General features: G+C 46.8%; 3 protein-coding genes across 4 annotated transcripts; 1 reads left to right on the forward strand and 2 right to left on the reverse strand.

Annotated features, from left to right (window-relative positions):
- Window positions 1-15,588: 15,588 nt before the first annotated feature.
- Slimp (Seryl-tRNA synthetase-like insect mitochondrial protein) lies at window positions 15,589-17,275 on the forward strand. The gene has a single exon (XM_089588020.1). It carries the CDS (start codon window positions 15,767-15,769, stop codon window positions 17,186-17,188), a length of 1,422 nt encoding a protein of 473 aa, XP_089444146.1. The 5' UTR covers window positions 15,589-15,766; the 3' UTR covers window positions 17,189-17,275.
- On the reverse strand, window positions 17,267-59,991 carry Rcd1 (Reduction in Cnn dots 1). 2 transcript variants are annotated; one of them, XM_089588019.1, is made up of 14 exons: window positions 59,635-59,991; window positions 55,148-55,390; window positions 52,506-52,664; window positions 50,923-51,097; window positions 48,727-48,828; window positions 46,892-47,023; window positions 41,685-41,915; window positions 40,417-40,488; window positions 39,823-39,894; window positions 34,851-35,072; window positions 30,474-30,553; window positions 30,350-30,428; window positions 22,604-22,721; window positions 17,267-18,429 (listed from the first exon to the last, which is right to left on the reverse strand). In XM_089588019.1, the coding sequence occupies exons 2-14, from the start codon at window positions 55,369-55,371 to the stop codon at window positions 17,324-17,326; spliced, it is 2,772 nt and encodes a 923-aa protein (XP_089444145.1). In that variant the 5' UTR covers window positions 55,372-55,390; window positions 59,635-59,991; the 3' UTR covers window positions 17,267-17,323. The 2 variants fall into 2 exon arrangements, with proteins under 2 accessions (XP_089444145.1, XP_089444143.1); XM_089588017.1 differs by having other exon boundaries at window positions 30,350-30,553.
- On the reverse strand, window positions 41,962-43,603 carry LOC149348229 (uncharacterized). The gene has a single exon (XM_089588016.1). The coding sequence runs from the start codon at window positions 43,586-43,588 to the stop codon at window positions 42,698-42,700; it is 891 nt and encodes a 296-aa protein (XP_089444142.1). The 5' UTR covers window positions 43,589-43,603; the 3' UTR covers window positions 41,962-42,697.
- Window positions 59,992-60,948: the final 957 nt, after the last annotated feature.

Raw genomic sequence — 60,948 nt, forward strand, 5'->3', positions numbered from 1 at the left:
ATGCCCTCGCTTGTGGCAAAAATTACACGTGGCTGACTGGAATCGACATCCCTGGGGGTTGTGTTGGTCGTCACACCGCCAGCAGCGTTGTGCCTTTTTGACCGATTTTACAACAACAGAAGGCTTGCGCACCTGGTTGCTTGTCTGGTGTACCGGCTCGGTGTTCCGGCGAATCCCTCTCTGCTGGTGACCGGCGCTCTCCGCTCGAACGGCGATGTCGTAAGCTTTGCTGAATGTGAGGTCCTTCTCAGCGAACAGGCGCTGCTGCAGTGACTCGTCACTCAGTCCGCACACAAATCTGTCGCGTAACATCACGTCCAAGGGAAGCATGGTGGTGTTAGCAGAAGAAGCTGCGTCTCCCTCCTGCCCGGTAGCTGTTGTCGACAGCGTTCCAAAATTGCAGTCGGCAGCGAGCTTCTTGAGCGCGGCTACGTAGGCGCTCACAGTTTCTCCTCCCAGTTGATCTCGTCGTTGGAAGCGAGCCCGGCTGTAGACCTCGGATGGCCTTGGGTCGTAGTGCTTTTGCAGCGCTTTTACGATGTCGTCGTAAGACACTGCCGCTGGTGTGCTTGGCTGAATAAGGGCGCAGACAGTATCGTAGGTCTGCTCCCCGCACAGCGTCAGCAGGTTGGCCCTCTTCAAGGCTGGGTCTGTGATGTTGTTAGCTTCAAAGTAGAACTGAAGGCGTCCAACCCACGATGACCACGATGAGCCGTTGAACTCTGGTATCTGATTGGGAAACCCTCGCGTAGCCATGGCTTGTCAATAGCGTTGCGTAGCGCGGGTCGAATCCACTTTCTCGTCGCCACTGTCGTGTCCGGTCGCTGTGTTGAATGCAGCGAAAGACGCACACGGTACTTTTAGACTTCGTTTATTTAAAGCCGATGAGGGTGCGACCAGCGTCGACCGAGGCAGGAGCCGAACTGGCCGCCCGAAGAAAGGAGGGAGCGGAGAAGCGTCCACGGGAGGGAGTGGCTTCCCAAAACAGGAGGAGGATGCGGGGGCGCACCATGGGGGGGGGCATCTGGCGACAGCGTGCGACGAGGGGCAAGTGGTCGTTAGGAGGAGGATGCGAGTGGTCGTTAGGAGGAAGATGCGGGGGCGCACACACACAAAAGCAATAAGGGGACACAACAGAAATATAAATATCATATTTGTGGAACGAACTTCTTGTTCTATTGCACCGAGAAAGAGAACATGGAAACTGATATATAAGTCACTCCACATCGGACTCAGAGTCACTGTCGCTGGATGCGGCACTACGCGCAGCAGCATGGATTGAAGCTGTGTCCACAGCTAGGTTCGACTGCACATACACAAGCTTTCGAACGCGTTCCCCTGAAAGCCTGTTGCGAATCCTTGTATGGACGTTTACGAAACGGGACTAGTTTAGTTCGCAGCTGGCGGATGATGGAGGTATCTGCAGCAGCCGGCAAGCCAGACGAGTTAGCGGCTGGTTGGTGCAAAGGTCTTGCCACAAGGTAGATGGGGCCACGTGCTTCGCTGAAGACCCCTGTCCTGGACCAAATTCCTGCGGATGTCCTGTACTCTGCTACGTTGGAAATCAAGAAGCTAGGCTTGTATTTGGCTAAAACCACTTACGTGCACAGCAGCCTATGTTATTTATGCCGTGTGTGTAGCGCTGTAGAATTTGCAGCCATTTTATTCAAACTATTAGTGTGTTTTAAGTCAAGCCTGGAGCTTATATGTGACCTGGCCTTCAACCCGCGTACTCGCAGCACGAACGTTTTAAAAGCACTACCTGGCACCGGCGATGACGACTGCTCTCCAATCTTTTAACGATGCATGCTGTAATGGTTTTCAAAGCAAAAACAAAAACCTAAACTGAAAGCAAGCAGCCATAATACCTTCAAATTGCATTTTGAAATTGAAAATTGAAATTTTCGATGTTTCTTTCCATTTTCCCTCGTCTGAAAAAAACGAAAAAAACCGGTTTTTTTCCAAAATTGCAGTGTTTTTTTCAGGCCTTCACATCTCTAAGCCTGGGCATCTTTTTTTTCAAGTTCACACATCCTGATCGCAAACGCCTTCAAGACGTATATAAACTTCAATATCGCAGAATATTCATGGTAATAGTATCCATCGTAATAGTAGTCACAATGACGTGATCCAAAAAGTCGTCCCCAGATTAACACCCTCTGTACCTTATCCCCAGATACGACTCTCTATTAAGAGGCTTTGCCACGAGGCTTTTATTACGGTCGAAGCCAGGCTGCAAATTTATGCGCCAGCTGGTCGCTTATTAATCCGCTTAACTGCGATACGTAATTGTTCCTGGCTGTAATGTATTTGTTTTGCGGGTGTGGGAAGATGGCGACAACCTGATGAATTTCTCTTAATTCTTGCTTTGTAACTGTGCCATTTATTTCACTCTTGAATTGAATGACCTGTTTTGAGCATGACAGTACTGCTATTCTGCATTTATTGTCTTGTAACCACCCTGTAACGGTCTCAGGCCAACAGTATCAATAAGCAAATAAATAAAGTACTGAGGCTGTTAAGCGTACGTACAGAAAGCATATAGTATTTCGCAGATGCCCATGTACTAAACGGTCTGTTAAATTTTCAGTCTCCGCTAATAGCAGCTGCATAATTCGAGATCTGTGTGCTCAGGTATCTCGTCATTCCACACGGTCGAATCTGATCTGATCGGAACGAGTGGCAGCATATAGGGCTGCATGTGCCATGCAACATTTTCACGTCTATGGCCTATGGTGCACAGTGTGGGCAGTTAGAGCAAAGAACATTAATCATTTAACTGATAGTGCGCGAAATATTTTATCGGCTGAAAAAAAATCACAATCCTTTGAGCTGGATCCCGTTCAACCTGGATCAGAATTTGCTCTGTGCCTTCGCAGGTGCTATGCATCAAGTCGCTCCGCACGTTGGCTTTCAGGCGAGCAACACAGTCAAACCACTGCGTCCCACTTTGTCTCTTTTTTTTTCTCCTCTTTATCTGCTTCTTTCTGCGTCATCGGTACCTGTCTTGTGGCGGTGAGCTTTTTAAAGCCCGCGGCTGCTGATAGCGACTCAGCGACGGCTCATTTGTCGAAGCAACACCTGTACATATGACCTCACGCTTTGTGGTCGGATGTCTGCCAAGGAGTACCGCTCCCTCTTTGTCTTGCTTTCCTGCTTCCTCTGTTTTTAACGCGAGAGCCTTAAAAACCTCCTCGGAGAAATAGCCCGGCGGCGTTCGGCTTCGTCTGTCATATGCACTGATTGGCTGGCGGAAGTGAAGTCGCCAGTTACGTCACCAGACGCGAGATATCCCATTGGCTCGAGGGGCGTGACGTCACTATAACGGAAGTGACGTCACCATATCAGGTTCGTCTGCGCATAGAGTTTCTTACTATTACCTAGAGGGAAAGCTGGCGGCGCTGCACTTCAGCCACCATGGACGCTCAAAGCATCATGGGGCGGTGAGCTACTTGTTGCGGCACAGTCGTAATTTTTTGGGAACACGGAGTGGTATTACTAAGATGTTTCATTCCGAAAACGCTGTTCGTGTGTGCGCAGACGACTTTCGCGCGAATGCAGTGTGCAAAACCCATAGTAGTGAAAACGCGACGACACACGACGCCAATAAAAGGTTTTACTTTTCTGAAATGCCATTAAAAACCTCTTATAGTGTTTAAGCAACAACATTTTTTCTGAAAACATATTTCCTTTTAAAAGCGAGCCTGTTGAGCACGAAATATTAGTTTTTATAGTGTTCATTACTAGGCCAATAGGAGAGCGAGTCGTCTCTTATTTTGGGCAAACTTTGCACTTAAATGCTTTTCTGCTCGTTTGTTGCAATCATTAGACCAGATATTGAATGTTAGGACGTTTGTAGTTATCAAACAGCTTTATTTTTCTATTATTTTTTGGCCAAAAGTTGCAGTTCCGCAACAAGTAGCTCACCGCCCCATGATGCTTTGAGCGCCCATGGTGGCTGAAGTGGTCTCGAGGGGTCGCCATGCAAACTCCCATAGACGGGCTGCCAGCTTTCCCTCTAGGTAATAGTAAGAAACTATATGCGTCTGCGCGATGCAACAAACCTGCCAACCGCGTGGCAGGTGGTGAGTTGGCGCCGGCTAATAACTGAAGGCCTCGCCTTCCAGGGAGCGGGGTTCGCGAGCCATGGATTCGCCCAGGATGACACCGGTGGAACGAAGTTCGCGGAAGAGGAAGAAGTTTACCTTGTATGTTTTCAAATCTTATTACTTCACCTTTCTGGTAACGGCCCTACTTAACTTGTGAAGGTCGAGTCCTTGAAAAAAAGGTCGTGTTATGCCCGCGGGGCTAAGGCAAAACCACTCCTTGCCCAGCACGTCGGGTCTGTATTCTGATGTACTGCGCAACTAAAGAAGCCTATTTTTGAAAAATGTGTAAAGTCTTAGGTGAAACACCCTGTATACTTACATGTCTTAATGACGCTTGAATCATGTTGCAGCCTTCTAATGACTAGTTTTCTAATATTTTCATCACTTTTCTCACCTCAGCTCCACGTGTGACGTCAGCACCCTCTCGACCAATCCGGCTTTCCCGCACGCACCGGCGACGACGCCAGTTCTGTCGGGCTCTCTTAATGCTGTCGCTTAAAAATGACACTTGTCTGGAGGATAATGGAACCAGTGCAAAATTACAATCTCGAATACTGCAAAGGCACCGTCTAAACGAAAGTGTAATCTTTATTGGCGAAGTTAAGAAAACGTTAGCATTTGTACTTAAGACAGTTGCACAGGTTTGATTAGCGGCAGGAAATTTTCGCACTGAAAGTTTAAAATGACTCTCACATTCAATGCGGGGCACCATCACACTTGAAACTTGTCCCGCTTACGGCCTGTTTCGAAATTTTTCGTCGTAGTGCAGTGCCTGTGAGCATTTTCTTCCGTCCCTCGAAGTTACTCTTTGTTTGCTCCTTTCAAACTCTTGAACTCCGTCGTGCACTCTCGGAGGGCCTTCTTCACCTCCATGGCCACTTTTGCCTTTTCCTCGCTTCCGAGGACTTCCGTCAGCTTTTTCTCCATGTCCTCCTCCGAAACGGGGCCTCCGCTCTCCTTATGAGCCTTCATCATAGTCATCATCATTTTCGCCAGTTCTTCTCCCGTGAGGCGGTCGTTGTTCACTTCCTTGGCCTTCTCGCACTTGTTGAAACGCCTCATGGTAAACTTACTCATCATGCACTGCCTGAAAGCCTTGAGGAAACTCTTGGCCGCCGCCTTGTCCTTGATGTCCTCCGCAGCGTCCACCTTGTCGGCCTCCATGTCCTTGCCTTCGAGCTCCTTCATCGCTTCTTTTCTCCCCTTCTCTCTGAAAATCTGGTGCACCTCTTTGTGAACCTGCTGTTGTATTTCTAGGGCTTTCGTCCTGTCCTCTTCGCTCACCGAAGAGCTGGCCGTGGCCTCCTTGAGGCAGGCGTCCGTGTCCTCGGGGCTCATCTTCCTGCAGAAGGCGCAGGACGTCGAAAGCAGCAACGCCAACGTCGCCGTCAGGGCTAGTAGTGTCTGGGAAGCCATTGCAGCAGTCCGGCGCGACACGAACTTGGCGCAGACGCACAGAGCACCGCAGACGCACTGGTCACAACTGGAAGAGGGCGTCGTGGATCCGGCCTTTTGTATGGGCGCCGGTCAAGGTCGCTTGCGGGGGCACTCTCACACCTCCCATGCGATGGCCTGTGCACACACAGCACGCTGTTGCCGCTTTGTACCTATTCAATTGACGCCTTTGCGTGAGCGCAGACTGCCAGCTAGACAAGCACGCCAGTCCCATTGACGGCTTTCTGGGCAACACCAGCTGGAACAAAACAAAATCGATGTCCGTCGCTCGTGACTACTTCATTCGTCCATTTGCATATGTCAAAGACGGTGAGGACCTACGTTTTACCGCAGCTGGAGTGCTTAGAACTCCTAGAAGGGTTGTTTTGTAGGCCAGTTGGTCATACATATTTCAAGAAATGCTTCGGCGCGGCAGACAAGGACAAAACGTAGTCGCTGTGTGGTGTTTTTTTCTACGTTTTGTCCTTGTCTGCCGCGCCGAAGCATTTCTTGAAATTATAACTCCTAGTTGTGTAATTTAATTATCTCGCCTCAGATTTTCTTGATTCAGTTTTAAACATTTATTAAGCCAACATAACACTGCATGCCCTTTCGGTATGCCAAGATAATCACCATCAACAGAGTTGTATCCATGCCAGGACCAAGACGATGCACCGGCCAGCAACATCCAGTTATCCTACTTAGACCCAGCGATCGTCCACGTGATTCCAACATGCAAACTTCCAATGCTCGTCACTCCGAATCCCATGCAACCATCCTCGATTTCATGTTTCTTCTCTAGCTATCCACTGCCCATGATCTCTGCCCATGATCATCTGCCCATGTTCGTGTTTATTCTGATGCGTTAGCATAAAAATGCCAACTCAACAAGCTTTCAAATGCGTTCGCTACTTCGAAACACATTCCCGAATGATAAAATTTAATAATACAGTTCACCTGCGATGCTGACGCCATCAATTTCGCAATGCAACCTTGCCCCCTAAAATCATAAGTAAGAAGTTCATTAGTTAAGTTAACTTGATGCCGTCCTGGTTTTGAAAACACGTTGCTAGGTCTAAAGACAGATTAGAGCGTGAAATAATAAAAGCATATTACATCAAGCAGAGGGGCCATATCTGCATAAGCAAGCCATCTTTCATTTCATTTCATTTATTTACCCTAAGGGCCCTTTCGGGCATTACATAGGGGGCGGGGGCACAACTGTTAAACATTGGTTATAAATGCACATTAGCAAAAACGCACTTATAAGGTAACCATGGAATATATAAAAGGAAAAATGTAGGAAGAAATAAACTAATTTGGAACCTGTGTATTTATACAATAGATATATAGATTGGAATGATTACACAGGGCTATAACAGAATTAGCCCTGTACATGAAGGGGGAAAAACGAGATAAGTAGTCTAAAACAATCAATAACAACAAAGCAATCAAAACAGCCTAACATTAGATATCTTCTAAAGCCTTGAGGAAAAATGCATGATTAAATATGGAGGCGACGTCTGCAGGCAAACTGTTCAATTGTGAGATGCCAAGTAAAAGAGGTGAATATTTAAACAAATTTGTGCGCGCGAATATGGGCCTGATTTTAAATGGGTGGTCTAAACGAGAAGATATGTGGACAGCAGGCCGCAGAAACAATTCTCGAAATTCTGATGAACCATGATATAGATTGTGCATGAACCATAGGCGGGCGTTTCTTCCTCTAATTTAGAGGGGCAATAAGTTAAATTGTTGCTTAAGGCTATTTACGCTGGTTTGAAATGAATAACCGTGGGCAATAACCCTGGCTGCTTTATTCTGAAGTGATTCAATGGAGTTTACTAGATAAGTTTGATGAGGGTGCCAGATGATGGAAGCGTATTCGAGTTGGGACCTGACAAGTTTTGTTTGTTGGTTAGCTTGATACAAGTTACGCTTCAGGAAACCTAATGTTTTAGCGGCCTTGCTAATAATTAGGGCCCGGAAATTTAGGCACTAAAGAACCCCGAAATAGGCAGGCATCTAGGCAATAAAAAATAGTAAAATAGGCACTATAAAGCAAAAAATAGGTGCTTTGAATAATACTCTTTATTTATTAGTACAAGATTTGTCAGTCAAGCACGCAGCGTACGCAGTCCTCAAACGAAGCACGCCAGAATAAAGCACATTCTCAGGTTTTCGAGCTTGAAGCTGCTTCGCTTTTCTCTAAGCATAGCTTTGTACTTTTAAAAGCTTCTTTCGAAGTCACATGAAGTTAGTGGTGCGAACCTAAAACATGAGAGTTCATAGGGGCACAGCCCTCCAGGTATGTAGCCGTATCTTCTCCGCGTAGACGGTCTCTGATTTCGGAAATTGTTTCTAAGCCTCTATTTTTTTTCTACTAACTGTTGCACCTTCATAGAAGCAGTAGCGCTCTTTTCTTCCAGTCTCCGAAGCGCTGCTTGTGCTTCTTCGACTGCCTTCAATGATTCCTCTGTTGAGATGATGATGATGATGATGATGTCCTCGGGCTGAACGGCACATACCCACGGCGGGGGAGACCCGCCTTTCCCAACTTTGTCGTCCTTTCCGTCAATGTTGAGGAGTTTGCACTCATGCATGTCAGGTCTCATTAAAAACTCGCCTCTTCGAACACAGCTCTTGCTTTGGTAACACACACAGCGTCGTCCTTAGTTTCCTCAAAGACAGATTTGACCACTTCAGAGTGGCGTGCTTAATATACTGCTTCGTTTAACCATGTCCTCTGTCGAGTCAAAACAAGCTTTGTCGGCAGAGGGATGTCAGGTGCTGTGGCGCGGCAAACAGCAATTCCTGACGAAGATTTAAGAAACACCTGTTTTATGGTAATCACAAAATGAACAAGGGAGGGGAAAACCTCAGGTTGCTTGAGCCAACTTTTCGACAAGGGGACTTGTCTTCGTCTGGGCAAAGCGTTCATCATTGGCAGGGATTAAATAGGGCCTTCGCTCCGAGGAGGAAGGCCCCGAGGGTGGGGAAGGAAAGTGGTGTGAGAGGGGATGCGTGTCAGGAAGGGGAGGGAGGTGAATCTTGATTCGTTAAGCTGCAATAGTGGAAAAACTTATATCCCGAGGGTGTGTAATGAACAAAGGCTTTGAAGGGGCTGCGACGGGGGGCTGGCGCTGGATGGACCTGAAAAACTCAGATAAGAGGATTAGTCAGCGTGGTACAGGGAAATGAGAACAAGGCAAACAAAATAGGCTGGCACTGGAAGGAGAAGGAAAGGGGGGACATTTCCAAGGAAGGACAAGGCAGGGGGGGGGGGGGGGGGAATGGCTCGAGTTCAGAGAAAGCATAAAGGTGGGGGAAGAGGGGGTAACAGGAATGTCATGGTTTCCGAGAACTGATAGTAGGGGTTTAGGAGAAAAAAAAGAAAGGTGAACAAAGGGAGAGGGTGAGAAGGCCGGAAATGTGCTGGAAGATATGACGTGGGAAGGGTGCAAAGAGCGATAGTATACTGAGAAGTACTTGTATTTGGGCGTGTTGGTTCATAACTTTTCAGGAGGACACAGGGGCGCAACAAAAGACACGGACATAGAAGCAGACAGGGACAGGGGCTTGTCCCTGTCTGCCTCCACGCCCGCGCCCCCCATCGCGCCCCTGTGTCCTCCTGAAAAGATAATATACTTATGCGAGGTTCTAGGAAATGGTCTGACCACGTGCAAGACATTTATTTATTTAAAATGATGCTAACCCTGAAATGTACCTGAGAGATTCCAGGTTTCCTCTGGACATGTTAATCCCTGTTGGTTGCAGTGTTTTAAATTTGTGGATTAGGAATGCTTCTCTGTATTTTCTGTCCCTAGTCGATTTGAAGCCTGACTGAAGAATGAACAATTTGAGTTCGTCGAATTTGTGATGGCGTTGATTAAAATGGGTCGACACTGCCTTCTGTTCATTCCGTGTTGTGTCAGCCCGGTGCCCGTTTAATCTGGCACTCATTGTTTGCCCGGTTTCTCCGATATATTGTTTCTGGCAGAAGGAGCACTGGAGCATGTAGATAATATTGGACGATGTGCAGTCAAAACTGGTCTTTATATCGAAACTGAAATCGCTTGCCGTACTTTTAACCGTAGTGTCCCTTTGTAAATGTTTGCATGTCTTGCATCTAGGTCGAGAGCATGAAGTTACTGTCGGTGGTGGTTTCTTACCGAGCATAGCATGCACCAGGATGTCCTTCAGGTTTGTGTTGCGTCTGTATGTTACCCTTGGTGCGTCGGGAAATATTTTCTTGAGACGGTCGTTACCAGTTAAAATGGGGTGGTATTTCCGCAGGATATTGTTTATGTTTGGAAGCGCGTTTGAGTATTTCGTTATAAGTGCAGGAGGTCGTTGACTGTTAGCTTTTGTTCGTTTTTTAAGAACTACATCTCGTTTCAAAGTGGTTGCTCGTTGGAACGCATTATTAAGGGTTGTCTGTGGATGATTTCTGGTGATTAGTGTGTTTTTTAGCGAGTGTAGGTGTTTCAGGTAGTCGTCGTCGTCGCTACATATTCTTCTTAGTCTCGTTGCCTGTCCTACGAATATACCTTGTTTGCAGTGTCTTGGATGATGGCTAGTGAAATCTAAGTATTGTTGTCGGTCAGTAGGCTTCCTGTAAAGTGTGGTTTTGAGCTTGCTATTTTCTAAATGGACAGTGGTGTCAAGGAAATTGACGCGTTTTCGAGGAGTTGAAGGTGAATTTAATGCTGGAGTGGCATGAATTGAAATGTGTGACGAATGCCTTCAGGGTCTCAGCCCCATGCTCCCATATCATGAAAATGTCGTCTATGTAACGCAGGTATATAAGTGTTTTTTTTAGAAATTAATTTAGAAGTTTAGATTCTAGTAGCCCCATAAAAATGTTCGCGTAGGTGGGTGCGAAGGGAGTGCCCATGCTTGTTCCAAATACTTGAAGGTAGTAAGAAGAATCGAATTCAAAGTAGTTGAGTGTTAGTACCAATTCAAGTAGCGTGAGGTACACTTCAGTTTCGTGCGGGTGAGGACTTTGAGTTAGAATTTTGGAGAGTGCGTCGATACCTAGTAGGTATACCTAGTAGGTATACTAACGCGTCCACTTGAGGAAAAGAGAGCCGAACATATTTGGCACATTGAGGTGATGGTGCCCGGCTGGACAGCGACGCTTCGGGTGTCGTTTTACACTGAAGGGGCTTATATAACCTATTTTGTTGCGCCAGTTAAACTAACAGAAAAACTTTTGGCGAGATCCGTGCCGTTTGTACGTGCATCTGCGCGCGCCTTTCACCATACTTAGAAATATGTCTCAAACTGAAAAACGGCACCGAGGACAGAAAAGCTGAATTTAGGCATTTATAGGCAACAAGTATACCATTGAATAGGTAGTATTTCCTAAAAAATGACAAAAAAGGCAGGCAAGTGAAAAAATCCTCCCTTTAGGCATTTATAGGCATTTAGGCAAATTCCTAAAATTCCGGGCCCTACTAATAATGTACTCAATGTGAATAATGTACTCTTCATCTGTGTCGCTGTCAGATGAAGAGATTAGTTTTCTTAGTGGGTCTTTGTCAGCGTTATAATCATTGCTTTGGTCCTTTTGGAACTTGTGCCTTTGTTAATTCACTCCTTGTATCTGTCTTGTTTTTATCTGTTTTGTTTTTATCTTTTTGCCTGCTGGCGCAGTGAATAAGTGTTTTTTTTTTTCGTGAATAAACTTAGTTTGAAGTTCGCGCCATTCCTGTCCTGTGCGTGTTGTCTCCGTCTTTTAGCGCTAGTACGCTTTTTGCGCAAACCATCTCATGTGGGCCTATATTTCGCTGCTCTCCTCACTCATCGGAGCGCCCTTCAATGCCTGCTTGGCGTCACCGAGTGGTACACAGCTGCCAACTAAGTTTACAGCTGGCGTTCACGGAACATCGTGACTGCTGGTTAGGGGTGCGTGACCAACGCTAAGCACGCGAACAAGTATCGACGTCCTTCGAAGCGTATACTTATGACAGCAATGCTTTGGACCGCGGCCCTCACCAGATAATAGTTGTGGAAAGTTTACTTGCACCGGCAAACGATTGAATGGGTGGAAGACAACCCGCGTGTTTAGTATGGGTGACTTTTCGCAAGAGAAGGTAATCACCGCCGGCTGGACAATCCCGCCTTTACTGTAGAGCAGTTCTTTGAGGACAGAGGTTAGATTGGGCTAGAGGAAAACAAATGCCCTGCCCGCGCCGTCTAGCGACCCAACGGGCTTAAGTCAATGAGAAAAGAAAAATGAAAAAAAAAAGTAAATAAGAATATAATTTTGCATTGCAGGAAATAAAAAAAAAGAATAAAAAGAAAAAATTCTACCATCATCAGCGAAACCACAGCCAGGGGGCGCCATCAAGCTCAGGGGCTTTTATTGTCTTCTGTTAGTAATCTTGACGATCTTTATCTTGATTTTTCTTGACGTACAATTATAATTTAGTTAGTTCGGTTAATAGCTACTTGGTCTTCTTGTTTCTGAACTGACGATCTTGTGTTTGTTCGCTTTGCTTTTCCTTTGATGATGCCTCTCGTTCCCCACCATGTGCACGGGAAGAAGGCAAGGAAAATCATTCCTCATGTTATCGTCCTTGGGGTTTGAATGTCGCCAATGCTTTGTAAATTTTCTGGTCTTCGCCGTCATTGTGAAAGCTCCGGGCACCTATAGCTAAGTGTCCTGGAACTTCCAAATAGCCCACCTTTGTTCTCTCGAGCACAAAAGGCGTCACAAAATGCAGGCCCTTACGGCTGCTATGTCCTTTGCGTCGTTCTACGTGACCGATAACACTTATTTGTTGCTGATGTTTAAAGACACATTCATAAGTGTTTATTTACCGCATTTCTGTTTTCTAGTAGAATGGACGCCATGGCCGTCACGGCGCTCAGTGGTTATGGCGCTTGGCTGCTGACTCGAAAGACGCGGGTTCGATCCCGGCCGCGGCGGTCGCAGTTAGATGGAGACGAAATGCTAGAGGCCCTTTTACTACGCGATCTCAGAGCACGTTAAAAAAACCCCAGGTGGTCGAAATTTCCGGAGCCCTTCACTACGGCGTCCCTTATAGCCTGAGTCGCTTTTGGACGTTAGAATCCCATAAACCAAACCAAACCAATGGACGGCATGCATCCTTCCTTAAAGAGGCGCTGAAAAGTGTTTGGGTTTATGTGGGTTTAACGTCCCAAAGCGGCTCAGGCTGTGAAGTACGTCGTAGTGGAGGGCTTCAGAAATTTCGACCACTTGGTGTTATTTAACGTGCAGTGACATATCACAGTAAAAAGGCCTCTAGTATTTCGCCTCCATCGAAATGCGACCACCGCGGCCGGTATCGAACCCACGTCTTTCGGGTTTGAAAGGGCCCACTGAGCCATCACGGCGAGGCAGCTCCTTGAGAAGGGTGTTTGAGGTTGGCTATGAAATACTTGCGCTATGCAGAGTACAGGCCAGCGAGCGTTCACGCTGCGCAGGAGACCTCGAAAGAAAGCCAGTAATTTGCAATAGAGTATGCCAGTATCAAATATTACGAGACCGATTAGAAGGCTGTGCCACAATTGTGTTCGGTTGTCCGACTTGTTGGATTTTCTTAGCAGTGCTACTATCACTCTGCGAGAACACTAATCACGGTGGTGGAAGCTTCCGTGTCGTCAGATCCGCCCACCAGCCACCTTACCCACCTCAACCCCCTATCTATAGGACCTCCCAGCTCACCCACAGCCACTCTCGATCCACCTCCCCACTCCAGCCTCACGGTGCATAGAGGCCTTTAACGACGCAATTCTACCGTTCATAAGCGCAACCCACCTACCTCCACCCTACACAAGGCCTCCACCCAGTAGAAGCCCATGCAGCAGCAGAACAATGAAGCGACGGCGAAATATAAAGACACAATAGGAAAGCTAGCTATCCTCCAGCGTAGCTAACCATCAACCTTTAATTTTTCTTATGACGAGTACATCAGTTCCTGCACGTCTGAATTAAGCGAGGTCATTTTCAGTAGAAGGACGTCTGCCGCTATTTTAGGCAAATAACACACGAAGTACTGGCCCACGCTACCGCTGCGAACTTCAGGCGACCACAGAGGAGCTAAAAGCACATGTATGTGAACTGAGCGCAGTGCCTTGCAAGCAGGACGGCTTGTACCTCAGTTGTAGTAGGTAAAGCCCCTTAGTAGTAGGTAAACACGCAGTTTTTCGGGGCACCAACAAGCAAACATACACAAGTGCCCAGCGGCACCAACTTGTGTGATTGTCAGCGTAAATCATATTACGGCGGCACACACATTGGGCACGTTGTATGTTGCGGTTGAATTTCTTTGAAGGAGAAATTCTAGAGGCCCGTGTACTGTGCGACGTCAGTGCACGTTGAAGAACCCCAGGTGGTCGAAATTTCCGGAGCCCTCCACTACGGCGTCTCTCATAGCCTGAGTCGCTTTGGGACGTTAAACCCCATAAACCAAACCAAACCTATGTTGCATTAGTCTAGTGCGTGTACGTGGCAACGTCACCATACGTTTATGTTTAGACTGAAAGAAACGGGTGCTTCACTCTTACATAAGGAAAGGCGGAGTTTACTACCGTAGCGTTTGCTTTCGATCGCCACTGTGCTTTAGATCAACGTTCCATTGATTGTAAAACATTTTATTCGCCGGAAAGAGCTTGGCAAGATATCGCGTTAAGTGGTCGAGAGTACGCAGCCCTCGACGACCTTGTCAGCCCACTCCACCGCCAAAACTTGCGTTCTGGGGTTAGAGCTAGCCAGCACGGTCTCCCACCGCTCGAGAGAAGGAGCAGTAACTAGATCACCCGGAGGTGGCTCTATTTTGCAGTCCCACAGGATGTGATCGTAGGTGGCTCATTGGCCACAGTGTTTACAATTTGGGTTGTAAAGATCTGGATAAATGTGCGCGAGGAGTAATGGGTGCGTATCGATCTCGTCTGTAGACGACGCCACGTAACCTCTTGTTCTTTAGTCAGGCTTTTGTCCGGAGGGGGGAAAATTCTCCTCTCTATCAGTCAACGTTCCATGAACGTTGCTTTAGATACTTTCAAATTCCGCGCTGACCATGACGCTAACAAACTTGCTGACTTGGATTGGATTACGATGGATTGAATTGGCCTAAAACAGTTTTGTTGCTGGTTGTGTCGATGCGCGCCCAGCCACAGTCTGTCTTCATTCCGACTACATGAAATAATTTATATAAAAAAATACCCGACGAACGTCAAAGATCCAACGAATTTTATCTTTCAGTAACTATAACTCTATGGCCTTTAAAAAGCTTAACCCGCCTCACTGTGGTGTTATTGATGACAGCTACCACTGAAATTCGCGTCATCTTCGAGAATCACTCACTGCTTGAACACGCCAGGCCGAATGAATTGGTGTTGAACTAGGAATGAAAAATGCTTTGGAGTGACGCTCAAACGAAAACCGTACTTAAACACCCGAGTGGCACCGTCGTGCTTGGCTCCTCTATCTTGCGTCCAGCGACTTCGGTTTCGCGGACGCGCACTTCCTAATTTCTGCTGTTCTGAAGCATTAATGATTGCAGTACATCTCGTAACAAATTCTGCGACCTTCCTTTCTCTCCTTCGTTCAAATAACTTTTTTTTTTTCCTTGTCTTCTACTCCTCGTAGTTCCTACCTATTCCTGGTCCGACATGGTGCACGAATTTATTCACCATTTGCTGTGCATATTTCCGCCCTGTTAGCGCTAAGGTGCATTTAAGTAAATGTGTTGTGCAGTAACCAGTTTAAAGATTGCTCTTTGTACCGTGGAGACCGTGGACCAATAACATAAATAGCTCTCTGCACCGCTCGACACCGCGAGCCTTCCAGCTTTCGAAACCGAAAGTCAGAAACTAGCACTGCGTCAACATGTGAAGGACAGCAACGAAAATTATTGAAATAACTGCGTGAAACTTGATGGGGAAAAGAGAGACAGAGAATACAGGTAACATATCAGCCACACCGCAAAGAAGGGTTCGACCATTTTTTTTTTTGAACTAGATAGGGAGGGGGTGGTCAGTCTGTCCTCACGCATGCGCAGAAAGCAGTACAACTATCGGAACAGCGTGGTTGATGGTTGCGTCGGTAGCGTGCTTATGGTGTGGAGTGCGTTTGGTCACTCAAGTGTTTTGTGCTTGTGGCGGTGCCTTAATTGAGCCAAGTGTTTGTGCAGTGCCTCCTTAGTTTGTGTCAATCGTGGAGATGTCTGTGTTTTGAAAGGGAGAACATGCCGACGGTGCTCGTCACGATTTACCGGTGCCGCGTCCGGCAGCTGACGCGGCTGGTTGCAAGGTGCAGCTCCCTACAACAGTGGTATTCCTGCCCGCATGTTCAACCTAATAGAACGTTAACGGACATGCGGACATCGTCACTGTACATTCGCGGTAAGGAAGCGAGAAACAGGCGAGCGCTTCTGCTACCGTACATAGAAATAGACAAAATTGTTAACGACTTGCCAGCCCTGCAAAAGACGTTGCAGTTAAGAAAAATCGATTTGGACATTTCGTCATTGAGCGAGAAGCTCCCTTCGTTAAGAATAGTCAAGAACGAATTGAATAGAGTTCAATTGGAGATCATGCAGATAACACGAACGTTGACCAACTATTGGAAAGCGAGCAACGAGAATCCGGGACTGCAGAGCGAATCGGAACTCAAGACGGATCTCCAAACCCACTACATGACCGAGCGAGAGGTAAAGCAGTCTATGTACGCCAGGGAAGAGGAGGTCATTCCGATAGTCCTGCGACTGCCAAATTTAGTCCGACAGCCAAGTGATGCGGTCATGTCGATGTGCACAGAGTACGGCGACCGTACCAAGCTTTCATTCCCTGCTGCGTCGCACGTTGATGTGGGCGGCGCGGACATTATACTACGGCATGAGCCACGACTATGCTACTTAAAGGGCGCACCTGCACTCCTACACCTGCAGCTGTGCCGATTTTTCAGCGAACGGCTCCCGGCTGTGGGGAGCACGCCACTGAACGGACCCGACTGGGTGGTGGACACCGTCGTGGAGGGCTGCGGAACCCACCCTAACGATCTGGACAGTACCATGGCCATCGAAAGCAAGGAACACAACGGAGGGCACCACATGCACTTGGTGGGTTCCTCGGCGCTGGAGTCGTTTGCGGCCTACCTAACCCGACGGCAGCCCAAAGACATCCCTGCCAAGTTCCACACGGTCGGCCGCCGTTACATCGCAACCTGCGACGCACTTCTCCCCGGTCTTTACTCACTCGCACAATCTACCAAGGCGGCAGCATTCATGGCCTGCCGCCGCGAGGAACTAATGCCTGCTTTTGAGAAGCTGTTGACCGCCGTGAAGTGCTGGTACCAGGAACTGGAACTGCCCTTTCGCCTCGTTCTGGAGGAACCGCCAGATCTTGGCTTCATCGAGAGCCTGCGCGTGTCCATCGAGGTTTGGTCGCCCGCGCAGAAGAGGTACATACCGTGTGGCTTCCTTAGCTTACATGACGACTTCGTGAGCAGGCGGCTCATTATGGTGTCTGGAGCCAAGGCGACCGATGCAGAGTTTCTGCATACTGGTTATGCATGCGTCGCAAACATCCACGCCCTGGTGGCATGCATCATGGAAAACACTCAGCAAGAGAAGAAAGGGTTTACCTTCCCAGCAGCCGTTGCTAGATAAAGCAAATTCATTTGCTTCTTGAGCATGACCTGCAGGATAAAGCAAGTACAACATAAAGGAACCAAAATAAAGTTTACAGTCTTTTCATACTCTGTTTAATGTCTTAATCTATACATGTCGGGTTTTATGCATTAATCAGATATCGTAAAAGCGTGGCATTCGAACTTTCCTCGTTCTTGTTCCTGCTGCCATAGAGGGCAATGAGGTTCTGTGCCAACTTGTTGCACCCCTTCCAGCCTGGCACAAGCCTGAGTGCTCTCCAGTTGTGGCCTGTAACATGCTGATGCCCAACATCTGTCCATCATAGGCATCCGCAGTTCCTTGATGTGTGGACGACGCTTCGGCAAGCATCTCCAATGCAGTAGAGGACTCCCCGCCTGGAGACTCTGGCATTTCCTCGTCCTCGCAAAGGTCCATGGCGGTTCCAGTGTGATGACTGGAGTGACCACCAGGTGGCTCTGTTCGTGCTGGGGCCACAACCATCGAGAGGGCGCTGCTGGCTGGCAACACCATCTGGTAGACTGGGTTACTGGCCTCCGACGACCCTGCTGCCGACCACGCTGCTTGCGGCTCGCTCGACTGCAATGCTGCTGGTCGAAGGCTCTTCTGCAGTAGGCTCATCCTGATGCCACTTTCGGCCAAGCTGACGAACCTGCCCTCTTCCTGAGCTGGCAGCTGTGCCATGCTGCCTGTTGCCAGCCCAGGGCCTAGTGCAGCAGGATGTGATTCCGGTAGCATGAGTTCTTCGCTCTCGCCAACGGGTTCGCCTCGCGGCACAGGCGAGGACAGGGCCAAATGATCTCCACTGCCGCAGGACGCCTTCTGCTGGAACCCATGCAAGGGTGACGACATGGGCGAAGAACTGAAGGAGGAGGTCGGGTCGGCTATGAGAGACTGCGACCATAGAGAAGACGTTGGCATCAGGTCGGCGCCGTCAGTCCCGCTCAGCTGGCTGGTCGGCTCGGTGGCCAATGCGGTGTCTTCGCTGAGTGCCGGTACACCGGGCAGCGGGGATGGGAGCCCAAGCTCGCTCTGCAAGGGCGATGTCACCGACTGGCTAGGGCTGGCGGGCGGCCACGTGGCGGTGGGGGGAAGTATGGGAGGGCGCTTGCGCTGCTGCTGTTGCCCTGCCAGCGAGCGGGGCATCTTGCGGGCGGTGAAGGCGCTGAAGGCACGCTTTTCGGCAACTTGCTTCGGTGGACGCCCGACACGCCGCCCAGAGCCCCGTTTGGCGGTGTGCACTGCAATGACAATGCAAGGAACACAGTTGTACTGCCAGTGCTCATGACAGCGCCTTGTAGGGCTATCGTCGGACAGTCGAGAAGATTATAAGCTAAGTGCTTGAAAACGCAGCATTCTTAACTTAGCATATTGCCAGTTCTAAGGCAGCTTGATTGTGAGGATGGCATAAGTCTCTTCTACCTTGCTGTGAACTTCATTTTAATGGGTTTAAGCACTGGAAACAGCTAAACCATTAGCGTTCTGTGGTACGAACTAGTGTGTTAAGTATCCAGCCACAGTGTCTGTATTACAATGGGGCCAGAGAAAAAAGTCTGTGTGCCAAGAGTTTCGGTACAGTAAAGAGTAACAAGCATTTGAAATTATTCCACAGCCCTGTGGTGTAACTTCCTGCACAGCTCACAATGTCTCTTATAAATAAATATGTCATCAGTTAAATTGAAGGTGGGCGCAAAATGAGGTTAGGTCTGCTCGATACCCCACATATCTGTTCATTTGGGAACTTTCATGAGCAGGACACGTTAGAAGCACCAGAGGAAAATGACAAGTCACAAAGGTTTAACGTCCCAAAGCGACTCGGGCTATGAGGGATGCCGTAGTGGAGTGCCTTATTCTACTCACTTCCACTGTGCATATCTACAAGACCTGTCAGCTCGGCAAGCGCCCCAAGAACATGCAGCCATCACGAACACCAACTATCTGCTTCTAGCAAAAGTAAATGGTACAGGGCTTTTCATGGGACACTATTTGAGGCTGCTACAACACCAGTCACAACAGACAATAGGCAAGAAGTGGCAGGGCAATGGCAACGGCTACCAGCCCATGCATGCACGGTTTGGGAACATGGGCACATTTTCTCTTACTGCTTCCTCGAAGCAATCGCTTGCAAAACTGCTAGGATCGTCTGTTTCTACTTACACATAAGATACAAGCGGCTCACAACTCGCTGTACAGTGAACACAACCTTGCCATTAATGCAAAGGAATATCACAAGATGGCGCTGCAGGTACCATCAGGCAGGTGCTCCCCCCTCCCCCTTCCCCCGAGACCCACTAACGCCTTCAAGGTCTGCACTATGAAGATGCAAAAGAACAGTGGCTGCCATTGTCCCCCCCCCCACCAATCCAGCCAAGGGCCATGCAAAACCTTCCACCAAATAAAAAAATTGCTGAGGCTCAGCTTGGCTAAGCCTGGGGAATGCGAAGCATATTAGTGGCTAGGCTTGGTAATACATGGCTTTCCTTGGTTGAATACTTGGTCATTTTAATACAACCACTAGAAGCCTTCGTCGTGGGGGAAGACAACGGCATGGCTACAGCGGAACGCCGACTAACCCCGAGACGCGCGTTGGGTGAGCGCCTGGATTGCCACGAAAGCCGCGTCTGCCTGCCCGGTGGAGCGAGCGTTTCACTTACACCGAGTGTGAACGCGCGTTCGAAATGCGCAGGAATGCGCGGGTGTGACGGCTAGGGGTCCCACGGCGACGGCGCGAGGTGGAGACCGGCTCTCTCATCTGATGTCACGTGGTGTGACGTCACGTGACGTGACGGCTAGGGGTCCCACGGCGACGGCGCGAGGTGGAGGCCGGCTCTCTCATCCGATGTCACGTGGTGTGACGTCACGGTGTCACGTGGGGGTCCCACGGCGACGGCGTGAGTGGTAGCTCTAGCAATATGCTTCGCATAAAAAGCCATCTTGGCTCCGGGCTCTCAAGAGAGCCTTTGCTCTTCATGTAAAAGAAAGACCGCGTTGTCTCCACATTCATCACCATTATAATCCATCTATATCTCCCCTTCCTTTACACCTGCGCTTAGCAGCAAGTCTCGGAGCTCCACAACCTCTCCTCCCCAATCAATCCTCTGTCCTCCTCTTATGGCAATGGAAATCCCCAGATGCAGATGCACATGCTTCGTCCCCTACGCTACATTGTGTTGCTAAACCGCAACAAACAAAACCGACGTCTTGCACGGTATTTGATGAATTTTCCCCGCCCACTATCGAAACTGCTTGCACCTCCTTCAGTGCATTCTAGGGTAAATGAACTGCAAGCCGGGCTCCCATAGTGTGCAGCTGTTTACACTGGAGTGGCATCAAAAGGTAGGCATCATGCTCCAGCCAGGCCAAAGAGTGGTACACTGCTATGAATGTCTGGCCTCAGCAATGTGTCAACAATGGCGGACAATGCACGACAGACTCTGCCTCCTTTGATCAAAAAACATGCAGCAAATACAGAAGGCTTTGCGTTAAGAAATTAACGCCCAGACTGAGCCACGGAAAGCAGGCATCCACACCGAAGGCTTCCACCGATGAATTAACAGTTCAGGTGACAAAAGCTAGAGCTTTCAACATTCTGCACACCAGAATGTCGGGAAAGCTCAGCCTCGGCCAACCATGAGCTTTTAAAAAAGCTGTTTTCGTCATCGCAGAACTACTGCTCGCACTGTTTTTGCATATACACAGAAGTGCTTAGGAAGTAAAGGAGTGACACAAGGTCTGTTGGTAGCTTCACTGAACAAACGAACAGCTCTCACCACAAACGACAGAGAAAGAGAACACACAAAGGACTGACACCAACTACGCAACAACTGAGACTTACTGTCAAGCACATGCTTTTTGTACAGCCTTTGTCAAAGGCATGTATGTGACCAGTCTGCTTTATAGCCATGCACTGAGGCTAGTACTGCATTGTCAGCACTGTGAAACCTCTCAAAGGTGACAGGAGCTCTCATCCTTGCATGCTTCAAACCTCCCCCCTTCTTTAGCCACTTTATTTTGGGACTCACGACACTGCAGCTGCTTAGCACAGAGTTCTTCAAAAAACAGCCAGTCATTATTTATTGTTTTTTTTTCTTAGGGGCCGTGCGTCCGCGTACATGTTGGACAGGAAGAGACAGAAGCCAAGACATGCAAGGTTCTCGAGTCCCTTTCGAAAACCGCTGGGGTTTTTTTACCCACGGCTAGAAAGATCTGTGGATCCCCGCTTTCCATATACAGTTGAACCCCTCAATAACGAAAGCCCTCAAGAACGAAATTCTCGCGGCAACGAAAAATTCTGGCACCCCCGGCGAACTCCCATAGGGTTCAATGCATTTGTCCCCTCTCAACAGCAAAGGGTTTTTAAAAAGCAGTCCCGCATTAACGAAAGTTTGAGGTAATGATCTGCAACATTTTTTCGGCACACCAGCCAGTCGGGAACATAGAATGGGCAAAACTGCAGCAGCAAACTCATCCGACAAGTCGGGCCCGTTCATTTCACCTGCCAACAAGCACCGGCGCCGCCATTTTTGTTTACTTTCGGTTGGTTCGGTAATGATGATGATAGCAAAGCTTTTTTTTTTGCCCGCTGAAAGCGGATTTTTGCTAGCCCGTCTGTTGGCGACTACGCACGCACGGTACGTTTCACGTGACGACACCGCCGGCCAACCGGGGAAGAGCAAGGACCCCCTTTTTTTTCTTTTAGTGCGCCGACCACGCTATCTCGCCGATCTCGCCGTCCGCCTTTTGCACGCCAAATTCGCCCGCGACTTGCTTGTGTACAGTTTTTTTTTAATGTTTTTTTGACTGTCGGAAACATGCCGCCTCCTGTAAAGAAGCGCAAGTTTTTGACGCTGCAGGAAAAGGCTGCAATCATCGCCGAAGCTGAAAAAGGCAGAAAGAAGACGGACATTGCGGAAGAGTTCAGTATCCCGTGCAGCTCACTTTCTACGATTCTGAAATCAAAGAATGGCATCATGAGGAATTCAGTGACGACGCTATTATCGACAGTGTGCGCAAAGGAAATGAGGCGAGTGACGACGAAGATTGCGAAAACCAAGCACAAGGTCAGCAAGTAAGCTCGCGTGATGTGCTTGATGCTTTTGACGTTATCCGGACTTTTCTCGGCGACCACGGCGACGACGAAGCTATGCATAGCTTATCAAGCTGCGAAGCCAGAGTCGTCAAGCTCCTGCACAGCAATGTCAAGCAGAGCAAAATAAGCGACTTTTTTCATTAAATTTTCGTTCTGCAAGGTAATGTGTGTGCTAATTTGTCTATTTTCGCGACAGCGAAATTCTCACGACAACGAAAAGGTTTTCCTGCCCCGGCGGTTTCGTAATTGCGGGGTTCGACTGTATATACTACACATGCACAAACACACACACACACACACAGAGGAGCGTAAAAAACCTTCATTACCGCCGGCGGCGGCCGCTGCAAAGTTGGCTGCCACTGGGCTTGAGCCAGGGGTGGTGGTGTCCACGCCGGAGCTCCCACCAGAACCGGCCGGTGGTTGTTGGTAGAAATAAGGCCGACACTGGCGGAGCACACAGAAAGCAGAGACAGTGTCAGGGCCCCAGACAGAACACAGAGAGGGGTCTCGAGATGGACGACGTCATCACGAACTACAGAACGGCAGCCTCCTATTGCATCACCCTGTGCCAGGGACAACCCGGATTCCCGACAGTTCGTCCTTAAACCAGTAGAACCGGTATTTACTCGCATAACAGATGCAGCTTCACTGCAACAGCTGTTAAAGGGATACTGAACCAAACTTTTGGAGCTGCTCTTTTACATGTAGACAAGAACTTGACTGCTAAAATTGATAAATGCGACAAGCATTTTAGCGAAAAAAAGGCGGATAGCAAGTTTTTTTGGCAATTTATTGCCATATCTTTGCACCTGGCGCCGCCTCTGGAAGCTGCGACTAGACATCATAACACCCACGCACCCACTGTTCCCGCAGGAGCACGACTGTCATCGCTACTCGTGGGTTTTCCAGTTTTGCGTCACTTGCTCGTCGTCTGCTCACGGCGTACGTAGATATGGCAAGATGTTATTCGATGCCGTCTACAAACCATAAACGTATGCACGCTTACGTACGCTAAATGCAGCCATTTTTTCCAGACCTTACGCCATTTCTAACATTCTCACTTTTAAAACAGAGGTGCGATGATGTTTAGACTAGTGGCGCCATCTGGTGGTTAGGAGGGGAACCACTGCTGTCAACAAACCGTTGCCCCTCTTAAGCCTAAAGTGGGCAGAATCATCATTAAATAAAAAAAATAAAGCAAATTTATTACTTGTAAGTTTCCTTATGGGCGACAGGAGACGAAGCAAAAGACTGGTGGCCCATTTATGGCCATTGAACGTGCTGAAGAAGGCAGTAACAATGATGAATCCAGTCCGAAGCGAGGTGTCATGCATCGAAGGGCGCCGCCATATTTGTTGCCGCGGGAATGCAACTTCATACTCACCGTCCTATTGGCCAATGAGAATCGCTGGAATTTTTTTTGGCGGCAGAAATCGGTCCCGATCGGGCTTTCCGCTGAATATTTTGGCGGAATCTCTGCCGTGGTGGTGGATTCCATTCGCTCTCGCCGCCACATGTCCAAGTGTGAACGCGCCTTTATCGCTTGGTCTACCCAAACTCCAGTGCGACATTGCGCTTCAAGTAATGCGACTGGTTGCCAGTCAGACGAGGGTTCCATGACGTCACGCTCTTCACCTCGCGCATAAAACATCGAAAATAAAGCTATCCGCTGAAAAATATGAGCACTGACGACTAGATTTTGGTGTAATCACATTCTGAGAATCTATTTTCAGTGTTTTTGTTCAATTTTAAGATTCTGCCTCAGTATCCCTTTAATAGCACGAAACTCTGGATCGACGGCGTTGGCGTAGATGTCCACACAGCGAGGAGGTACGAGAGGGGCGTAGAAGAGGAGGATGGGGAAGGGTAGCTGGTACACTTCACTACTTGTGAGAGGGAACACAGACCCACAAATGACTGAGGGTTTCCAGCTACTACAACGCAGCACGGTGGGAGAGGCTGAGGCACTGCACTGAGAATGTGTGGAAAGGGGGAGGGACATGTTATATCACAAAGTGTAACAGTAGGTTCTTGCATTGCCTGGCATAGTATACAAGTCTGGCATGTGTGTGTGTGTTTCAATAACTGGTGCTATAATTTTGGAGGCACATTATAACACATTGAAATTTGCACAGTAGAAAAGTGAAATTTCTTGTTTTTATTTATATAGTGGGTGCATTTATTACTTCAGTACATTTGTTATGCGAGTAAATACAGCAGTAGTAAAAATAGTAGTTGTAGCAGTAGTAGTAGCTGGCAGTTAGTAACACAGTGCCCGGTGGGGCCGTAATGCACGAGGCACAAGCCGGTACGAGTTAGCTACGGTTAATTAAATGTTACGGTCAAAGAGTAAGAGTTTCGAAATGGGCTAAAATCAACCACTCCTCAAAATCCAAAGCAACTGAAGAACACCAATGCCTCTAAGACAGCCAGAGGTTTGTTTAAGTGGAACAAGTGGCTCATCACAAGCTAAAAATGCCAGATGAAACAGGACGTGCTCCAAATGAACCTTACTGAAATATCGAAAACACTTTCAGTTCATAAGACAACAGGAAATTAAGATGGGTAAAACTAAAAGTGTGCCTTTGGCCTGTTCGAAGGTAGGTGGGTCCATGTTTTCCAGAAGGAAGCCCTGCACCAGGCATGTATGACCAATTCAAGGCCACGCAAGAATAACTTGTTGGAAACACGTGACCATAGCCCTGTTTATCATGACTGCACAGCTATCCTTCCTGCGAGATTACTCAGCAGAGGAAGTCATGGCAGAGTTGGCGCCCCAGCACGAAACAGAGGAAGCACCAAGTAGAAAAGGCATCAGTGGAAGCCAACAAAGAGCAGGGCAAGGTGTCATGTCCGCACTGATCGTTTCTTCAATTCTAAAAGGCCATAGAGGCCAAACCTAAGCTGACCTACATCGATTACCGCACTTTAATGACAAAGAGGCTACTCTGAACAATGAACAGAGCTTTCGTAAGCTGGAAAAGCACTTTGAACTACAAACAGAGCTTTCGCAAGCTGGAAAAGGCCAAGAAATGAATTGCAGATATTGCCGCCACCGGCGATTTCCACTTTGCAAACTGCGATGTCATCAAGCGGTGTTTTTGTTCACAGATCTCCAAGCCTACACCACGTCCTCAGTCACTTCCAGCCAGCAATTACAGAGACTGCAATGCTCTTGACATCATCACCATCACAAGTTTGAACTGAGAGGCGGGGAAAAAAACGCTCAAATTTCTCAGCAATTTGTCTTTCACTGCTGAACGAGCGGCAACAGAGAGTAGCCAAACTATCAAACGATTCCGAGAACGATACGAGGGCAGAGTTGTTCTCAGTGTTCGTTAACAGGAAATTCAAGCATGCAATTTAACGCATAGTTCTGTTTTTGGCGGCTGGAAAAAACACTGTGCATACTCCATATGCATCTGCACCCCATTTTTAGCTCCACACCAAAACACAGTCCGCAAACCTTGCACCACTAGACATCCAATGCGCAGGCAGTTAGAACTGCCATTCAGCTTTCCGCCGCAGATGTGGGCTCAGCAGAGACCAGGGGTCTCCCAACAAGTCCACACACAAGCCAGCCGTTGATAGTCCCGTCACGTTAATTTAAGCATGCCGTGAAATTACTTCTGCAGTTTGTTCACTCGTAATAACCTTCATTTAGAAACCGTGAGTGTGCGCACAAATAGGTAAAGTATCATCCGAAAGACTGCAAGCAAAATACTGAAGTCAGAAACACCTCCATCAGAGTGTCTTGATTCGACATGCCATTCAGCTGCAGCTTACGCAAAGTGGGAACACTCATGCACCAAGAGCGATAGCTACAGTTTGATACAACTCAAGAACGAAGTGGCGAAGGCCCCGTGACTGACGACGTCAACCTATTGCCATGACATTGGCCCTTTTCCAGCCGCATTCACTGGTTCTTCCTTCGGAAGAATCCAACAACAGGTACCCAAGAATAAAAAACAGGACATAGACATAATCTTTGCTATTTTACGGCCGCACACACTGCGATTACGTTTCAAAAGTTCAACTGTACTTCGTGGAGAGCATTGCGCAAATGTAGCCGAACTTTATTCAGTCTGATGACAGATTGAATAAACTTCCTATTTTTTATTTTTTTTTCCCCAAAGAGGATGAATCTGGAATGCGTGTTTCAAACACACAGGTTCAATGATTTGATCCTCGCAATGGCAGCCTCGCTTTGACGGTGGCAAAACACAAAAAATGCCCGCGTGCTGAGCGATGTTCGTTCACAATAAATAAACTCACGTGGTCAAGCTTAACGCGGGCAACACTACATGGTGTGCCTCACAGCCCACAGCATTACTGTGGACTCTGAAGTCCACTATTTTCCACCAATTTGGTATTGGTGTTGGTCACCATCATCATCAATGGATGTTTCACTAGGACAAGAAGAAAACTTTATTCAACTGTTGATGCTAGAATTAATGAGACATTTTTGACATATTTGATCGGCCACGTTATCTTGTTAAGTGGAACTCTTATGTACAGACACTGGATGTAAAAGACATGCGCTAATAGACAATATGTACATTCGAATTCTGATCCAACACACTCGCTTATACTTAGGATTCCTCGTTTCCGAGTTTTTTTTTTTTTTTTTCTGGAATTTGGGAGCAAGAACTGGGGTCTGTTTATCAAATTCAGGTAGAAATTATCTCATAAAAAAAAAAAATTCCACAAGTCAAGTTTTACAATTTTTTTTTTTTTAGTGAAAATTATAAACTAGTATTTGCCCTCAGGCTTTTACATGATATCACGTGTCCTATTTCTAGCTCATTATTTTCATGAACAGTCCAGAAATAGCAAGCTGCAAAAAGAAAGCGTTCACCAAACCAGACACTTCTCTTCATTCTCATTCATTGCAATTACTTTGCCGTGTACTTTGCCATACTTATCTGCAGCGCTTGTGCATCTGCACTAGACCCCCCACCTTTTGCTTGTACCACACGATAGTCTTGCAGCAAGACGTTGGTGTGACTAGTGGGACAGAAAACTATGCCAATAAAATGTCTGGTCAGTACTTATGTTCTGGCATCTTGATTCTAAAAGGCACTTTTCAACTTGCGCTCTGGTTAAGCCAGACAATAGCAAGAGTTTAAAGAGACTGGAAATCATCCACATTCAACTGAAAATGAGAGTCGAGAAGTGGAAGACATCCACCAGTTTCTGTGCTAGGTCTTCAGCAATTTTTTTTATTATACTGGTTTGTTCCGATTTACATCGCGTAAACCAAGGAAAAGCCAGCGAAAGGTGGTTTCCTACAAGGGCACACAGTACACAAGTTTTAGAATACGAATATTGCAACTAATTCTCAACTTTCACAACAAATATAAAAAGCAAAACGAACTTCAAACAGGTTTATGTGCACTGACAAAATATATTTTAGTGATGGCACATTTTTGAACAGAAATTGGATTCAACATTTTCTTAAGAAGTCTCCTCGAGGTGCAATAATTTGGGAATGAAGCGCCCTGCTTATACTAGTCATTTTAATTTTAATCTGTGGCAGTTTTCCCCCACTCAGTATCATCATCAGCAATCTCGCTCGCCAGCCACGACTGTGTCCGTGCTCGAGGAAACAAGGGCGATGACAAGACGCGATCCCTCATGCGAAGTATATCACAACTACAAAAGAATCTCAACGATACAAATCTCAAGGGGTTGGAAAAAATATTTGCATCATCCAAAATTTGCATACTGTACAATCCGAAACAACCAAAATCCATGTGCAGGAATATGGAAAATGCATTCATGCAAATCTGTTTTCGGCTGACGAGGTTTATTTATGACTGCACGGTCACTGTTCACTGGTCGTGATGCGTACCACACGACTGGAGGTAGTGAGTGGCATCAGCAATGTGCGGGCAGCGCTTAGTGCTCGAAGGTATGTCGTGGCTCGCACATTAACAGCATCTGTAGCGGCGTGAGAGACTGTTCAAAAATCCAAAATTCTGTGCATCGTAGACAGTGCACTGACTCCAGCCAGGGAATGTCACGAGTTCATATCGTCCCAGAATCTGCATCAATCATGACTGCATCATCGAGATCCTGCTGTACTAGCTATGAAACATTGACAAGGACCTCCTGAAATGCAGATGCTGCATGAAGAAGGACTTCCCAGCTTGTCAGTTGGGGTACAGGCAGCACAAGCATGAACGTGTTTGGCCACATCGAGAACAGTTGCAATGTGTGGCAGGAAGGCATGGCTAGCTCTCCTGCCCACACCACTCCAATAATCATGAAGCTCAAAACAAAAAATAAATAAATAAAGGGGCATCAGCCAGTGTTTCGTGCAGCCCGCAGGTCATGGCAAGAAAACTGAACCCCGCAAGAACCAGCAAGCAAATCCCCCTGTTAGTGTGCCGTAATGCACGACCCTTAAAGGTGCACTGAAAAGTAATCTGAACTCGTCTTTTTGCCACGGGAACTCGATCTACACGTTCCGAGCATTCTTAGAAACCTCGATTTATTGCCCTGTGTGGCCGATTTCCCCAATTAAATCGATTTAACGTCCGGCTCCCGCCTTTTTTTTTTTAATTCTCCCCCGTACGGTGGGCGGAGTCGACCAACGCGTGGAGTGCCTTTCACCCATTCCCGTGGCGGCTTGCCGCTCTGCCATCGGCGGAGTAATAGTACGCAGTAATCCGTAGAAGCAAATAGTCGGCGCGTATTTTTATTTCTGTGGGCTTATTTTGCGACTACATGTATTATCTGCGAATGAAACTATCTATTCATGGAAACCTAAAAAAAGCAAAATAAAGCGAAAGCAAAGCCTCAAAGCCTCAGGCTTTCAGGCTAATTGGGTAATTAAGCAATGAACTAAACTCATTCCCACTTACTTGGAGCATCACTATGCGATCCCTTTAATTGGTTGCATGGTTACTAGCCAAACTACAATTGGCCCCGTTTGAAATTAGCGCACTGTGATGTCACGACCGTTTCGACCAATTGAAAAGCGTGACTTTTCTGTCACTCTTGCTTACAACGATGAGGCAATAAAGGCTTCCGCCTTAATAGCAGCTAACCTAAGCGGCATGCCGAGGCGTAGCGATTTAAAAATGTCATCTGTTCACGGTAAATGTAGCGTCAAAATGCTCCGAGAGGAGAATGAAACCATGAATGAAGTGGACTCCAGTGCGTTATCGAAACGGGGATGTTGCCAAAAAAGTACGCTCATTGGTTTGGCAGCTTACAACTCGGGGGTCGGAAGGATGGAAAATTGGGCAACGTATGAGCGGCCGTCTTGGCAACTTTCACATTTCGACCTAAGTGGTTGTGCAACGTCCACGACATGCAAGTGTGAATTTCTGAGTGGCAGAGGTTGCATTATAGTTTTGGTCAAAAAGCCACAGTCGTCACGCTGCTCACTTTTCCAGACTTGTGACCATGCACAAGTTGGGGACACGCTGAATGCTACCCACTTATTCAGTTTTGAAGGCGGCGAAGAGCTTTTCCAGTAAGTTGCTAAGGTGATGACTGAAAAGTTGGCAGGCACTTTGACGACCTAAAGCACACAAGGCGAATGCCTAAGTTGATGACTAGCTAGTCATGATTGGTTAATGACTACCTAGTCATGACAAACCAGTCATGAATGGTTAATTACTAACTAGTAATGGCTAATTAGTTTACAATTGATCAATGACCAATTAGTCGGTGGCTAACTAGTCATGGCTAATTGGTTGATTACTGGTTATTCATGACTAATTTGTTGGTGTCTGGTTAATGACTAGTTAGTAATGACTTGTGACTATTAATGACTAGTTATGACTCACTTCAGATTGAACGGACTGACAGACAGAGTCATGGCCGCGAGTATGAGCCATTAAAGGCTTTTGCCTTAATATTTTAGAACAATGAAATAGGGTAATCTCACTACCCGGCAACTTCCTGATTGCAGTGTACCGCCCATTCTGTTCACTTTCGTTAGTTCGAACTTCAGTTAATTCGAACTGCATCAGCGTCCCCATGAAATTCGAAGTAACGAGCTTTTACTGTACAAACAAATACACACAGTACCATAGGAAATAAAGGGTAAGCACTACCTGTCGGCCCCTCCGACGACCGAGGGCGACCTGGTGCGAGCTTTCGGGCAGAGGCGGCTGTGCACGTCGTCGTGCAGCTGCAGCAGCAGCCGCAGCTGCTGCGGCCGCCGCTGCAGCTGCTCCAGCAGCCTTGGATGCAGCGCCCCCACCTGGGCCCATGTGAGGGGCACTCAGCACCCACTGCAGGAACGACCCCACCTCGTCCTGCACAAGGGGTGCACATTCACAGTTGCAGCTCCAGAACACGGAACTTCGAGCAGCGACAGTTTTCGAAAGCTCTGAACAAGGTGCTGCATATGAGGATTCCTTAAAGGGACACTGAGGAGAAATTTAAGTTGGCTTGTATCGACAGAATATCAGCTCCTGATTACAGAAACGCCACTCATACTGACAACAAAGCTCTTGTAACGTAGAAAAGAGCAAGAACCAAAATACAGGTATCGCCGCCACAGTCCAAACTCGCAAATACAAGCGTGATGACGTCATAGGAGAAAACATTGTTGCTATGGGACCAATGGTTTTAGCAACACTGGGACACAAGCCAATAATCACTGAGGCGCAGCCAATGCATACGCAAATGTCCTTGACGTCGCCAGATGGCGCCACGTGCCCGGCAGCTACGCGCGCGCCTGCAGCATTGGGGCCAATCAGCGCCTGCTCACCGGCAGTAGGCGGGCTCCCGGTATTCCGCTAGCGGTAACAAGGTACACGGTATGCTAAATATGTCTATTTGGAAGAACTTCGTTGATGACTTCGAGAGCAGATCCATCGTAACGCTGGCAAAACGCCAGTGCAAACGTAAACATAGTGACGGTAGCGACGGCCGCAATAGCCGATAGATGCCTTCAACGTACGGCCGGCGGTAGCGTTCTTTTCAGCTGCTGCTAGGCCGCACTGCTGGCCGCCAGAAATCACGGAGTCTGCGTTACGTCATGTGCACGTCATGTTTCACGTCACTTAGTCCTGTGTCGTCATAAGAGAATCCCAAGTTTGAATGAGAGCGGCGGGAAAAACTTTGTCAACTTCGAATCCAAATTTCTTAGAAATAAATGCATCTTTCGCTGCCGGCCAAGTGGCAACAAAGCCATGAAATGCCGAACTATCGGATTTTGCTTTTAAAAAAATATTAATGGTGCTCTCCTCACTGTCCCTTTAACAAGAGCCGTTGTCAGGGTAGTTGGTGATCGTCTACATCATCATCATCAGCCTGACTACTCCCACTGCAGGGCAAAGTCTATAAGCCACGTTATAATGCGCTAAAACAACAACACATAAGAGAAGACCACAAGCACAGGACGAGCGCTCGTCCTGTGCTAGTGTTCTTATGTGTTGTTGTTTTAGAGCAACATAACATGGCTTAAGTAGGAGGAAACTTCCCCTCCTCGTCCTGAAAAGGGCTTTGCTGTAGGGGCCTTGAAGCCAACCCTCTCAATGAGGTGTGATACAATCTGCCCAACTGCCCAACACTACCAGGTGATAAGGCAGCAGAGCTAAGCAAGCGTATCTGTCAATTGAAAAAGTAGGAGGAAACTTTAACAAGAGCTGTTGTCAGGGTAGTTGGTGATCGTCTACATCATCATCACCATCAGCCTGACTACTCCCACCGCAGGGCAAAGTCTACATAAGCCACGTTATAATGCGCTAAAACAACAACACATAAGAGAAGAACACAAGCACAGGACGAGCGCTCGTCCTGTGCTAGTGTCCTTCTCTTATGTGTTGTTGTTTTAGAGCAACATAACATGGCTTAAAGGGACACTGAGGAGAGCACTATTAATATTTTTTTTATAGTAAAATCCGATAGTTCGGCATGTCATGGCTTTGTTGCCACTTGGCCGGCAGCGAAAGATGCATTTATTTCTAAGAAATTTGGATTCGAAGTTGAAAAAGTTTTTCCCGCCGCTCTGATTCAAACTTGGGATTCGTCTATGACGACAGAGGACTAAGAGACGTGAAACATGACGTGCACATGACGTAACGCAGACTCTGTGATTTCTGACTGCCAGCAGTGCGGCCTAGCAGCAGCCGAAAAGAAAGCTACCGCCGGCCGCACGTTGAAGGCATCTATCGGCTATTGCGGCCGTCGCTACAGTCGCTTCGATTACGTTTGCACTGGCGTTTTGCCAGCGTTACGATGGATCTCGTTCTCGAAGTCGTCAACGAAGTTCTCGCAAATAGACACCTTTAGCATACCGTGTACCTTGTTACCGCTAGCGGAATACCGGGAGCCCGCCTACAGCCGGAAAACAGGCGCTGATTTGTCCCGATGCTTCAGGAGCGCGCGTAGCAGCCGGGCACGTGGCGCCATCTGGCGACGTCAAGGAGATTTGCGCATGCATTGGCTGCGCCTCAGTGATGCATGGTTTCTCGGTTCCTGGTGTTGCTAGAACCATTCGTTCTAGCAACACTGTTTTGTTCTATGATCTCATCACGCTTGTACTTGCGAGTTTGGCCTGTGGCGGCGATACCTGTATTTTGGTTCTTGCTCTTTTCTAAGTTACAAGAGCTTTGTTGTCAGTATGAGTGGCGTTTCTGTAATCAGGAGCTGGTATTCTGTCGATACAAGCCAACTTCAATTTCTCCTCAGTGTCCCTTTAAGTAGGAGGAAACTTCCCCTCCTCGTCCTGAAAAGGGCTTTGCTGTAGGGCCTTGAAGCCAACCCTTTCAATGAGGTGTGATACAATCTGCCCAACTGCCCAACACTACCAGGTGATAAGGCAGCAGAGCTAAGCAAGCGTATCTGTCAATTGAAAAAGTAGGAGGAAACTTCAACAAGAGCTGTTGTCAGGGTAGTTGGTGATCGTCTACATCATCATCACCATCAGCCTGACTACTCCCACCGCAGGGCAAAGTCTACATAAGCCACGTTATAATGCGCTAAAACAACAACACATAAGAGAAGACCACAAGCACAGGACGAGCGCTCGTCCTGTGCTAGTGTTCTTCTCTTATGTGTTGTTGTTTTAGAGCAACATAACATGGCTTAAGTAGGAGGAAACTTCCCCTCCTCGTCCTGAAAAGGGCTTTGCTGTAGGGCCTTGAAGCCAACCCTTTCAATGAGGTGTGATACAATCTGCCCAACTGCCCAACACTACCAGGTGATAAGGCAGCAGAGCTAAGCAAGCGTATCTGTCAATTGAAAAAGTAGGAGGAAACTTTAACAAGAGCTGTTGTCAGGGTAGTTGGTGATCGTCTACATCATCATCACCATCAGCCTGACTACTCCCACCGCAGGGCAAAGTCTACATAAGCCACGTTATAATGCGCTAAAACAACAACACATAAGAGAAGAACACAAGCACAGGACGAGCGCTCGTCCTGTGCTAGTGTTCTTCTCTTATGTGTTGTTGTTTTAGAGCAACATAACATGGCTTAAGTAGGAGGAAACTTCCCCTCCTCGTCCTGAAAAGGGCTTTGCTGTAGGGCCTTGAAGCCAACCCTTTCAATGAGGTGTGATACAATCTGCCCAACTGCCCAACACTACCAGGTGATAAGGCAGCAGAGCTAAGCAAGCGTATCTGTCAATTGAAAAAGTAGGAGGAAACTTTAACAAGAGCTGTTGTCAGGGTAGTTGGTGATCGTCTACATCATCATCATCATCAGCCTGACTACTCCCACTGCAGGGCAAAGTCTACATAAGCCACGTTATAATGCGCTAAAACAACAACACATAAGAGAAGAACACAAGCACAGGACGAGCGCTCCTCCTGTGCTTGTGTTCTTCTCTTATGTGTTGTTGTTTTTTTTATTAATTTAGATATAGTAATGAAATTTTCAGGCCACATGTATTTTTGTGTGCTGATTTTAGATATGTCATTTAATTTCGTGTAAAACAATTCCTTCAGCACTTGTGCAATTTTTATGCAAGTCTTTTGGAGAGAGCATATAAGAAAAGTTGCTGCAGGAAACTCGCTGAAATGCATGCCATTGGGCTCTCTTGACACCAAGGAATGCAACAAGGGTAAAATTATCATCCTGGCTCTCATAGAACTTGAGTTACAGGGTACTGAAGCTGCCACTTCACAAACAGGAATACACACTTTTCTTCTCATTTCTGAAGCGACAAGTTCAGAACTCTATAACTCAGGTTCTATGAGAGCCAGGATGATAATTTTACCCTTATTGCATTCCTTGGTGTCAAGAGAACCCAGTGGCATGCATTTCAGCGAGTTTCCTGCAGCACATTTTCTGCAAAACTTTTCCCAAAATACTTGCATAAAAATTGCACAAGTGCTCAAGGAATCATTTTAAACGAAATTAAATGACACATCCAGAATCAGTGCACAAAACTACATGTGGCCTGGAAATTTCATAACTGTGACTTCAATAATAAAAATTTTTTTTCAAAGACCAGGGTCCCCCCTTAAGTAGGAGGAAACTTCCCCTCCTCGTCCTGAAAAGGGCTTTGCTGTAGGGCCTTGAAGGCAACCCTCTCAATGAGATGCGATACAATCTGCCCAAACTACCCAACACTACCAGCTGATAAGCAAATCCCCCTCACCAGGACGCAGCGGTCCACCATGGACTGGGTGACGCCCTCGAGGCGCTTCTTGAGGGCGCACATGTGGAGCGAGTCGTCTGCCCCTCCGACGACCACCAGGCCCGACTCGGCCTTCATGTGCTCCCGGAAGTTCTCCAGCTCGTCCATGCCACACGACAGGGCATTCTGGCCCACCACAAACAGGGTGGGCGTGTGGCTGTCCAGCAGCGGGTCATCCACATCCTGCCCACCGAAAAACGACAGCGATTTAACCCTTTGAAGGTTTTTGCCGTATATGTACGGCGGCGGTTTTCTGTCCCGCAAGTGCTTTGCCGTACAGGTACGGTTTCGATCTTCCGTTTGAAATTTTGCGCCAAAATAACAATGCGTGCTCACTGCAGGGTGCTGCCACCTCTTAGGACTTACAAGAAGTGTTTGAATTTTGTGCTGCCTTCTTACGGAGATAAGCAGAACTTATGTCTAGCTTTAGCGCGGCGGCACAGACTGCGGCAACACCCCTTTTGTAGTTTTGGCTTCGCCGCGTGATCGCAACGGAGTCGCACGAAATTTGAGTTTTCTTTTTGTCAGCACTATCTTGCAGGGGGTGCTGAAGTTGATTTCTATCTTTATTGGCGCTGCTCTTAGCTTGCTTATCACCGTTGCTCGCGAGGTATTCTCGCCCTCTGTGGCAACGCGCCTACGCGGTTTCGATTCCGCCGCGAGATCGCAACGGAGTCGCGCGAAACGTGTTTTCTCTTTGTGGGCACTGTTTTGCAGAGGCGGCGAAAGTTGATTTCTATCTTTATTGGTGCTGCTCTTAGCTTGCTTATCACCGTTGCTATTCTATTCTATTGAACATTTTCCAGTTGTGAGTGATGCTGTCACCAAAGTACTGTTCCTCATTTTTTTTTACTATTTATTCTCGATTATATACATTTTGTAGATTCAAGATTTGCAATAAAGTAATTTGACCACCTGGGAAAGTTTCAAAATAATTCGACCCTCAAAGGGTTAACAACTCTGTTACACCCCGTATGGTCGAGCGACAGCTATTCTTGCTTCCATTATGATTTTGCTCATTCTTATCTCTGGGCTTAACTTGTTGCTTGCGGCTGCTATGTGTACTCAGGTATAACAAGTTTTAACCATTTATGAAGTTATGCTTCATATACTCCGTTTCATACATAGCACGCAACGCTGCGGAGGTTGCTGAAGTAGTGCATCCGCGAAACTACATTACTCCGTCACGTATCATTCGTTCTTCTCGAAATTTCGGTCATTGTTTGGACAAATAGAAAGAGCGGTATAAAAAGATGTGGTAGCATTTAAAATCACGCTCGAAGCTGTGAGGCGCTCAGTGTTCGGGCTCTCTGGCCATAATTTTCACGGAGTGTGAACTACTTTTTGGGCGCGGATTTTGTAGAAGCGATTCGCACTACCAACCGCGTGTCATACCGCCACGTGTACTTTTTGCTTCTCGAAATCTCGACGAGTCGCAGGACGAAAATGGGACAAGAGGTAAAAAGAAGTCCAGGAGGTGCCAGTCACGGCACTTCAGATTTGTCGCTACGAAATATGCTTGAGTTCACTTTGGTTGTATGGCGAAGTACTTTCTGCGTGCGAACTTAGCCTGCGCGAACAGGCGCGCTAGCTTTGGCAGCGTTGGCTGCTATGTATGAAACGGAGACTAGTTCGCACCGATTCTGGCAAACATCGTCTTGTGGTCCGTAGAGTAGTTAGTTGGCTATGATTTTCAGTTCGACTATGACCATTTTTGCAGGGATCACTCGAAAGGCCAAAACTGGAGGTCACCATCGTACCGGCACATTCAAATTAGCCTGAACATCGATTCTGGTCTAAATCCGAGAAGGTGAAATTTCGGGGGTTGGGGGTGGGACAAATCTGGAGATGTCCAAGGCCAAATTAGGTTGGGTATAGAATTCGGTCCAAATCCGAGAAGTTCAAATTTTGGGGGTGGGCCAAATTTGGATGTTGGGGTGGGCCAATGTTAAAGGCCGGGGCCAAATATGGGAACACCATCACACTGGCCACAGTCAAAGTATGCTTCGGCATCTGACTTTAGGCTGTTGCTACGAAATCGCTAAGTCCAAAGGCCACTTCAATGTCAAATCTAAATACCGATTGAAACAAGTTTAGCTATCGCTCTAAAAGCAAAGAAGGAATGTGCATCAGCAAGAATCGATGATACAGGACAGCAGCACTGAACTCGGCCTGTCACTTCAGGAGATGGTTCCTTTGCTAAGCGCAAATAGAAAGATCTGTCATTAAAGTCAGCGCCATCTAGTGGAGCCGCTAATACCTTGCAGGTGTTTTGCATGTGCATATGCACAAGAAAGAACAGATGATATACTGGGCCTGCAAAAGGACTGTCACCCGAGGAGACAGTCCTTTTGCTGATTACATACAGACAAATCCATTACAAAAGTCAACACCACCAAGTGTGAACCCCCGGCACCTTACAGGCACACACTGCAAGGTGCTGGAGGTTCACAGTGTGTGTGGTATACTAGCAGGCTGCCAGAGGCCCAGAAGAACAGGCTTTGCAAGCTACAAACCCAGAGACCTGCAAGGTCTGTCTCTCTCCACGATGCTGTGTCCTTCTACCCTGTCCCGAGTATAGATACACCGACCACACTCACATTCCACCAAGTAATGACGCCCGGTGTGGAACACCCAAACTTGCAACAACAAAATCTGCCACTGATCCTTCAATCTCACCCATGGTGCACATCAGCAAGGAAATACAGTCGACGACCGAAAATTCGGACGCCTGATTTTTCGGACATGCTTGATTATTCGGACTTTTTCGCGGCACCGCGACATGGCCCATAGAGCCAATGTGTAAAAGCGCTTGAAATTTCGGACGCACCGCAACTGACCACTCGATTTTTCGGACCTCGTTCGCACTCGCCGCCAGTACCCAAGCCGCCATATAATGTGTACAGTGGAACCTCATTAATTCAGACTGCAGGAGATATCGAAAACTTGATAAAACAAAACGAAATTCAAGCTTAAAGGGAGCCTCTTGCGACGCTGAAATTCTGCGCGAGTCGGCACATTGCGCTCGCGTGTTTTCGAATTCGTACTGTCCTTGAATGTCTTCCGCCGCACGAACTTGAACCGTAGTCTGAGTTCACGGAACTCATCTGTGCCGAGTCTTTAGTCCCGAACACGGAACGCGAATACGATCGCGGAGCGCTTGATCGCGGAGGCTATGCGCACGCCGTGGCCTCCGCGATCGAAGCGCGCTTCGGGCGCGCCGCCGGATCATATCGCGGCCGCGATCTGCTCCGGCGCTGCGCCGTTCGCGGAGGTCACGCGCGCGCACCGGAGCTTCCAAGTGCCGTCTATGGATGGCGCCGTGATCATTATCATCAACTTTTTTCTCCGTCGCGATTTTCCGCTGTTCACGTCGGCATCAGTATCGCCAGCTCCAGCCTTTCGTGGCGTGTTAGCATGCGTGTTAGCGCGTTCGCCGTGATAGTGGCTTTCGCGTGCTGCCGCCGAGCTTCACAGTTTTAGCGCGATGGGAAAGCACCTTAAGCTACACGGCTGGGAGTTAGCTCTCGAACGCGGTCGGTAAGCGTGCGGCGGGCGGGAAATTCGACGTGGCCGAGAAGTGCGTCCGATGGTGGTGCAACCAAAAGAGAAACACAAGCTGCAAAAAAGCGCGCTTTCCGAGGCAAGCTGTGCGAGTTTCCTGAACTGGAAGAAGAGCTGCCCCTCTATGTGATGGAATTTCGGAACAACGGCTACGTGTTGACAGCGGACATGCTGCGCGGCTTCTTTTGGCATGAGCGTGCACCAGAGCGCAGCACCAGCTCAGGAGTCTAAATACTTCGCGAGTGACGATTGAACGTAGAATAAATGTCGCTCATTCCCTGGTTGGTGTTTTTACTTAAGAAAAATTTTTTTTCGCACATCGCGTGTATGGGCCGCACCCCGAAAATTGGCCCTCGAATCTGGGAAAAAAAAAGTGCGGCCCTTATACGCGTTTATACGGTATTTCGCGCGGCGAAATATAGTCATGAGAAGCTTTAGAATGTATGCAATACAATTGACCGCTTTCTCCGGCATAGTGGTAATAAGTTTGTGATTTTTTCGGTGAAATTTGATTTTCCGGACTGCCCGATTTTTCGGTCATTTCGCGGTCCCTAGAGAGTCTGAAAAATCGGTCGTCGACTGTAAGTGAATCATAACGCATGAACACGCGTTCTATTTTGGCATGGGCTCCAGCCTGAGCTATCCAGGAAATACATATGTGTACCACATGTGCTCGATACCATCACCAACCGTTTCGGTTGACATCAACTGCACATCTGGTTTATCGGTTTATTCAAGTTTAATGTCCCAAAGCGACTCAGGCTATGAGGGACACCGTAGCGAAGGGCTCCAGAAATTTCGACCACCTGGGGTTCTATAACGTGCACTGGCATCGCACAGTACACGGGCCTCTAGAATTTCTCCTCCAAAGAAATTCAGCCGCCGCGGCCGGGATCGAATCCGCGTCTTTCGGGTCAGCAGCCGAGCGCCTTAACCACTGAGCCGCCGCGGCGGGGCTCAACTACACATCTGCCAGATTTAGCATCATATGACTACAAGCTTGAGAGACAGCAGCGCAAGCTACAAAAGCAAAAGGAGGTCGATATATTCGTCATTCACCATTTGTGCGCAAATATAACACAAGGTTCTTTTCTTCTGTCTCAAATCATCTGTTCAAGAACATACTTTGCATTATATTCAAACTTCACTTGATTAAAAAAAAAAAAATGTCTGACACCCTTCGAGTTTTAACTGTTGAGATTTCAGTGCATATGAACCCTAAGTCTTTGTTCACTTGAACCAAAAGTTCCAGCTAGTAGTATTTCTCACCACGGAATAATTTGCGTAAGCCACTAATACAATCTGCCCTAAACTAGACAAACAAACAAAAAAGCACCTCAATACAGGGGGGACCATGTCCACTACTCACCCGAGATCCACTCAGACCAACTAATGGAAAACCCAGACATACGACAGCCGCCACTGATTCCAGCAGAGAGACCTGAAAACACCAGTAGAAAGCAACGACCCATCACTGCATTACAAAGCACTGTGCAAATGAACTATGCAAAGAAAAAAAAGAAAGACAGTTAGTAGTGAGCAAATTTTCAAAACAAGGAATACAAGCAAAGATAGTAATAACTCTTCACTTATTTTAAAACACACCATGGAGTGGACTAATATACAAGCACGATTACCACATTTATTCATACACTTAAAAACTACATAATGAATGCACTATTTTTCTTGGGAGAATAGAAATTTCTACGTATATATAACCCTGCACAATGAATATACTAGTACTGTCAAATTTTTGTAAATATTTTGAAAAAAAGAAACTGAATCACTTGTGTAACTTGTCGCCAGGACAAATCTGCAAAGTATCCCTTAAAGGATGACAGCAGCTTAACAAGAGAAAAAAAAACAATAATTAGTAACGAACTGCTCCCATGACTAATTAAAGCCCTGGAGGTAAGGTGGGCTGCATTACCTACTCCTAACGTTAACAAAACCGTGCACATACCTGGCACGCAACGAGCCCGCCAATCATCCAGCCAATCAAGATGATGGGTCTTGAGGAAAAATGGCTCTTCAGCTGCACATGCAAAAACGAAAATAAAATTTAAGAAACCACACATGAGCTTCGAGTTAAGACTGCGACAAAGAATGGATCTGTGCACTTTTCGGAAGCTTAGTGCCCGACTAGCTTTCTGTGCGTCAGCAGTGATACATCCATCACCCACTGCATTTTGTGAAGTGATTTTGTGAGCTTTCCAGTTCTCTGGTTTTTCCACCATGTGCTGTGGCTTCCCAGCAGCATTCACTGCAGTGGACGACAATGATAACAGAGTGACAAGAAAGACGAAAGCAGGAAGAAATGCCACAAAATATGGCTCCGGGGTGAGAAACGGGCAACTCTCAACTGTAGCGGTGCAAAGCTGTAGTCACTGTACCACCCTGATGGCATTTAAGGGTAGGTGTGTGTGAACATTCGAAAACGAATCGAATGCAGTTTGCTAAAAATTGACTGCAGTTTGCTGCAGTAAATGTTTCACTATGCATTCATTGAACATGAACGTCAGTGCAATGCTGTCACATGTGTTCCTGACCAAGTGCCACTGATAACAGCTTTCTAATAGTTGTCATCACTGAGGTTGAAAACTGAATTCAGGAACTCTTAATTTCTGCCAAATAAAACAGGGACGGCAAGCGAAATCTTGATGACACAAATCCCATGAGGTTGCAAAAAGGATTTGCATCATCCATGCTGAATAAAATCCACACGGAGAATCATGGTAAATGCCCTTACAAAGACCTGTCTACGGCTGATGGGGTTTATTTATGGCTGCTTGCCAGTTCTCACCGCTCCCAATGTGTACCGTGCAACTGGCTATTGCGGCACCAGAAATGTGCGGACATCACTTAGCACTTGAGAGCGTGATTGCATTTTGTGCGTTTGTATCATCCATAGTGGCATGGGAGAGTGTTCATAACACCCAAAATTATGCACATTGTACACAAAACACTCCGGCCAGGGGATTCTCCGAATTCGTATCATTGCAAAATGTTTATGAACTGCAATCATTGAACTGAGATTCTACTGTAGCTCTACTGGCATCCCACCAAAAGTGACCACTCTGAAGGAATACACTTGGACAACATGACCCCAGTTTTGTCACCTCCCTTGACCCCATACAAGTGGCACTCTTTGTGTGCAAACCCCCCCCGGCCAAATCCTGTGGCACAGAGACCACCTCCGGTACAGTGGACGTTCCTCCCACGAAGACTCACCTCGAGTACCTTGGCCCGTGTGGCAGCCACCATGGCCTCCAGCACCTGGTTGAGGCTGGCGCTGGGCGGAGTGGGGGGCACGGGGTTCACGGCCACCAGCTTTCCCAGCACCGAGAGCTGGGAGGTCCAGAACTTGGAGCGCGGCAGACTGCCACCCGCACCACCACCACTCGCCTGCAGACGGGGCCCGCCCGGACACACCACCAGCAGTGGGGAGCAGGGCAGCCGCTTCTGCACACAAGATGGGGCGCACGTGAACGCGGCGATGTCCTTAGAAACCTGATCACCATCACCAGCCTAACTACACCCACTGCAGGGCAAAGGCCCTTCTCGTGTCTTTCCAGTTAACCCTGTCCTTTGCCAGCTGCGGCCACCCTATCCCCGCAAACTTCTTAAGGGGAGAGGCTCCTCGAAACAACTTTTTTTTTATTATTTGTACCAGAGACTTCAAAATTCAGCCAACTAGACAGTTTTTTATGCAGATTTCAAATATGCAATTAGTTTTTATGTAGCTGCTACAGTTCTGAAGTTATATTATACTTTAATGACAAATTATAACGATTTTATGGGCACTTTTTTATGCCCTAAACTTTCACAAAAGATATTGTGCTATAGCTTATTTAGCTCTTTGTAGATCACAGTGCCGATATCTAGTCAAAAAACGTGTTCAGTTATTGGAAGTTAGACAAAAAAATTGACACTTCAACCATTGCTTTCTTCAGTTCCCTGAAACATAGCTTCGTTATATTGTAATTACTGACGACCGATAATGAAATTTCAAGTAGATATCGGCATTCTACATACGTTCAAGAATATGTATGCCAAATTTCGTTAGTATACACCAATTCTAAGAGTACAAAAGGCTTCCCGGAAGACACGAAAATATAAAAAAATTTCAAAATGAGAAAAACAGGTTTGAAAGTTTCAAAACATTCTATTCTTCAAAATGCGATTGTTTTCCGATGAATCTTGGTCACACCCAAGAGTAGCTTTACAGAAAGCACACACAGTTCCTAGAAGGCTCCTGCGCTGTAGCTTGGCCCTTCCCGGCTCCTACGGTTGGTCTCCTCGGTGCGAGCCCTTTTCACTGCGCTCCGACGGTGCGCCCTTGCTTCTGCGGTTCGCTTCAAGTTCATCTTCTTTATGCGCATGTAATCAGAATGGTCGCTGCGTGCAACCAACTCTTCTGGGGGAAGTACCCCAATCTCTTGAAGGACTTCTTCAAAGCCGGCATGGCCTTTGTTGTACCACAGCACGGCAATAGCCGTGGCTGTCTCCACAGATGTCCGAGAAGCAAATTTTGTTTTTGGACACAGCAGCCATATTTTACTATTGAGCGACTCCGCTGCGTTTTGCGTCTTGCCATGAAGGCACCGAGCCAGGAGCTTCTCATCAGTAAGGCGCTTGTATATAGGCATAATTGCCAAGCCCTGAGCTTTTGTCAACAAAGGGGTATGGCGTGGTGTAGGCTCCCCCAGTGCTTCAGCACGCCTATGTTTGCACCAGGAATCTGGTTCAGCAGGGCAAAATTTGTGGCTGCTGGCCCCATCACTGGAGCAACTATGAAAATAGGAGGCCCATATAGCAGTGTACATGCTGCGCACGCTGCATTTGTTATTTGTTATGGCTATTTGATAATATGTCTGCAGTTTCTGGATGGCTGTGACAGATAGCTTTTGACCTCGTGGCAGTGGCGTTGTCATTTTTCGCAGAGCAGTGCCTAGGCGTTTTGCAACGTGGTTAGTGCACTCTTCTTTTTCGATGACAGTGTCACCGTACACCTCAGCCCCACAGACAGCAGTATAGGCCTTGCTATCACCGTCGCTCAAGAAAGTTGTGAACCGCAGTGGGGTCTCATATGACAAAGTCCTCTGCCATATGCACACTGCTGCCTCAGGTTCCATAGCATGAGATGAACAATCAGTGTTCTTTTCGCATACAGGGCGATGAAAGGCTTGCCATACCTCATCATCATCACCCATGGGCTTGTGGATACTGCAAGCAAGACAGTAATTAGAAAGGACTTCAAAGTCCAAGCAAAGGCCTGTGTCCAGGGACACAGCTGTGGCCACTCCGTTGTGGCTTTTATGGCCCCTTTTTTGCCACGTGCCGTCAAACATGACCGGCACATCGCCGCCGCCAACGGCGTCCTTTGTCACCTTTCGTGCCTGTTCCAAGTTTTGGCGAACAGCTTCCATTGCAGCACCATGGAGCTTCTTGGAAATAGCATGGAATGTCTTGTGATGCAGTGGTTTTCGAAGGCCGATGATTGCGCAAAATCGCGAAAGCTGGTCATATCCAGCACCTATAGCACGCGCTGCCAAAACAGCCTTCACGTTTACGGCGAAGCCGTCGCGCGAGCTCCCGCTGTCGTAGCGAGTGTTCGCCCCGGGGTCACCGCACTCACCGGCCGAAATGATCCGCTTCGACGTGTGCGTGAATGAAAGCACAGACTCTGGGCAGTCGGGATTTTCGCAGCGTAGCTCTAAGTACGACGAAAGCCCTTTGCGCTTCTCAGCTGCTTCTCGGACGGCGAGTTTCCGTTCGCGACAAGTAGGGCATGCCGATCCTGCCACCAGTGCCGTCAATGCGCCGATCTCGCACAACACCGTGCTAACAGCAGGGGCACCGACCGACCTTGAGTCACTTTTGAAGAATTCCATCTTTTTCTGAGATGCACTGACGAAATCCATAGCAGCGTCGATTTCACCACTGTCGCGGTGACCGTTGTCGGCGGTAGGCCTAACCGACGCCGGAGCGTCGCGGGCGTCATTCCCGGCTGTCGTTTTTTTAACAGTCTTACGCCGTTTCCCTCGGTACTTGTGCCGAGTTCGATACTTCCGGGCGTCGGAACTGCACTTTTTCGGGCTAGTCATCACGAAAACGCGGAAAGAACACGGGAAACTGTGCGGCTTTCGAGAACACGCAGCAGCGGTGGTTCGGCTTTACTGCACAAAAGGAGCACCGCCGTCCAATGGCGGCGCCGCGCTGCATGGCGCGCAATTCAAAACACGCGACAGTCTCGTCTTCTTTCTCGTTTTTCTTTTATTCTCCGTGAACATACGAGACTGACGGCCATTGAACCTTGGAGGAAAGGGCTGACGCTGCACGCCCCGATGATTGCAAATGGCGGGCGGTGAGGCTGGATTGCGTGAGAACGATGCAAACGGCGCGGACTTTCTAAACTTTCGGTGGATTATAGAGTCACCGCCGCTCACTTAGGCGCATTTTTTGGTAACTTCTCGTGCGAATTTCGGCTTGATATTTACAGAAATAAAAGCTTATACACCAAAGATGACAATGCAGCTTAAAACGAAAAAGTGATTTTTTTTTAGAAAACCGCGACTTTTCGACCCGCGTCTCCCCTTAAGGGGGGACGAGGGTCTTAAAGCTGACCTTTTTATTTATGGCTTGAATCTCATGAAATTTTGCACACAGATCCGTTTTTCTCTTCTGATTCCAAATATGTAGTCATAATTGAGCTGGTGGTCTTAGATCAAGAGTTATCTTAAATTCAAGAGTGTAAATAGGTAATTTCTTATGCAGCTTTAATGAACTTTCTCACTGCATTTTGTTGCTTCTAATTACATGAACTGATAGCCAGCGAATTCCCATACCCGATGACATTCTTGCTTTTTTTGTTTAGGCCACATATAAACAGCAGTTTACAATTAGCTTAGAGTGTTGGAGTGTCCAATACTGTGACCTCTTACTCTCGACATAGTATACCAGGAGGACAGGCCTTTAGAGAAAAACGAAGAATGTCATCAGGTATGGGAACTCTCTGAATATCAATTCATGTAAACAAAAGCAACAAAATGCATTGAGAAAGTTCGTTAAAGCTGCGTAAGAAATTACCTAATTACATTCTAGACTTTGTAAGATCTAAGACCACCACCTGAATTATGATTACATATTTGGAATCAGAAGAGAAAAATGCATCTGTGAGCAAAATTTCATGAGAGTGTAGCCATAGATAAAAAAGTTAGTTTTAAGACCCTCGTCCCCCCCTTAAACCCTCTACTTCGCCAGTTGCAGCCACCCTATCCCCACAAACGTCTTAATCTCATCCGTCCACCTAACTTTCTGCCACCCCCCGCTACCCTTGCCTTCCCTTGGAATCCAGACTGTTCCTCTTAGCGATCATCGATTATCTTGCCTTCGCAGTTAGGGGGAACAAACTGGATTCTAAGAGAAGGCAAGCATAGCAGGGGACAGCAGAAAGTTAGGTCGCTGTATAAGAGTAGGAATTTCATGGGGATATAGCTGGCACAGAAAAGGGTTAACTGGAGGGCAGTAAAAGAGCTGTTTGTCTCCTGAAGTGAGTATGGATGGGCTGACAAAGAACAACACACTGTAATGCACTGCACATAAGGACAAGTGCAGGGTCTCAATTCAATTTATTCTGAAAAGGGAGGAAATTCAGGCAAAGACTCGCAAATTGCTGAAATGTAGGAACACTAAAATAACACGCATGAACAGCACATCGCACAAGAACATCGTGCATACCATATCTGCTGCCTTTACAGCCTGCTCTGCTGCTCGTGCCTGATCACGCCTGAAAACTGAATATTTCTACAGAGTTTCCTGGCTGCGCCAAGAAATCAACCCACAACAATCAACCCCACTACAGAAATATGTCACTCTGCCTTATATCCCAGGCACGAGTGAAACCGTCGCCCACATCCTGAGAAAACGGGGACTGGTGCACAAGCCTACAGACACTGCCGAGTTTCGATGGAGGCGCAATTCTAGAGGCCCGTGTGCTGTGCGATGTCAGTGCACGTTAAAGAACCCCAGGTGGTCGCAATTTCCGGAGCCCTTCCCTACGGCGTCCCTCATAGCCCGAGTCGCTTCGGGACGTTAAACCCGAATAAACCAAACCAAACCAAACTTTGCCCACCTGTTCACAAAGATCGACCGAAAAGGAAAGAGCCCAAGGCATTGTCTACAAAATTCATCGAGCTGACTACGACGCAAGCTATATCCGCAAAACCAAAAACCTAAAAGAAAGAATTCGCCAACGCAAAAATTACATCCACAACTTCGGGAGAGAGCACAATCTGGTAGCCGACCAGACTGAAAGACCGAGAACCTGTAGCTAGATCGCTATGTTCACTCAAAAAAAGTTGCGAGCATCTTAGGTCCAAGGTCTGCAATGCGCAAATGTGAAGCGGCAGCTCATCGGCTTGTGTTGGCTCACTCACCGGCTTGTGCTGGCTCAGGAAAGGAGCCACGGGGTCCCAAGGTCGCCGCAAAAGCATGCCCAGGGCATCGGGTCCTGCCGCACGCCCGGGCACCGTTGACCGCGCCACCAACTTGTCAATCAGCTGTGGGATCTGCAGTAGTAGAACCAATTCAATTTCAATTTCAATTGAAACCCCGTTTCCTTTAACAGCCATCATTTCCTGCTTCGCTGCTCATCAGAATATGATGCACTGCAATTTAACCCATAGGACAGCATTACATATGGTTTATGATACACTGTAGATTTCGCTGAAGGACAAAAATAAGCCCCCGGAGTTTTCACCCGGGGTGAACATGCGATGTTGATATCCATGCCAATACTTGCAGTAAACCACTGTGAAGGCGTATGAAGCCGACAATTACAACACTACACTCGAGCAATGGCCTGTCATTAATTTGAAACCGAGTTAATTCAACCTTTCAATTTATTCCAACTACTAGTATCTTTGACAGGTGTGCCAAGCACCAAGCAATTATCAATCTTGGCATCTTCCATCTTGTTCCGCATTTAAATACACGGGTAACAAGTATACTGCTACATTAACCACTTATAACTTTTTGTCATGAATGCGTGATACCTTTGATAAGCATTCGTCCCTGCTCGCTAGGAAAGTTTTTGAAGCTATGATCACAACTCCTGTGTGTCAGTCATGTTTTCCAGAACGCAGTACCTATTTCTCTCAATTATCAGTTCTTTACACTGCTGACTACAAACAAATACAACACTGCAGGTTGAAAAATCATCCCTGAACATGTCTCACAGTAGTTATAATGTGACCATAACAGTTTCTACCTTACGAGGTAAGCTTTACAAGGTAAATTCCGCCACACAAAAGAACGCAGGATTATTAAAATTCAAAACAAAGTCCTCTCATTGCACATCTGGCTACATTAATATGCACCCAAAGTTTATCCAGTTTGGCTTGAAAACCGATAATGAAAGCTTTTGTGCATTCTCACGAGTTTACATGACAAGTGCTAAGATAGAGCTTTCATTCAGACACGAATGGTGTGGCATTTTAAGGGGGGGGCGAGGGTCTAAAAACTGACCTTTTTATTTGTGGCTAGAATCTCATGAAATTTTGCACACAGATGTGTTTTTCTCTTCTGATTTCAAATATGTAGTCATAATGGAGCTGATGGTCTTAGACCAAAAGTTATCTTAAATTCTACAGTGTAATCAGGTAATTTCTTATGCAGCTTTAATGAACTTTCTCATTACATTTTGTTGCTGTCAATTACATGGATTGATAGTCAGCAAATTCCCATACCCGATGACATCCTTACTTTTTTGTTTAGGCCACGTATAAATAGCAATTTACAATTAGCTTAACTAGCTGCAGTGTCAAATACTGCGACCTTTTACTCCCGACATAGTATATCAGGATGACATGCCTTTAGAGAAAAACGAAGAATGTCACCGGGTATGGGAACTCTCTGGCCACCAATTCATGTAAATAAAAGCAACAAGATGCAATGACGAAGTTCATTAAAGCTGCGCAAGAAATTACCTAATTACATTCTGGACTTTGTCAGATTTAAGACCACCAGCTCAGTTATGATGACATAATATGGAATCAGAAGAGAAAATCACATCTGTGTGCAAAACTTCATGAGATTCTGGCCATAAATAAAGAAGTTAGTTTTAAGACCCTCGTCCCCCCTTAAAAAGAAAACGAAAATGAAGTGGAAAAAAAAACAACTCCAGCACTGCATTCTCAGACTATGAGTATTATAACCTGCCAAAGGTAACGGCTACTTCCAATACGGCACAACACAAGCCGGGGTGACGTACCTGGGCCCTCAGAGCTTGCAAAGCGTCCAGGTAAGCCGCAAAATAGGACGCGGACGCTTTCTCCATCAACAACTGGTGCAGCCACTGAAGCAGCTTCATGTCCTGCAAGGCGATCGCGTTGGACACACACAGAGAGACAGGTTCACTAGAGATGACACAAAGAAAACCAATCCGGTTCAACAGTTATCACAGGAATGCTTCACCGTCCGCCATCATCATGTCTGTAAATAATATTCCATCCTTGGAAAAAGAGAAGAGCACTCGCTAGGTTGAAATTTCTTTTTTCACTTTATCACAAACAGTTTAAGGGGGGACGAGGGTCTTAAAACTAACTTTTTTATTTATGGCTACAATCTCATGGAATTTTGCACACAGATGTGTTCTTCTCTTCTGATTCCAAATATGTAATCATAATTGAGCTGGTGGTCTTAAATCTTATGAAGTCTAGAACGTAATTAGGTAATTTCTTACGCAGCTTTAATAAACTTTCTCATTGCATTTTGTTGCTTTTATTTACATGAACTGATAGCCAGAGAGTTCCCATACCCGATGACATTCTTCGTTTTTCTCTAAAGGGATGTCATCGTGATATGCTATGTCAAGAGTAAAAGGTTGCAGTATTTTACCCTGTAACTCATTAAGCTAATTGTAAATTGCTATTTATATGTGGCCTAAACAAAGAAAAGTAAGAATGTCATCGGGCATGGGAACTCTCTGGCTATCAATTCATGTAATTAAAAGCAACAAAATGCAATGAGAAAGTTCATTAAAGCTCCGTAAGAAATTACTAAATTACACTCTGTAATTAAAGATAACTTTTGATCTAAGACCACCAGCACAATTATGACTATATTTTTGGAATCAGAATAGACAAACACATCAGTGTGCAAAATTTCATGAGATTCGAGCCATAAATAAAAAGGTCAGTATTAAGACCCTCGTCCCCCCTTAATTTCTCTTCCAAGGACTACCTGCGCCCACGCTTAACCCGGCATACTAGGAACGTTCATGACCACAGCCTTACGCCGTACTTTGCCCGTACAAACCTCTTTAAAAACTCTTTTTTTGTTCGCACTATCGCTCAGTGGAACAGCTTGCCAGCTCTCGTCTTTTCCACGCGTGACGTAGATGATTTTGAAGAACAATTGTCCCCTCTCATCTGAGTTCTGTTTGGAATCCTACGTCTGGTGTTTTATAATATTTCTTCCTGTTTTTTCTTTTTGACAGTGTTGTTCATACAGCAACCTTTTACTTCTGACTGCCTTTAAGTTCATCATACAGGTGTTTTGTAGTGTTTGTCTGTTTTCTCTTTTTTTTTTTTTGCTTGAAGTGTGCTGTGGTGATCTTTGGCTGTTATATTGCCCACTCTGCTTGGCCCTCGGGCTGCAGTATTTTGTAAATAAACTTGTACGCATCCTATGTTACTGAAAGAGATGTACAGGCTGCCACAGACAATGTTGCTTGCCCAAACAACGCATCAGGAAAGCGTAAGATACGAGGCATTTGTATGTTAGAGCAGTATTTACGGAGAACGAGACACACCCTCCTGAAGCAGGAAATTTTGTATACGGAAAACAAATTTGCCTCTGTTTTATTTTTCTGCGAACAGGGCCTAAGGAATGCACAGTGAATTTTAGAGCACCTTTCTGGAACAAGCACTGCTCAGAATAGCTTCTTGCCTGGAGCCATCTGTGAAAATAATTATAACAATAATCAAAAAACAATAAAACGATCACAATAAACGAAAAGGACCAGAAAATACAGCGAAATAAGTTTTGGTGAAAAGATAACTATGTTAAGTCCTTTACTATTCCATTCTTCTAAAGAATACAGAACAACGCCGATGATGCGACTGTTGAAAGTCCCACGTTCTAGCCGCCTCCGAGCCTTCATTAACTATGGCATAAAAGATGCACAACTGCAGAACTTCTACTGTTTGGTTGATATAACATTCAACCAACCAACCAACCCCCCCCCCCTTTGAGAAGTTAACCAATGCAACGTATCGACCAACGCGTGAGCAAGTAAGGTGTGTTCCTTTCATCTCATCCAAGGGAACAGGCATAAACATTACCCAAAGAGGGCTTATACAAAAATTACCAAATGCGGCACGTCAGAATGCTGACGACCGCAGTCAGGTGAAGAAAATGCACCCAGTTAGGTGCCGAGCTTTGCGAACCGGATTCCTGGACTCACCCAGCCAAATGACCCCATGATGCGCCTCAGACGACGTGCCGTCCGGTCCACTGCCAGCCGTCGCAGCACCGGCTCGTTGGCGTTCCCCTTGTAGGCCAGGCGTGCCAACCGGTCGGCGTGGAGAAGCCGCGTGACCTGGTTGAACACCCGGTGCTGGGGAGTGGTCCAGCCCTGCCTGCACACAGCCAGGTTTGGTTTCTCCATTTTTTTATTGCGAAAGCAATACTAGTTGCACTTTCAGCCTGTCGCGTAGCGAGGCCGGTAGCTACCATAGTAGCATATTGGATTGGATTGCATTGAACTGGATTGGACTGGATTGAAATGGATTGGATTGGATTCGATTGCATTGAAATGGATTGTATTGGATTGCATTGGATTGGATTGTATAACCGATGCATCACCACAAGTCTAACCACAAGCACCACCACCAGCTACACTACCAGCTGAACCATGGCGTAGGTACGGATATTGATTTCGCAATTACTGGGCTTAACCAAGCTAAGCCAGAGCCATTTTTTTTTACAAGATTTTACAAGAACTCAGCAATGTTTGCACAGAGCCAGGTTTGGTTTTTCTTTATTTTTTAAAAGTAAATTAAGGATTTTACATGCATTCGGCAACAAACATGCAAAGAACATGAGACCAAACTTCTCTATTTTACTAGGAATGCCCCAACTAGCCCAATAACATATTGCACTCAAATCTGATTTCTGGGCCAATGTGACAGGCCTAAAAAAAAATGCGCCCACTACATGCACAAGCATATAATGAAAATCGATGTTTAAAAACTCTAATTTTTTTTTTTTTTTTTGTGCTACAGCTGAAAGAGTGGCTATAAAGCATGGAACTGTAGGAGAGGCTCCGAACTTTTCCAGCACTAAGGATAATTTAACAAGCAAAGGAATCTCAGCACATAGTTACTGTTGCATTTCAGCTCCATCAGAACAGACACCGCCATCTCAGCTGGGATTGAGACAACAGCCTCGTGCTTAGTAGGAGAATACTACATCTACCAAGTGACTGCTGTGGGTAAAAAAAAACAACAAAAACAATTCAAGTAAACAAATAACCCCAATCTTTGCAAGCTCTACAGCTTCCCTTTGCAACCACTACATGGCTAGCAAAAGAAAGTTATGTGGCTTATGAAAAGTACTCAAACCACCCATTTACACGCCACAATAAGCGAAAGCACCTCCAGACTTCCCACCCTTTTCCGAAAAAGAAGCGACAAGAAACCTCAATCATGTGTGCACCGACTCTTGACGATGAAATACACCGCTAATTTTCACTTTGTACAGCCCCGTGGTAGACAAAGATGAAATGCATGAAAGACAGATGTATGCGCAGGGAAAGGTTTGGAGCTGAAACACAGTGACAGAGCTTAGGCAACTTCAAAGGGCAGTCAATACTACACAGAAGAAATATAACAATAGGATACATATAAACTCCACTCATTGTGCCCACAGTGGCCTGAAGGGGCATCTCCACATGGTTGTTATAGCTACAAAATAGTAATATCAGAAAGGTTAAACTTTTTGTCTACATCAACCAACTTACTCTATATTTGTATCTGAGGGCCATACCTCTTCACGTCCTCGTCCCACGTGGAAGAATCTGTGTCCACACGCGATGAGAGAGCAGCGCTGCGCTCACATTCACTCATGAGGTTGCGTGTCTTGCTCCCGTCGTACGGCGGAGCGGCCACGGCCTTCCACGACTCGACGTTCACCGCCACGTTCTCGCTGGACAGCAAGTGAAACAAAAAAAAACGTTCCTTGCTATTCCCGAAACACAACATCTTGCAAAGGCAGATTACGAGAGCAAAACGTTTTTCTAGCTTATCATATAAATGAATGAAGTCATATTATCTAGTACACTGCATTTCTGTATAGTCTTTTTTTTTTCTTCTTCCTTTTGTCAACCCAAATGTGCAAATAGCAAATGTGCCGCATATATCTACACAATGAGGGCACTTTCTTCCAAAGAAATTTACGAAAATTTGGAGGTGTGTTCAACAAGGAGGTAAATATATTGGTGAAAGTTTACAATTTCCCAAGCGAAATAATGTGCGCTCTGTAAGGGAGTAAATGTGGTACAATGAAATGAACTTCAATTGGTCTCGCTGCAATTTCATCCACAAATGATAGCGGATCACGTGCTGAGCCAAACTGTGGCTTTCTGTCAACAACCCGTAACACCGGTGCATTTATAGCCAAATCTTGAGAAGCAAAGGTAAACGACAACTTAAGGTTAAAACTTCACTAGATTTTGCACCCCCAGCAAAGTTAAAGCACACCAACGATTCCAAGAGAGCCCGCCTCTGCTCTGGACAAAGGTGCACAGCATAAAGATACAAATGTCCAAGCCAAAATATAACACTCAAAATGCAAGTAGGCTGAACTAACAGGAGAGCAATGAGTTAACTTACATGCAGCTAGTTCAAGCCCGCATTATCTAAGAGTGCAAAGAAAATCTGCAAAAACTCCCGAATACAGTCTTGTCAAGCTGACTGAATCAATCAACTTCGTCTCCTTCCACAACCTTTTGTGCCTATAAACCATTTCCTCACATGTGGAGAAATTAATCAGCTTTTAAGCTGATTAGTAGCTTTCCTGTCTTTAGCTGCTTTCCCTCTTCTTCCTCCCATCTTTCTTGCCATGCAGCCCATGCAACTAAGGCCGTACTGAGGGAATTCTCACACTGGGTTTCTCAGTGCGCTTTTTTTTTCGGCTCACCAAGCACCCAAATCCATGCATGTCATAAACCCAGCTTTTCCTCCACCCGCTTTATTTTGGGACTGACCGTACTGCAGCTGCTTGGGGCACATGCTGTTGTGGCACGAGGAGAACAAAGACGCAGACCAAGAAAGAACAGAACAAGCTCTCCTTGTTCTGTTCTTCCTTTGCCTGCATCTCTGTTCTCGTGGTGCCCCAAGAGTACGGATCCGCACCAACTCGCCCAAATTTCCACCCATTTGCTTAGGGCAGACCACTTCACTTTACAGCCAGTAATTTTTTTTTTAATTCTGCCATTTTTATATGAGAGCATTAAAAGCCTCATCAGATCAGAGATTCGCCACTTGGCTGGAGGAAAGTGCTGTCATCACACCAGAAGTGATGTTACATCCGGCAAAGGCATCAGGAGCTTCTAATACTATCGCACTGCCAACATATGAGGTAATTAGGTGTCTCTGTGATTTATTTTTTTTTCTTAGGCCATGCATCTGTGCACTCATATCGGCATGCATGTCAGGCAGGAAAGGACAGATTCCAAGGTATAAGGGTTTCCTCCAGATATTCTGAAAGCCGATGGGGGTTGGTAAATTGGTTTTGAAGCGAAAAGCTTCACTAGGCTAGCCAACACCGCGTCTGGCGTGCGCCGTGATCAATTTTAGCCACAGCGGCGTATGCGCGAGTTCACCGCGCAACGTCACTGGAGAGGCGCACGTGGTCGGCGGAGCCGCCGCCGGTCGACCTTCGCCGTCGTTCGCGCGCTCTGCGCGTGTTTACCGAGTGTGCATCGGCGCGCGCTTGGCTTCCTCGTATGACGCTACTTGCAGCCACGTGTTTACCACAGTTACTACGCATGCGGAAGGAGGGCTACATAAAGCGCTTGCCTACACCGCTGTCGTGGTGCTCCCAGTGCATTGTGCGCGAACTGCGACAGCCATGACGTCAAACAAAGCATAACTGCAGCTTTTCGCTTGTATATCCGGGCCTAACCAGAGCTAAGCCACTGCCAATTTTTTTTTGAGGAAAGGAAATGGGACACTCCCTGTCTCACATATTTCCGTGGACACGGTGGACATGGACACCTGAACCACACCAGACACGTACAAGCGCAAAAAAACATGGACAGAGAAGAGACTTGGACAGCACGAGCGCTTTGTTGTCCAAAGCGCTCGTGTTGTCCAAGTCTCTTCTCTGTCCGTGTTTTTTTGCGCTTGTACGTGTCTGCTATGAACCAACTAGCCCAAAGGTCTGTGCACCTGAACCACACCTGAACCGTGCCATAAGGGAAGGAAGGAAGGTGGGTGTGAAAGAATAAAGTCTCTTCCTACCACCCGAGGATCTTTAACATGCACTGACATCGCACAGCTCATGGGCGCCTTTTGAGTTTCGCCTCCATTGAAACGCGGCTGCCGCGGTCAGGTTCGAACCTGGCTACGACAGACTAAAACGATTGAGAACCCTTGCACCCCAGTAAACAAATCCAAATGTAGTACCGGACTGCTGTCTTGCTCTCGGAGAAGAACACATCCTTCATGAAGAGCAGCTTGGCCGGCTTGGCGTGATGCGAGTCCGGGTGGGCGTTCCACGCCTTGGCGTAGCTGTGGTCCATGCTCACGATGTGTGGTTCCCTCTCCTGACCTGACAGGCGATGCAGGTACATCTCCGCACTGGACGCACGGCCATCCCCGTAGTGATAGTGGTGGGCCGCGGCACACATGGCGGCTAGCTGGCAGGCCCTGTGACAATTCAATTCAATTCAATTTTATTCTCCAGTTATACACAGGAACGTTCTCCGGGCTAAAAGGACCGACTGGGCCTTGACTGAGTCCCAGAGACGTTTACAGAGCAGTGACAGCCAGTATATACGGAGAAATGCTAAACAGTACAAAATTAAACACAGTGTACACATATAAAAAGTACATACGTATATACAAAGCACACAAAAGAGGACACATATACACAGTTATATAACCACAAAATGCGAGGCAGAAGGCAATTACAATTTACTAAAGTATTCGTGTAGCTTTTTGCGCGAAAAGTTATTCATATCTCATCAAAGAGCTCAACGATTTACGGTTGGCCCACAACTACAGTCCGATTCCTGGTGGCTCGAACTTGCGGGGGACCGGAAATCTGATCAAATTGTGTGCAGTTTGAATTAAGGGGAGTGCTATTAATGCATTCAGTTCTAACAGCCCGAAATCATCAGTTGAAATGAACCAACAGTCTGAATTTAGCAAGTCTGAATTAACAACAGTCCATTACACTGCAGCATGAAAGACATAGAAGAGAGGAACAACCAGGTGGTTAAAAGTGCTCGTGCCATCTGTTCTCTCCTTTGTGCTTTGCACTGTAGTAAAGAGGACGTGTGAAAGCCAGTGAGGGAAGGTTAAGTGAATTAGCTGAGGTCAGGAGACTTCAGCATGAATAAGAACTAACACCTTACCAAGTAGTGAAAAATGCAAATGAAATCAAAAAGTGAGTGAAACATTGTTCCGTGATCAAAAGCAGAGCTCTTTCGGCATGCAAGCTTCTTAAAAACACTGCTTCGAAACCTGCTTGTTTCCAGTGGCCACTTCGCTGAGGTTAAGAGACAGTGATGCCATCTGTGAGCTGGCCGAGCAATTATTAGCAATACCCTGCAACCATTTTTTCATTTGAAGGCCGCAGGTGGCGTGATAGTCTGCTATCCTCAAAACTTTGGCTCAATCAAATTACACAAATTGGCCTAAAGTGCACAGACTCTGGCATTGTGAGACTGGTTGTGCTGGTGCTCAAAGCATCAGACCTACACTCACGTGACAAGTTTTGCCCCAAGGTTACCTGAGAAATCAGTGCCACTACTAGCTTAATGCAGCTGCTGATATGGCTAATTAAGCAGACACAAAATTATGGGCTAAGCGCAGCACTTGAAGGACTATAGACACCAAATTTTTGCTAGCGTGTTTTCTTCTTTCAAACGATGCTTTAGAGATTCGTATAGACGCTTTACAGCGGCGTATCATGGGGGCTGCCATCTTTGATCACGTGATCACGCCGCCATTGCTCGCCTCCTGACCGCTCGGCGCGTGCCTCGTCGCGACGGCTGCTGCGTATGATGTTTCGGTTCCGACAGGCAGTGTTTCGGCTTATACGGCTGTAAACGAGTGGGAAGACGACACTGTGGTTGGTCCGAAGCTTCGAAGGACATGTGAAAACCCTAATTTGATCACTTCAGGCGTGAAAACGTGATCGGGCTTCATGTCGCGAAGAGCTGCTGAGCTCTCCGCTTGTTCGAGGCAACGGGTGGATCGCCTGAATGCCGCTGAAGGCTTTGCTTAATATTTTTTATTGTTAATATCTAAAACAGCAAGGTTTAATGACCCGGCGGCTGCGCAGGTCGTTGTCGTATTGTGTACATGCATGGAGACACTGCTCTAAAACGCTCACATGCACATCGTACTCATTTGTTGACAGCCTGTTAAAGGTGCTTAGGAAGCCTAAAATATTTTCTGTTGGTTTGCTAAACAAAGGAAGGCGACAAAATAAATAAACAAACAAATGTTACCCAATCATGTAAGCAGTACCATGCATCAAGCAGCACAAGCTTGCATGCAATCGTTTACAAGGATTCCGCGATATAATTGTTATCACGCGCGTTCAAGAAGTTCAGAATTATGTCAGCCTCACATAGTATAAAATTGTGGTACGCTCCATGCTCGATATGCAGGCATGAAAATGCTCGAGGTTTCGTTGGTTTTAAGTGATCAGCCGGAGTCACTTCTAGTGACTGTCTCTCATGGATCGCGAGGAAGTGACAACCGCAGAGCATAGAAGCCGTAACACAAATGCTTTATTCCGATTGTGGTCCGCGAAAACCTCGCTACTTGGAGCGAAGTTCAACAGTAGCACCAAGACGGTGTGTAATACACGAACTGACGGTAAGCGTTGTCCGCTCGCACGGCTATGCACTGCAGAATATGCAGCAGCGGTATATAGGAGCGTAAGTCGTCTTTTTTTTTTTTGTGGCGTTTCGGAGGCGAAACAGCTTGTTCATGCGGCTATGTTGCGCACTTACCCTCGCAGATTTTCCAAGATCGAGACCTTTCTTTCTATATTCGCTGTCTTGCGCTGGCGAACATGTGTGTTTCGTTCGCCCATTCGGAAAGAGTGGATGCCCAACGGGCGCGAACAGGGGCAGAGTACGTCCATGTGCAGTTTGGTTCCGTGAAGCTCGTAAGATGGCATCCTGCCCCTTTAACTGTTTGTCGCAATTCTTGCAATCTACAACAGAGCATGTATTTTCTCTTTCATCATTTCCACTGCTGCGTCGAGGCATAGACGCCGGCGACTTACGAGGCAAGTAATGTCGCCGTGTTCCGAGCGCACCTGTGGCGCCATCTGGTCTCAAACGCAAGAACTGCGCGCTGTAAACGGTCTATACATGGAGCACCGTGGTGTTCGTGTACGACCACCAAATAATTTATAATTGAATTTCTTCTTGAAGCTGTTTCAGTTTCATCAGTCAACCGATGGCTGTGACATGTAGTTGGTGTTTAGGTCACGTGAGGCATAGAAAATCGGCTACATAATTGCTGGCAGGTAATTTTTTGTCATTCCCGGCCTCGGAAGAGGCTGGATTAAATGTCGTAGTGAATTAAAACTACACATCAGCGATTATATTACATTTTTTCTAGTGGATCATGTGACGAGAACATCAACTTGACGTCACAGTCGTCGCTCAGTCGATGAAACCGAAACCGAAACAGCATGAGAGAAGAAATTCAATTGTAAATTATTTAGTGCTTGTAGGCAAATACCACCTGGTCCTTGTGTTCTGTCTAGCGCATTGTTTGACAGAAGAAAACGGGCAATAAAATTAGGTGTCTACAGTCCTTTAATAAAGCTGGCTTAGATGTCCTTGTAACTTCTTATACTCTTATCTCACCACAACCCCTGACCACAGATCACTGCTTATCCGTGAATGATTAAAGTAACTTTGGAGACCTAGGTGGATTTATGCAGATGCTTAAGCTTCTGGTGGTAAATTAGACATGTGTACCTTTGTATTCTGTGCATTTCTAGCTATTAGCAGTAGGTTATCGTTTTCTGGCTCCTCAGAAAACCTATGTGTCCTTGTTTTTAATTAACGTAAATGGTATTCTCACTAGTTTCTGCAAACCTTGGCATATCCAATAAACGTCATAATTGCGGCACACCTCTAAACATTTTTTTTGCATGCACCCGCAGCCATAGCAAGTCTCACCACAATTTGGGATCATCAGATTGGCTACAACAGTGTGCATTCACAAAACAAGCCCACAATCTCATGTCGCAGCATTTGTCTTGTCTCCCTTCATAGACCAGTCTTTGCGCTGTTCCTTTACACAATCTAATCTTCAGTTTCATCGTTTCAGGGTGCTTTTCATGTCTGCCTTGTTTGCTGGATTTGACGGCACATCAGGATATCCTTGGCGACTATTAAGGAGCTCTAGCCTGGCCAAAGACCACCTAGTCACATGTATGGTTGGCACACAGAGCTGTACCTGCAAGAGACACGTGTGCGCTAACCTGTGTATGCATGAACATGTGAAAGCCTTCCTTATTTCTCTGGTCGAGGAGCACTGACAATCTTAAGCATTATAAACTACATTGCCCATACACTGTTGATGTGGAGGTTAAAGTTGCAGGATGCTGATTTCTGCACTGTTGTTGATATCAGCAAGTGAAACAGAAAAGGGACACAGTTCTCTAGCAGCCTCAACAATGTCAACTGCAACCACGCAGACATTCCGCTTTCGTTTGATTGAACGCAAGTACTACATGAAAGACGCATAGGTTTGCTCATGTCTCAAAAGGATACGCAACACACCACCTCACGGTATGTTCCGCAGAAGAAACAAATCCCTGTGACATGTCAGTGACTACGATGTGAGAGCTTTGTCCGCTCACAAAGCCGTGCACTGAGGACGAAAATTCAGCGCCTCTGAGCCTCACTTACCTCGGTCCCACTCAGACGCACATCCACGCGTAATATTCCTTTGAGAAGTTCTCGTAGCTCTGCGATTTACATCCGAACGTAGTACTTCAAGGAACTCAAGTTCCCTCAACTCTGCGCGAGACACACATTGGCGCGTGAACGGTCAGTTGAGAGTCGGAACGCGCACTCGCGGCAACTACTGAGAACCCACAACAAAGCACGTCAAGCTAGTCAACCAAGCACTGAAAGCGCACAAGACCTTCGCTACTGCAGACCGCCGATTTGATCTACACCACATACACGAAACAATCACGTCCTGAAAGAACTGAAAGCATAGCCGAACGCCCGAGGTGAAAGGGACAACAACGCAACGATGACTGACGCATGCGCATGGAAAACAAATTTTGACTGGCTTTGGCTACAGTTCTTACTTTCCAAACCTCTGCATGCGATATTTTTTTTTTTTTTTTGCAAACGCAGTTTTCTGTTGTTGTTTTTTTTTTTTTTTGCAGGAACGCTATGATGTTGTGAATATTCAAGTTGGGCTAGTTGCGGCATTCCCAAACCATCCCAAACAAACAGTTCAGTCCGTTCAGTCTGGTTCAGACTACAGCCACTGTAGTTCAGTCGTCGTTCAGGTCATAGAGTTCATGTTCAGATGTTACGCGGTTTGTCGTCCGTCGTGGACCTTAGCAGCGTTATCACGTTGCTGGAAACTGTCAACGTTAAGCTGGTAACATGGGAACTCAGCATGGAGTCTTTCAACGCGGGTGGAAACCGCAGTAGGTCGTGGTGGAAACATTCTAGTGCACTGTAACTGCGGTCCTGCTTTTTCGTACTACATCAGCGCGCTCGTTTCGAACTCCGCTTGCCTTCTACGGTACACATTTTTTCCATGAGTTTGCCTAGACATGATGTTAATGAAATGCTTGTCATCCTCAACAGGCTCCAAAAATATGCGGAGGACATGAACCTCCTACCTTAAACAATGTTAGGATTCAGGGCCCAACTGTCTACCAGGACATATTCTTGCAGCTTAACAAGGACATAATCGAAGCTGACGAGGGAACTGGAACGAAAGCAATATTGGGTTTAGACCTTGTTAAAGCTTTCGACAACGTCACCCACAAAGCCATTTTGACAAACTTGTCAGAAATCAACCCCGGAGAAAGGACGTACAACTACATCCGATCCTTCCTCACTAACAGAACAGCAGTGATAACGGTCGGAACAATAGAGTCTGCCCCAATCACACTAGGAAGTAAAGGAACGCCACAGGGCTCCGTCCTGTCCCCTTTCCTTTTTAACCTCTCCCTCATCAAAATTCCCCCCAAA

Source organism: Amblyomma mixtum, chromosome 4 (assembly GCF_055824585.1).
Source record: "Amblyomma mixtum isolate Tamu chromosome 4, ASM5582458v1, whole genome shotgun sequence".
Lineage (NCBI taxonomy): Eukaryota > Metazoa > Arthropoda > Arachnida > Ixodida > Ixodidae > Amblyomma > Amblyomma mixtum.

Excerpts from the sequence above, each read along its gene's own strand:
- Slimp (XM_089588020.1), top strand. The coding sequence starts at position 15,767 with ATGCCGACGGTGCTCGTCACGATTTACCGGTGCCGCGTCCGGCAGCTG.
- LOC149348229 (XM_089588016.1), bottom strand. The coding sequence starts at position 43,588 with ATGGAACCTGAGGCAGCAGTGTGCATATGGCAGAGGACTTTGTCATAT.
- Rcd1 (XM_089588017.1), bottom strand. The coding sequence starts at position 55,371 with ATGTGTGCCGCGGCCCACCACTATCACTACGGGGATGGCCGTGCGTCC. Across the intron at positions 47,024-48,726 it reads TGCAAGCTCTGAGGGCCCAG|ATCCCACAGCTGATTGACAA; the intron begins GTACGTCACCCC and ends CTACTACTGCAG. Across the intron at positions 18,430-22,603 it reads TGCAGCGGCCGCCGCCGGCG|TGCACACCGCCAAACGGGGC; the intron begins GTAATGAAGGTT and ends TTGTCATTGCAG.